Here is a 58,164-nt window from a genome sequence, read left to right on the forward strand (position 1 = left end):
TTTGGGTCTCTGACTATGCCCAGTGCTAAATGGGAATTTCTGTAAAGCAGCCCAATCTGTCTCAGTCTGTTGTTGCACTTCACAGCTCAGAAATTAAAAAGTGCTGATCTCACCTTTCCCTTGACTGGCTCAATTTCTGAGTGTTGAGTAAATATCTTCACCTGCTAAGTGGAAGAGATTCCACTTTGTGAATAAAGTGAATGTAGGAAATAAGCCTAGATAGGACCCCTTGAAGTACCAAGCCCATTTCATGCTTCCTACCTCCAGCAAACATTGTATGTAACATTAACTCTAGCTGGCTCCATTTAAAACCCAGGTATGCAAGGGCAAAAAGGCCCCAGCAGCTGAGGCTGAAAACTCCAAAACTTCACTCATCAGTCCAAAAATATATTTTAAAGAAGGTATTCAGCAATAGAGGTGGCAACTCCTTTTCACTGTGCTTCTCATGTGTGAGTCCTTGCATTGATAAGGTCTCTCTGTCTCCATCAAACTGCTCTGTTGTGATCCATGCCCTATCCCAGCCCATCCTGCACTGCAGAGGCTGTTCTGTGCCCTCTGAGAAAGTGAGGAACCCCAGGGTGTATTTGCATGAGGGAAGAGCAGAGATTAAGTGAGTTGACACTTGTTTCCTCTTTTGGCAGCCACTAACTATACATCACTTGACCTGGTGATTTCAGCTTCCTTTTACTGGAATGTGTTTTGTGTAATTACTACCAACACAGCTATAAAAAGGTTTCTGGGGTAAGTGGAAAGAAAGGGTTTGAATGGCTCGACTTTATTTTCTTTTTTTCCTGTAAAATGTCTGGCAAAATTTGGGACTGCTGTGACACAAAGATCAGAGGTTGTTTTGGGGGCTCTGCTCTGTCTAAAAGATGAAAAGCAAATAGGAGAGAAGCTCTTTTGAACCTCAGCTTTTTGCTGTTGTAGAGATTGAGAGAAATAATAATCCAGCAGCTCCCCCCAGTCCCAGCAGCACTGCTGGGTGGTGCTTGGTGGAAGGGGCTTCATTTTTGGCCAAACCAGCTTTCTGCAGCTGGGGCAGGAGAAAAGGCTGTGATGCCTGAGGTCCTCCCAGAGGCTGATACTGGCAGGGATGCTACTTCAGCCCTTTTGAAGCTGGGAGCCTCTAAATCCACTATATGAACAAGGATTTAGGGTATCAAAAAGGAAGAGGCTCCCTGAGAATTTGCCTTTAACCTTAATTTCCCCAAACGCACTGAAGTAAAGTAAGGGAACGAATATACTTTAAACTTCCTTATCTCTCCATATCACAAGTTATAACTGTGGATCTTCTAAATCACATTAATTCCTTTGCCTGTACAGAGATTGAAAATTGTTACCTGGTAATTATTATGTCTTTTTACCTTCTAATTAAGAGGGGAACTGCCATGGGAAAGCGCCAGGCAACATCTGAATGCTCCACGTCTTCACATCCTCTGGCTTCTGCAGAGTCAAGGAGTCAAACCCCAGAACATTCTTCAGGCTTTGTAAAGTTTAGGGACTTTGGCCTAAACTGAGAATGGCTTTCTTTTTACACCCAAGTTAAGAACACGTCTGTGAATTAAATCCATCAAAAGACTTTGGCCAGACAGTAGAATTGACACATATATTTGGGTGATTTGTTTTCGGGCTATATTTTTTAGGGTGGAAGATGACTCACACCCTACAGTAAGTCATGTCTTGTAACTCTCCTGAGAAAAGACTCATTTTTTCAAATTATATTTGATATCTTTGTGACACCGACAGTGATAAGATTTTGTTGGAACCATTGACTCATTCCTCTTGCATGGGAACAAAGGTTGGGTTATAACAAAGGCCCTCAGGCCCAGATCTTTAAAGGTATTTTGTTGATTAACTACCCATAGCCATTAGCTTCTCAATTAAAAGGTAAGAAAGCATACTAATGGGAGTTCAGCTGTGGAAACTGTCTTTTTAGATTTTTTCTTGGACAAATTAGCTGATACATCTGATATGACCAGTCATCCATCATCCAGCATCTAAAGCTATGCTTGTTAAATCTATTACTATCAAGGAGCAAACCAAAGCCTATAATCACAGCATATTCTCCGTGATAAAGGTTGTGTTTCAGATCCTCTCCTGTTTTCTAGGATTCAAAGGCACACATCGCTCTGAAACAAAAGCTTTCCATTTGAAGTCAACATCATTGATTTCAACTGCGACACAGACTTTTTTTGAAGAAAGTTTGCGTGAAATCATTCCTTCTCTTGAAAAATTCACAGAGTGTAAAACCAGCAAGAGGCAGAGGTTTCACTTCACTGTACCAATTTCAAGTGCTGGGAAACTTCAGTTTTCACAGTCACAGTCAAAATTCAAATATATTCTACCAAACAGAGCAGTTCTGCTCTGATGGAATGTGGAACACAGTTCAAGGCACAGCCGTATTTTCATTTTGATCTTTTTGGATTTGATTTGATTTGAATCAAATCAAATCAAATTTTGACTGAGAAATACAGCAGCCTAAGGAGACATCTTCCCCCTGCACTCTGTTGCCTCCTGAAAGGAGTTTGGAGCCATGTGGGGGTCAGGCTCTGCTCCCCAGGTGACAAGTAAGTGACAGGATGAGAGGAAATGGCCTTGAGCTGTGCCGGGGGAGGGTCAGGTTGGACACCAGGAGGAATTTCTTCACTGAAAGGGTTGTCAAGCATTGGCAGGGACTGCCCAGGGGGTTTGGAGTCCCCATCCCTGCAGGTGTCCAAGGAATGAGTGGATGTGGCACTCAGTGCTCTGGGCTGGGGACAAGGTGGGGATCAGGCACAGCTTGGACTCCATGACCTTGGAGGTCTTTTCCAACCTAAAGGATTGCGTGACTCTGTCTCTTCTGGAGCAATTCTGCAGCTCACTGTGCTTCTGGCCAAACCACTTCACTTTGCACACACCTTCACTGGTGGGATCTGAAGCAAAGCAAGTCTGTGCAGTTGTGTGTCACTGCCAGGGACAGAGACTGAGCACACAATCAGCTCTCTCCTTACAAAAACACAGCACCAGAGGGGCACCTCTTCTGGGAGGAAAGGCTGAGAAAGTTGGGACTGTTCAGCCTGGAGAAAACATTTTAGAGCTCCTTCCAGTGCCTAAAGGGGCTCCAAGAGAGCTGGAGTGGGATTTTTCACATGTAGTGACAGGACAAGGGGGCATGGTCTTAAGCTGGAGGAGGGCAGGTTTGGATTTGATATTTTGAAGAAATTCTTGCCTGTGCGGGTCATGAGGCCCTGACACAGGCTACCCCAGAGGTTGTGGACTCTCCACCTCTGGAACTGAAAGCTTTATGGGGCTCTGAGTAACCTTGTCTAGTGGAAGATTCCCTGCTCATGCCAGGGGTTTGGGACAAGATGATATTTAAGGTACCTTCCAACCCAGATCATTCCAGGACTCTAACACAAAGTTCTCCAATTTCAGATTGCTCAGTTTGGCAGAGAAAAGCCATCTTCAGTCCCTTAAACAGGTGAAGCTCCTTGGAAGCCTGAGAGCCTTTCTATTCCAAGATCCAGCTCAGATTCTCTCCTCTCTGCTGAATCTTTCAGGTAAGTGGGAGTAAAAGGCAGTAAAATTGCAGTCATATGCCAGCAGACAAGATTGAACACACACTGAGTGCAGACTTGATGAATAAGAAGGTGGTATTTTAATAGTCAATTTTCAGCATATAATGGCTCTTGAAAATAGATTGCTTGGAATATTTTATCTACTTAGAAGTGCCACTACTTAAGTAAAAGCAGAACTTTGGGACACCTTTGAAGGATTGCCATGGGTTAGAAAGGCTGCCAGGGAAAGGGGTACCTGAAAACCAAAATGTGGTGCCATCAGACAGCATAAATGGCAGGGACTTCCCAGACATAGCTCCAGGGTGCCTCTCTTGGAAGCTGTGAACTTCTCTAAACAGGTCAGAAAAGAAGAATTTTGAATGTTCTCCTGCAGCATGTAGTGCAAAGAGCCTTCTCTGCTAACTTGCTTCTCGGGGCACACAGCCTGAATTATCACCAGGAGATTTTCTGCTGGCATTTGACACATTTATTTTGATGGTGAAGAGTGAGACCAATGTGACTCCTCTCTGAGTCAAAGGGACCTGAAGAGATTTCCTCTCAGCGGTCTCTGTCTCTTACCATGTGATTGGGAGCCCTTTGATCAGGAACACTCTGTTAATAATTGATGTTAGCATTGTGCCTTGTATCCATAAGCTGACAGGCCAATGGCACTCCTGTCAGAACAGGAATAGTAATGCAATACACCCACAATTGCTTTTCAGTGGAAAATGGTGTCACAAGAAGCACAGCTTCTTCAGGGGCTAAACTTCATCATCTTTATTTTGGGTCCTTGTGGGGTAGCTCCTGAAGCTGCTCATGCAATGAACTCTTAGCGTGTTTTTTGCCTGCTTGAGCCACTCACAACAAAAACTGGGGCAATTTATGTCAATTTTTTAAAAATGGGGTGAAGGTGGAGGTCCTGGGAATAATGGTATAATGAAAGAGGCAAAAATTCTGTTTAGTACCTCAGATTTCCTCTTTTGTTTCCCAGGAAGACAAATTTTCTTTTCTCCTCCTTTCCTGGCCAACACACCCAAGGAAACCTTTATTAATTTTCACAACCCTTGCCAAATTCAGATCCAATTCTGTCTCAGCTTTCCTGATCCCATCCCTACATATTTGGCCAGCATCCCCATACTCTTCCCAGGATACACACCTCTGGTTCCACTGCCTATGGAGCCTCCTCATCCTCAGGTGAAGCACCCAGCCCCTCCTGCCTCTGCAACTCAAAGGGAAAATGTAGTTTTTTGTAAAATTTATCTCACTGCCTCTGTTAATAATGGCCCTGAAGACAGATGTTGGCAAAGAGAAGAAGCTGCTGCAAGGTAGTCCCTGGAAGTGGGAGGGTTTGTCAAGCTTCTTGGGCTCTCCAATATAACATGTTCACTTTTTTATTGATTTGAGAAAAATTTGAGGGAGTTAAGTGCATTCCCAGAGCTAATTGAACCTATATTTCTTCACAGATATGTGAGTCAGAACATCTGAACACGTCTTGCCAAATATAGCAATTGTGCTCCATCAGAAGACAGACGCTGGAGCACAACAGCACACATCCCAAAGTTTGGCTTTAATTAACCATTCAGAGAAATGATCCAAAGGGCTGTTTTCCATGAATCTCTGGAAGAAATGCTGTGTGTTTTAACAGGAATGGCAGCAAGACTGATGAGACAGAGAGAAAAACCAGGGGTGAGGAGAGCAGTGATTCTCTGCCTGGTTTGTAGGATTGCAGAATGTTAAAGGGTTAGAAGGGATCTTAAAACCCATCCTATCCCAAACCCCTGCCAGGGGCAGGGACACCTTCCACCACACCAGGTTAATCAAGGTTCCAACCTGGCTTTGAACACCGCCTGAGCTGAGGCACCCACAACCTCCCTGACCGACCTGTTCGAGTGCCTCACCACCCTCACAGCAAAAAAATATTCCCCATATAATTTATTCATCCGATTTGCCGCAATAACGCCCCATTCCCAGGCTGCCTCCAGCACTCCTGAAATTCCCATCTCTGCCCCTGCCCGAGGCCACCCCAAAGGGACCCTTGTGCCAGGGGAGAAAAGGCACAGGGAAGGGGGAAAAGAGGGGGAAAGGTGGAGGAGGATGAGGAGGATGAGGGGGCTGAGGGGGCTGAGGGGGTTGAGGAGGACGAGAAGGATGAGGAGGATGAGGGAGGCTGAGGGAGATGAGGAGAATGAGGGGGCTGAGGGGGTTGAGGGGGATGAGGAGGACGAGAAGGATGAGGGGGCTGAGGGGGCTGAGGGGGATGAGGAAGATGAGGAGGATGAGGAAGATGAAGAGGACGAGGGGGCTGAGGAGGATGAGGAAGATGAGGAAGATGAGGATGATGAGAAGGACGCGGGAAGCGCTCCGCGCCGTGAGGGAAAAGCTCCGATCGCCGCCAGGGGGCGCCGCGCGCTCTCGGGATGCGGGCAGCGCGGCGATTGGGTGGGGCCCGCGCGCGCGCGGCGCTGATTGGCTGGCGCGTCGCGGGCCGGGCGCGCGGCGCCGCTTCTTAACGCGCGTCGCGGGGCGGCGGGAGCGCTGAGCGCCGGCGGGGCAGTGCCACTGTCACCGACACTGTCGCGACATGAGCGAGGTGAGCCGGGGCCGGGCGGGGATGAGCCGGGGGGCGCCGGCAGCGCTGCGACCTGGCAGGGTGAATGTCACCTTCGCCTCTCCGCGGGCGGCCGGGGAGGGAGGGAGCGGCGCATCCCGGGCTGGGGAGGCTCCGCGGCGGAGCGCAGGTCCCGCGATGGGCATGTCAGCATCTCCTCTTAAAAACCCTGATAAAATCATCCCCACAGCTGTGTGTGCCTGCAGAGCACAGAGCACGGTGGTGGTTTTGCCCTTTGAAGGACTATGCGCACCGGTGGAGAGTCTTAATTTAAAAATCCCAATGATTTCTCGTATCTACCCAACGCTTTCCTGTGCAGAAAGGAGGATTTAGTAAGTTGTGGGAAAGTTGCCTGGTAGATCTCATGGAAAAAACCGCCCTGTTTGTGGCTGGGTGCTGATGTAAACTTTATAAGTAGCGTGCTGAGAAGGATTACAATTGAGGGGAAAAAATGTAAATAGTGCCAAACATGTAAGGATCTCTTGTACTCCTGTAAACAAACAGCTGAAACTTTGCACTTGTGGGGATTTTTGCTTGCTTTTTTTTTTTTTTTTTCCTTCTCTCGGCAGTGGAAAAGTTCAAACTAGAGATTTTTTTTTAGTTAAAAGTACTGTTAGACAGAAGGACTCCTTGTTGGTGTAGACAGTCAAATGCTGGGCAGGTTCATCTGAGAGATCCCACCTTATCCAGTGCAGCTTTTTCTTTGGCAATCAGCAGAGATACCTGTAACTCTGCTTTACCCAGCCCTATTTTTGGAGGCTGTTTGTTACAAAACACCTGCTACTCCATTAACAAATGGGATTTTCCTTTTTTAGAAGCCAAATTGAGAGTGACACCGGGTAAGTTGTGACTATTTGCTGTGCAGGTGTTACATTCAGCTGTGTTTTTACGTGAGGTGTAAGCCTGAGATGAAAAGCAGGAGCAGGGATTTGCGAGGAGCAGCTCACATTTTGGCTTTCAGGTCATGCTAGGTGGGGAGAGCTGAGGAAATCCTCATCACTGCTGCTTGCAGGGATTTAGGCAGCCCAGGTGTGATGCACCAGGCTCTCCACCACCTCTCCTCTGCTGCTGCCTGTATTTCTATCACCTGGCTGGAGTTCATGCAGTGTGGGTTTGGGGTTTTGTTGCTTTTTTCTGTTTCAGCCACTGTTACTTAGCTCCCTGGGCTGGCTGAAGTGTGCTGTGAGATGCAGCAGCACTATGCCACTCCTTAAATTTATAATTTGGGGGAATATCTTATGGAGAAGGGTAATGTTTGGGTGCTGCTGCTGTACCTGCTGTAACCATACAAGACATTCTTGTCACAGCTTTGTGCTGGGTTGTGTTTGCTCAGTAATTACCTTTCATAATTTGAATTCGACTGATTGCCTTTTGGATTTAAAGAGACCCAGTGAATGTAAAGATCCTCCCTGCCACCAGCACAGGGATTCTTTATTCATAGTGCATTCACTTGTGCCTCACAGAGCTGAATTCCTGGCAAACCCCTGGAGCTGGGAGATGTTTCTCTGGCGCAGAGCTGCGCCCTGTGCCTGTGACACTGAGCTACTGATGGTGTCTTCAGTGCTACTGTCATTCCCCTGACAAAACTGGGGAGTTTATCACTCACAGCTCCAGTGAAGAAGAGCCTCTCTGCTGTTCCTTGCTGTCAGCTCTTCCCCCAAAGGCAGACAAAAGCAACTACACCTCCCCAAATCACCTTACTGCAAAAGAATGAGGCAAAAAAAACCTGATCAGAAAGGAAGCTCTTAGATAACTGTTTGCTGAGGGGGGTCATGGTGGTTTTAGCTTGAAATGCTGTAATTGAAAACTATTTTTATTTTTGGCTTAATCTGCTAAAAAAAAAATCCGTGGACAGGGTGATTGAAAAGAGGCTCAATTAAAGCCATCAAAAGATTATCCCACATACAACAGTGTTGGGAGGGTGAGAAGGTTTTTTTTTTGCTTTGTTACCGATTGCCTGGATTTGAGCAGCGCTGGAAATGCGGTCGCAGAAATCTCTGAAAAGAGCTTTCATCTCCCTGAATTATTTGCCGAGACTTTGCATAAATTCTCATTTTACTGCTTCAGGCAAAACTAACTTCTGTTTATGGGCAGTGATGATGATGATTTATGAGTGTGAGGGTGGTGAGGCACTTCAACAGGTTGCCCAGAGAAGCTGTGGATGCCTCATCCCTGGAAGTGTCCAAGGCCAGGTTAGATGTGGCTCTGAGCAGCCTGGGACAGTGGAAGGTGTCCCTGCCCATGGCAAGGGGGTGGCACTGGATGATCTTTAAGGTCCCTTCCAGCCCAAACCATTTGGTGATTCCATGATTATAATTTTCCGGGTTGGGAAAGCTGAAAAGGAAGCAGTCATTCATCTGACTGTAGTACTTTTTTCTAGCAGCTAAGGTATATTTTTTCAGGAAGGATAAAGACCTTTTCTACAGGAAAAACACTACACTCCTCTGTCATATTTGTCTGGAAATGTGTTTAATGTGCTCTGTCTGCCAGGCAGAAGTCTGGCCCCACAAGTAGTGGGAATGTGAGGTATAAGAGTTGACAGAGTGGCTTTGCAGATTGTGATTTGTGCTTCTTGCTGCCTGGTTTAGTGGCAGACAGGTCCCTTAGCTATGTGGGGAACTCCTTGGTAATGTCCCTGCACATTGAAATGCATTTTTAGCTCTGAAAGTCCCTGCTCAGATAACTGTGTAGCCTTTTCTTTAGGTCTGGTAGCTGTTCTCTGTTGTATTTAATGAGCGTAGAGAGGAGAGCCGTGCTGAAAAATATCAGCTGCTGTCAATGAGCAGCCATGAGATTCAGCCTGTCTTCCATTAAAGATCTCCAGTCACACAGGATGAACTGGGGGAAGAGATCTTGGGTTGTGGGCCCACAGACAGTGCCAAATCTCTATTCACAGTCAGCAGCTGTACCAGTGAGCCTCCAGATCCACATCTGGCATAAACTCGATTCACCACAGGGAATCCTATCATCTGATCAGTCATTTAACCATCTGACATGTTGCAGATGGTGTTTGGTCCTGGAATTCCCCGGCCACGAGAGTTCACAAGAAGCATTCAATCACACAGACATTTTTATGACATTCACTCTTGCCTTGTGTGTGGAATGTTCCTGGTTGTCATCAGGAATCAGGTCTGGGCTTGGGAAGGAGAGCACTTAAACAATATGGTCTTACAGCCCTGGATGCTGTTCCAGTGGCTCAGGGATGAGGAGCCTCTAGCAGAGATGACCTTGGATGCATTTATTTCCTTTTGATTTTAAAGGGACAGAGTGGTGTTGCTGGTGTAGGGGACAAGCTCAGCTTTAAGATGTGTTATTTAGGTGTCTGACTTTGGCAGAGCCATTTGGGAGATCTCTTTCTGATTGCCTGAGGCACCTGTGATTGAAGAAGATGCATTGGAAGAGCCTTGTGCAACGTGAGTGAAGTGCAGCACTGATTGCCAGGGTGCTGATGTGCACCCCTTAAGTGGTGTGTGCTTTGAGCCAGCAGCTTTTTTATTTGAGAATCAGCCTAGTTACCAGACAGCAGCAAGAATATTCTGGCTTTCCTTTGGAAACGGGTGTCAAGCAACCAGGCACATGAAATTCAGAGAGCTAGTAGGGGTTTGACTCCCTTAGTTGGGAAGGGGAAGAGCTGGGGATTGATGTCTGCATAAATCCAGAGTTTTTGGTCAGGCTTTGAATGGCAAGAACACCAGGTCTTGTTTCCATGAGCTACAACAAGCTCTTTCCCTTTGCTTTAGGTTGGCTTTTGAGTCCTGCAGCTGCTTTGAAAGGACCATGAAGGGTGTTTGTGTGTCCCATAACTGGGGGGTGCAGGGCATTCCTGGAGGGATGAGCTGACATGGGATGACTTTGGGGTCAAGGATGTATTTCTGGACAATAAAGCTTCACCAGTGCTTGAGGTTGTCTGAAGCTGTGGCTGCTTCAGATGGTTAAATGATAAAACTGGGGTTCTTTCCTGGGTTTTTTCTGAATTCACTCAAAACCATTCCACTGAAATGGTATTTAGCACCTTGGAACCACATAAACACAAGTGAGGATTGTACAGTGATAACCCTGATGGCACTAAATCAAAGAGCTTGTCATTGTAAGGGGAAAGTACATAATATTTGTCCAGAGGAGCTCCTGTTCTCTGCTCTGGTGTTTCCAGTCCTGGGGGGTGTCTGAGACATTTTTCAGATACTGCGGTGACCCCAGTTGTTAATTATTTGCCTCAGTTAGGTTATTCCAACAGTAGGAACAAAAGCTGTGCAGCTCTAAAAACCACAGCAAGAACATGGCAGAGTGGAGGAGGAAATTCTGCAGCTGTTACAGGATGGGGGTGGGATCGATAAGCACATGAACATCAGTTTTTAATTTTAACTCACATCTATTTATTAGCTGAGTGGTAAATTGCAGCTCAAAAGAGGAGGAAGAAGGGAGAACAATAAGTTTTACATCTGTCACTTTGCCTACTCTTTCCATCAGTGTGGTTTCAGTGGGATCAAGCATCTTCTAAAATAGCACTTAGAAGTGATGTTGGAAATTGATCTTAATTTGATGACACTGGCAGAAGCTCACGGGTTTTCTTGCCATGTATAGAATGCCAACAGAATCAGGCAACACACTTCAAAAAAAAGGACATTGAGCTTTAATAGTATGCTTCAGATATCATGTTTCCTTGTAAAAGAATAACCTCAAGCAAGGATTCCTGCATTTGTGCAACAGGAAAGCTCCACCCTTCATACTGCAGGACTTGATAATACGATATAATTTCAGGTGGCAAAGGAGTATTAGTTTCTAGTCCAATATCTCTAAATTTGCAATGAATTGGCAAGCTTAGAGCAGTCATCATCCAACAGTGTCTACATTATCTAGATCATGCTAATGATGAAATGTGGTGTAAAGTAGCAGTTTGACTGCAGCAATGGCATTTCCATTAAAGGTTTCTGGGTGGGTATTTTTATTTTTAAATTTGAATAAAATATTTGATTTCCACACTGCAATTTGCTCTTGTCTGTCTCAATTTTTTGTAGGGACAGCTTGGAAAATGTGTTTGTAGGTTTAACTTTGATGTGGAAGAACTTGTAACAGTGGGCTAAACACTGGGAATTTAAATCCTGAGACACCCCCTTGTCTGAAGAGGGTGGGAGAAGGCAGCAGGGGAGAGAAATACCTTCCCCTTCAGCCTCTCAGTTGCAACAGAGCTTTAAATTCCCTGAGCCATGTTGTTTTCTGCAAGGCACAGGGTCTTCTCTTGAAGATAAACATACATTCCCCGTCTTTCTAAGGAAAGGTGTTCTGTTTCTTCAGTTGTTTGGATATTGGGTTTCTAACTAATAAAGAATGATATGGTAGGTAACTATAAACAAGGTCATATCATAAATAAGTTTCTCCTTTTTCCTCTAATTTCAATTGAGAAAGCCTGTCTTTATTTCTCTTATAAAAAGAGGTGGAAGACAGACTATATACATTTGTCTTATTAGGAAAATAAATGGCAAGCAACTGCAAAGGAAATCAATTGTGAAATATTATAAATGACAGGATTTGGAGTCACAGTTTATCCCTACTCTCCATATCTGCTTCCTCAGAGACCAGACCAGTCTACTTAGATGTAAATTGGGCAAGAGTCACATAAACCAGGTTTTTGGCTGGTGCTGTCTCATCTCATCAATTCCTACCAAGAGGGATAAAGCCTTATTTATGCACTAACATGGAATTTAGAGGAAGAAGCACAAGTTTAGTCAGAGAAGAAATGAAAATTGCCTGCCTACATGACTTGAATATTAGTTACAGCTGAACTGTCTTTCCTCTTAAGGAGAAGAGTATTACTTTACAGACACTGAATGTTCTTGCATTATCACCTCAGTCTAGAGTGCATGAAATATGACCTGAACCAGTGGTGTAGCTGACATTGTGAGTGCTGTAACAGTAGATAGAATGATGTGAGGGAGCTCTTTTGTGAGAGATGAAAGGAAGAAACAAAAGGAAAAAGAAGAAAGGCGAAACATCTGCGAAAGGTGGTGTCCTTCTGTCTGACCTTGGAGACCTCAGAGATTCCCTGGACTGAGCCAAGGAGCTGGTGAGAAGGGTGGCACCAGGTAGGAGGGCATCATCTCTTGGAAACACAGATTCTAACTATGCCAAAAAGTCTGCAGGTGTATATTTAATGTCTTTAGAGCGGAGTTTTGGTATCCAAATGCCTGACAGACAGTTCTGAGCTGCTTTGTCACCAGCCTTGGCTGGCAGTTGGATTCTCGGTGGGCTGAGGAGCCACAGCTGCTGGATGGTGCCAGCAGAGCTGGAAAGCTGCAGCAGTAGAACCAGAGAAACCTGAAATGTGGTCAGGTTGGGATGGTTCAAACTGGGAAGGGATGTGGAAGGTCCTGCTGGATCACTGCACAGTGGGAGTCTCCTAAAAGTGAACAAGAGATCCGTGTGGGAATCCTGGCTGGCTGCAGACAAGGGTGTGAATGGATTTGTAGAGATTTTGGGAGCACTTTTTCTGGGAATGATGGAGCATTCAGAATTCAGAAATGCCCAAGCTATCACTAGGGCTATCCCTGGAAATGGGGCAAATCCATGTTATGCTAAATCAGCTTGACAAGGCAATTCTGAAGTGAATCAAGGGGTGAAGGAGATCTTAAAAGGAAACTGGGGATCTGCACAGCTTCAAAATCCCTGGGCAGAGTGTTGGGAAGCAGACAGCACCCATTGCTAATGCCTGGGGATGATCTGCATCTCAGAGTGTCCATTGTAACCAACAAAATAAATCTTTTTACTCAGCAGGTACCATGATCTCATCAGCCTTTTCCCAAAATGCAAGTGTGTAGTTAAACAGATGAAGCAAAAAGTAATAGATCTGAGAAAATACTTGATTTCTTGAGGATTTTGATGATACAAGACTTCTTCTTAGTGACACTTAGGACATGAAGGAAGACCAGTGATTCGTGAGAATGTTTTTACAGACATCATTTCCCGTGAAATGTTTGCTTTACATTGCCGTAGGCTGAGTTTGAGTTGATCAGGTGAGTATCAGGGTGCAATGCCTAGATAAATATGAAAAGACATTTAAAAAGGCTAAAGTCCAAGTTTAGGAGGTCAGAGGTACAGAGGTCAGAAAATAATTCTCATAAAAATCACAGGTGTATTCTTCATTTGGATTTTAGGGATTTGCATTGTCTAGCTTTAATGTTTCAAAAACTGGGGTTCCTTTTGTCTTTTTCCTTTTCCTGCTGGGGATCTTTCTGTCTTTCTCCTTTTCTTTTGAAGGAAATAGGCTTCTCTGCAATAACCAGCATTAAATTATTCTTGTATTCAAATGCTGAATACTCTGCATGTTGACTCTTAAGCACATAATTTTAACACTAATGGAAATGTTCTGAAGAATGACTTTTATTTGAACTTTTTCTTGCGGTGTTCTGGGAGGAAACTTGAATGACATGGAAATCGGTTTCTTGGAATTCCAAAAGTGTACTTGTAAAATGTGAGGTCGAGGGAGGCAAAAGATAAATTGCCAGAAATTAGAAGCATTAAGTTAATGGGAAGGAAGGAGGAGGAAGGAGTGCTGGGCAGGCAGATGACATGGAGGAGAAAATGAGCCATGTGGCTTCATGGCTGCTTCATACATATCACTGCTGCAGTCAGATCTGACAGATCCACACCCCTGGAAGAGAGCAAACATATTGTTGGCTTGGCACACTTGAGAATGCATGTGCCAGCACACATGTGCTGCAGATTAAGCAGGGCAGCCAAATGCCTAAGGCAGGCCAGCTTGATGCCAATTTTAATTTGCCAGTCAGACTTGGCTAGTTATCACTTCTTTCCTTCAGCATATTTTGCAAGCTACTGGAGAGCACTAACACCCAAACCAAGCTGAATGAGCCTCTCAGCATAGATTACAGGAGATCCTCTCTTTCTCACAGGGCTTTTATTCTGAGCTCTGCTTTGTATTCCTTGTGTGAATCAAAAGCTTTGTGCACTTCCATCCTGGAATTGGACTTTGGGGATGGATCTGCAGGTGTGGCAATGTTGGTAGCAAAGGATCTACCTTAATATTGTGACTTGCAGAAAACCCAAGTTGCAAATTACCTGAATTCTAGCAATAGCCTTTGCAGTCATGCCATGTAAGTCTTTAATAGATGTTTTTTGTCTGTCAGGCAGCACAGCTGGATCTGAATCTGCCTACTGTGTAAAACTTCTAAGGAACCTATTTTCTCTCTAGTCACGCAATAAGTCTGTGAGACTATTAACAAAATGCATGACTTTTCTTGCAGGAGCACCTAAGGTCCATTTTTAATGGCATTGCAGGGTGTTCTGCCATGTTCACATGTGAATTAGGCGTAAATGTTTAGATGGGTAACATTTTTGCTTCATATGCAATGCAAAAGGTGCAGAATGGAGACATGAAGTTCATAATGTGAGACTGAGGACTATCTGGAGTGGAGCAACTTGAAAGATTTCATTGAACTTCAAATGGAAAACACAGTTTATTGAATCCCAGAATGGTTTGGGTTGGAAAGGACATTAAAGATCATCTTGTTCTAACCCATGCCACAGGCTGGGACACCTTCCACTAGACCAGGTTAATCAGATCTCCATCCAGCATGGCCTTGGACACTGCCAGGGATCCAGGGGCAGCCACAGCTTCTCTGGGAATTCTATCCCAGGGCCTCCCCACCCTGCCAGGAAGGATTTGGTCTTAGGATGGGTTAACCTGTTGGGTCTCTGCTGGGGCCAGGGAGCCTAGGAACTTGTCCAGCTTTTCAGTGAAAATTGCTTTCTGATCTTCCCTGCTGCCGTTAGCAGTGAAATGGATCACAGCAACGATTTCCCTGAGCAGCTGCAGGATCCTGGGAGTTTCTGATTTGTGGAAATCCTGATTTTCTGTCCATCTTTTGGACAGAGGTAGTGACCTGACTTGTCTTCTGCTTGCTACATGTGAGCTTATTTGATTGCTGTCCATAATTCCTGACCATCAAGGTGACCTTGTGCCTCACCCTGCCCATTTTCCTTTCATTGTGGCAGGATTGTTTCTAATCCCCTGGCTGTGGTTTTCCCTCCCCGTGCCAAGAGCTCTGCTCTGAGCCACATCACTCCCCCAACAAAGCAGCTCCCCTCAAGCCCTCAGTGGGACATTCCTGATCCAGATTGGCACAATGCTGGACAAATCCTCCATGGAGCCATGCCCCATTCCAGGTCCCCCTGGCAGGGATGTGCCTGTGGCACAGAGCCAGGGATACCAGCTTTGTGTCATGTCTGAGCAGCCCCTGGGCAAGGCTGCTCTGCCAAAGCTGCAGCAAACTCGCAGTCCAGTGTTTCCCTGCCGCTGGAATAACCCTGGAGATGTTCCTGTCGTCCCTGCAGGTGGCTGGAGGGCTGCTCCGAGTTGCTCCCTCTGACCATTCAGGCTGCTCGGGGTGGGTGGAGCAGTGGAGTAAGTGATGCAGAAACATCCCTGCCGCTTGGTCTTGCTCTTCTCTTGAGAATCAAAGGCTTTGCCCGGGGCTGAAGGAGAAAGTTTCTTTGCATGGTGGCTGGAAACTGCCATAATTAATATTTTTGGAAAAACCTGGCTGGCCCAGTTACTAAAGCAGTCTAACTGACTGTGATAATACTTGTTTACCTCTGAAATATGTAGGGAAACAGCAGGGAAATAAGAACAGATTTTTTTTTTTTTAATTGTACTACTGGAAATAAAAACATGCCAACAGAAAAAAACAACCACCAGAATTTTTGCAGTCTGGGAAGAAGCAGCCTGTTTTAATAATGATAGCCAATATGATCAGAGATGAAGCAATTTGTCAGCGCAGATTTTCGCCGTGAATAATCCAAGCTGTCCCTTGAAGACAACCTCTAACTCAATTACAGCTGGGTTTAGAGCTTAGCAAATTGCATTACCCAAAACTTCAGAAGGGCTTGGAAGAATGAAATATAAATTTTTTTGCTACAAAACTACCATCCATAATCAGTTATATTATGCCAAGGCAGGGACTCTGACCCATTAATTGGCTTAGGACACTCTTCCTATCTGGGGATGCTGATATTAAAGGATACTGTCTGTATCCAAATGCTTTTTCCAGATCCCCAAAGTTCTGTTGCTCCTAATCAGGTGCCCTGCCTGTATTGCCCACACAGGCTTAGAATTTAGGTTGCCCTGATTCAACTGTCTGTGGATCAGAGACATCAACTACACAACTGAAATGATCAACAGAAACAGTTGAAATATGTATTTCTATTTTTAGCTGGATCATTTCAATGATTGTTTTCAACACAGCTCTGCTGAAGGGTTATTTTTAACTGGAATAATTTTAGTGCTCCTATTTTCCGTGTGACCTTGCAAAACAATGGTTTCCAAAGAAATGAAGCCTTGGGAATGGGAAGGTGTGGCTGGATTGGGCTCTAATGGGAAGTAGGAGTTCTTAAGGCAGGTTTCCTGCCCCAAAATGCCCTTTCTGGAACTGTAATGCCAGGTCTGATGCTACCAGTAGATAAGAAATAATAGGAGAGGGAAAAAAAAAAAAGGAATCCACCTTAAGAACCTCAGTCCCTTTTTAATTCATGCCATCTAGCTTAATCAATTTTTATGTAATTGAAATATTCCTCTTGGGTCACCTTGGACATGGATAAAGAGGAAACCTCGGTGTAATTGGCATACAGATTGTATCACCCATGTCCAGATGAGAACTGACGTCATTTTTTGGCAAGTGCTGTGAGAAGGTTTTCTCTGTAGCTGATTTTGCTCTCTTTGCCCTTTGCTAAACAAAACCCAACACACAGTTTAGGGAAATTCCACAACACCACACTGAGGTTCCAGTTCCCCTCATGAAAGTAATTCTGCTGAGTTGAAGACAAATGCTTGCCCATGCCTGAGTTAGCCCTGTAAATAAACCATGCTGGATCAAATCTTCCATTTCCTGCAGGAAAAAAAAAAGGGGGATTACTTCTCATGGCTGGCATGGTAATTAACAGGATTTGGGAAATACATTCTTGCAGCTGCTTTCAAAATTAACTTCAAAGATTCCATTAATCCCTGCCTCTGAAAAAAAAAAAAAAAAGTGATTACAATGTCTTTGGAGAAATAATGTTTTAATTCAAAATATGCTAATAACCTAAATATTAAGCAAGCTACTGTTTGTGCTAATTACGTTGATTACATTTGGTGTTGGTGTAAATATTCCGTTTAGAACATTATATGGAATCTGAATACAAAATCAGCAGGTTCTCACTGTGCTGATTTATAAATTACAGCCCAGCATCGGCAAAAGTGGGGCACAGCAAAAGTTCTTTTCTGTGCTATTAGAATATTTAAAATCAGCACTCTAAGTAGGTTCCTGTATCCCAGACAGTGATTCCCTCAGCCCATTTTTATCAGAAGCCTCCTAAATTTATTCTGGAAGCTGCCTCCAGCCCTGGGGCTCAGCACAGCAAGGAGCTGGAGCTGCTGGAGAGAGTGCAGAGGAGGCAGCAGGATGAGCAGAGGGATGGAGCAGCTCTGCTGGGAGGAAAGGCTGGCAGAGCTGGGATTGTTCAGCCTGGAGAGGAGAAGCTTTGGGGTGACCTCATTGTGGCCTTGCAGGGCCTGAAGGAGCTGCAGGAAACATGGAGAGAGACAATTGCCAAGGGCTGCAGGGACAGGACACAGGGAATGGCTGCAAAGTGCCAGAGGGCAGGGAGAGATGGGATCTTGGGAATTAGGAATTGTTCCCTGGCAGGGTGGGGAGGCCCTGGGATGGAATTCCCAGAGAAGCTGTGGCTGCCCCTGGATCCCTGGCAGTGTCCAAGGCCAGGTTGGACATTGGGGCTTGGAGCAGCCTGGGACAGTGGAAGGTGTCCCTGCCATGGCACGGGTGGCACTGGAGGAACTTCAAGGTCCTTCCAACCCAAACCATTCCATGGTTCTAAGTGCTTCAGGATCTCCTGCTGTCTGTGTACGCTCTGAAGTGCCTGTTCTGAGGATTTGCCTCAAGCCAGAAGTTCTGTCTGGACAAAAGTGAACAAATGGCACCTCTTAAATTGAAGCAAATGCCCTAAGCCTTTGAGCAACCCTGTGATTAAGGCATTCTGTGTGCATTTTGTGTGGACATGTAAATAAAAATGTTCAACGTGGGCAATGACCACACTGCAAACAACCCCATTTGTAGTTATCACAGGCTTGCTAATTTTGGACAGATAATACTGTGGCTTCCAGGATGACAGTGTGAATTCGTGTGCATAACCCTGTGCCTTCAGTGACTAAAAAAGTCACAGAAAACCAATGTCCCTCTGTCAACTTTTAGCCACTGCAGTTTGAATCCCATCGGTTCATCTCAGCCCACCTGTGTAGTTTTAATTTATTAAAATAGCTGTGGGAAAGCCTTAATAAAATTAGGGACAATCAGGAGCCAGTCAAGTAGAAAACTGTTTGACCCATGAGGATAATTACAGGAATTGTCAAAGTGCCAGGGATCATTTAGCTTTGACAGCTAGTATGGAAAGATGGATTCTGGTGCTCTTGCTCTGGCAACATCGTGCTGCCCTGGCAGTGCAAAACAGACAGAAAACTGGCTGTGGAAAACTCCCTTGGGGTAAAGGAGCATGCAGGGAGGAGAGGATACATAGGTGAAGAAGTATAAGTTGATAAATAATTTTTCTTTCCGTCAGGTTGCTCAGAAAATGAGGTCTGTGATTTCTCACAATGATGCGTAAGACAGAAGTAACAGACACATTATCAGGTTTATCCATCATTCCGACAAAATCTTGGCTAGATGTTCTGTACCTGATGCAACTCCCTTAATAGTGGGCTTTGAAGGACACTTTCCTCTCATAAATATTCAGTGCCACATCTATAAAAATGTGGCAGAAGAGTGGAGGAGCTTGTAAAGCAGGCACAAGTGGACTAGTGAGGAAGGTTTATTTTGTGTCGTTTCTTGTGTAATTTTCACTGCTCTGTCCAGGCTTCTGTCTGGGGTTCTTCAGCTCTGTCTGCAGATGTTCCCTAGGTGGCTGATGTGAGTGAACCTGTACGTCACAAAGTTGGTTTGGGAGTTGCCATCTGTCTGTGCTGCAGACCAGTTTGGAGAAGAAATAATTAGAAGGAAATGAGTGAAATGATAGAAGCTGTGCATGGCTCTCCAGCAGTGCACTTTATCTCTGCCAGCTGTTCATTTCCATGCTCTCTGATAGATAATTCCAAAAAATACAGTGGTGCTAAAATTCCAGCCCTATTACTTAGAGGCCAGGAATCCCTTGCACCTTCAGCAAACAAAAATCTTTCTGTCACAGGAAAAAAAACATTGTTTTTCCTGTTCTTTTTATTTTAGGCATGGTGATATATTTTCTCCATTTTCAAACCAAATTATTTGCTGTGTTGTGGCTAAGAGTAATATTTTTCACACTTCAAAGTGTGAAATGCTGAGTGCCATAGTTTCAAGTTGGTACATGACGTTAGAAAGAGGTAGTGAAACAGAAATCTCCAGTGAAGGAAAACTTGACCTAAATAATCATACCAAATTCCCAAATTCTGCAGAGTGTACCCACTCATCTCAAGTCATAGCTGGTTCTTGTCCCTACTTAAATTCTAGATCTTCATTTAGTTTCTGATGTACCTACTGATCATTCTGCCATGATTAGGAAGCTTACCTTGCTTGGAGAACATCAAAAGTCCCTGAGTAGATATTTTCAGTGACATTTTTATTTGCAGAAAGATCATAAACTTAATAAATCTTTGAAATGTATTTTTAAGTACTTTTTCCACATTAAGGCTGAAACAGCTGGTTTTTTTTTAATTAAAGCAGAAGACTATAAAAAATCATTATGAAATAGTTTCGTTGGATTCAATTTATGTTTCTCAAAGAGAAATCTTTGTATGGAGAACAGGTGGTGGTGCAGAGTGGAGACTTGCTTGGCACAGTGCTGGCTGAGCCACGGCTTTTTTTTTTGTGTTGCTGAGTACCAACATATATTTCCTTCTATCACACCTTAGGGTAGCAAAACAAAGCTTAGGAAAAGCTTAGGGATATGCACAGATTTCCCTGCTGTTCTTCGTGCTAAAACCATCCTAGTAAGATTTTAAATGTGTCAGTCCTGTCAATCTACACTGACTTTTGCTGCTGTCCACTTCACAGAAACTTCCACCTGTTTCTATTCTTCTAATTCCACTCTTGGATCTTTTTTTCCCATTTTTTTGTGTAGAAACACATCATGTTGAAAACCTTCAGCCACTCCTTTGCAGGGCTACAGCCCTCTGTACCTTGTTGACCCTGCAGTGAGGCGAAGCATTGGGATGATGTTATTAACTGCAAGAGCCCATTTGTCACAACGTTCTGGCACTTTCATGTCCCTGATCTTGGACTTTCCGTGGCTCACCATAAAACAAACAACCCTTCTGCCCCCAGAAATCCTGTAATCAACACCTGGCTGCAATCCTTAACACTGAGGTGCTAATTAAAAGCATAGCTGAAAAGGTCAGGCTATTTCAAGACAAGAACAGAATGTAAGATTAAAGGCAAAAATTAGGCTCGGGGGTGCAGCAGGGGCTAGAAGAATGAGTAGAAAAGCTGCTGCAGTAATTTAACATTCTTCTTGAAATGTCCTCCTGGCTTCAAGTTCACTTTTGACCTTAGTTTGCTCGCCTTGGGGACTAATTTAGTACAGATTTTCATACCACATTAACTGGCCTCTGCGTATAGCTCTGAGAGTTTAACAGGAAAGCAAACCTGTTCTTTTCTTACTGGGATTTTGAGCATATGGCAGAAGTCTTTTTTACTTCCTCTGCTGACAAATTGGGAGTCACTTTGATTTTTGGAGACATTTTTAATTATGTGTCTTTGGTGTTTTGTAAAACCACTGAGTTAAAAATTAATATAGCCCGAAGCAGTCATAAACTCTGTTTCCTCCTACGCAACATAGCAACAAAACTGTTTATCATGTTTTACTGTATAATCGTTACGGGTCTGTACTCATGTTCATTTTAGCTCTGATGTTTCTTTGATGCCTGGTGGAAAGTTTATTCAACGTTTCTGTCCTGGTGCTTGCCTTAAAAACGAATTTCAGAAGCAATATCTAAATGAAGGGAGCTGGCTGCAAGTTATAGGGAATGGGAATCCTCCAGAAATTAGTCTTGTTTTTCTTGTGTTTCCATTATTTTAATTTGATTTATTTCATCTATGGATATTTCATCTATCTGCTATACCAGATTTTGGAGAGCTTTCATCCATTGCTTCTTGAAAATACCCCCAGTAACAACTCCTCGTGTTTAGTCCCCTTTTTGCTCAGAACCACATCAAAAAGCTCAGCTTTGTTCTGCAACCCGCAGTAGCATCATGAAAGGAGATGAAAGAAGAAAGAATCTCCTGCTGCTAATAATACCAACACCTTGAAAATGTTTTGAAAAGTAGGTCCACTGAATGGATTGAAATAAAAGACTAAAGGCTTTGCAGGAGGATGATCCCATTGTATCTGGCTTTTTCCTGAGTTTTAGTGCCTTGTTAATGAGAAGCTGATTCTCACTTCCAAATCCATTGCAGTCACTTGGAAGACACACAGAGCTTATAGATCAAAATATGTCTATAACTAAAGGAAAAGCTATCAGAAGCTGGCTTGGCAGACTTTCAGGTTTCTTTCTGTTTAAGTCCAGTGGTCACCAATCAAACAAATGGCTGCAGAATTTTGCAACTGATTTCAGACTTCAAGAAAAATACCGTGACCTCATGAATAGAAAAACCTTCATTTACTAAACCCAAGTTTTTATTCTTTTTCTTTGACAATATTCTCTTCTCCCCGAGGGGAAATCTCGAGACACGAAATAAATGTGTGAATCCATATTCCAGCACTCCATCATCAGCAGACTGAACCTGACAGGTATAGCCTAGGGAGGAAAGAGAAGCTTTCATAAAGCCTAACTAGCACAGCCTGAAATGCTCAGGAAATAAGACAACTTGAAAAAGCATTAAAAAATATAAAGGGGAGGAAAAAGGAATATAGGTACCTTTTTTTATTGACAGGAAAAATATGGTATTTTGTAAATGAGCACTAAAATCTTCTTTAAAGTTCTGTTTAGAATTGAAACATGGAAATATGAACCAAACTTTAAATGAAGGTGCAAAGCAAATCTGTTTGTTGGGTGGATTTATTGATTTCTGGCTGTTGGTAATTTATGCTTTTGTCAAAGGTGTTTATCCCTTTAGAATCCCATTCTCTGTTATTGGCCAAGTTTTTGTCTTGGCTTTGAGGCTCCAGGGAGAAAAAAAGTGTATTTCCATTTTCCATGTCAGAGCTAAGAGCCCACATGAAGGTTTTGTACTTACCTCTTGATTAGCTCTATATACAAAATACACCTTTGAAATACAACTGCTTGGGAAGATAAAGGACAGAAACCAAAGCAGAGAAGGTTTTAACCAGGAATTTTAAAGAAAATACCTTCAGATAAGTATGAATTTTCATAGGGTAATCCACATGACTGTCCAGATGCTGGTAAAACCCATTTGGTTTGTAGTTCTGTACCTTTTACCTTCCCTGGTGCAATGAGGATGTTCTGCCTCTGATGGCTCAGTGCAGCTGGATTTATTCCGAGTTTAATACTCCAAATTTTTTACATGTATAACCCTAGAGGATGATTTTTTTAAGTTCTATTTCAGTAACACTCACAAGTATGAATAATTTTGCATAAGAAATGTAAGTTTTGCCATAGGCTGAAGTACCTTAATCCACCTTGAGATGCTTTCTCTGGGGGATGCAGAGTAATTTTCATAGAGTGACCATTCCTGAGCTTGGAAGTTCCCTGCTATTGGAGGGAACCACTCTAGTACTCTGCCACTGTGAATATTTGGACTGCCCTGGTGTTTGCCACCTGTTACTTGGCAGAGTGACTTAAATCAGTTTATTTCATGGAAATTCACGAGACTATTCCTTGGACTAAGTGAATTAAAGTGGGAAATTCCATCTTTCATGGCCAAAGCAGCAAATGGATTTTCTAGCCAAAGTCAAGTTAGTATGGAGATTCTTCTTAGCCCTCCTTTTGTTGCTAATGTACTTCCAGGAACGTTGTTATTGTATCTCTTTTTATGGCATTGGCCAAATCAACTTCAGGCTGGGCTTTGACCCTTATCATTTTGTTCCTGCAAAACCTCAGGACTTCCCTGTGTTCCTGAGTCATGGAAGGGGAGGCACAGCAGGGAGCTGAAGAAATGAAATGATGCTCTGTAGCTCATGCCGTTGCACTGCTGAGAACCTGATTACACACAAATATATCAGTCATGGGGATAATCACATCCAGGGGCACACGTAGGGATGCAGCTGTACCTAAATCACAGAGTGCTTTATGGTGAAAAAGAACTCCAGAATTCCAGAGTTCAACCTTTAAATGGAACTAAGCATTCCTGGTTCTCTATCAGTGTTTCAAAGCAATGTTTTGCATGAGGGTGAATTGATTATCCAACGTACTGAGGAGAAATCAGGCCATAATTGGCAGTAATTCCAAGGGGAAATGCATGTTCAAGTGTGTTCTAATCTTTTGGTTTGTGTTTTTTCCCCCTAACAGAGACAAGGAACCGGGGCTACAAATGGGAAAGACAAGACGGCTGGTGAGAATGGTAAGGGTAGACTTTATTTCTGGATGGAGAATACTGAGTAAAATGGAGCAAAAATACTTTTTACTGTAATGAGAGATGTCTGTAGTGAAGGCTTTGGTGTCATAGCTCATCTTTTGATTCTGTTTGAAAAACTGGAAGGGCTTCAGTGGGTTTGTTTCCTTTTTATTTGTACGTTTAAACCCTTTACTGAGGTAGAGTCTTTTTTCTGAGTGTGTGCTGTGACAAACCAAAGGACTTCAAGGAAGTCAGAGCAGAGACAAATGAGGCTAAAACAAGACCAGATACGTGTGGAAAGCACACCAAAAGACAAGGTGAGGTATTATGAGCTGCTCCCTGGATGAGGAAGGTGAAGAGAAATGAAGTAGTTACAAAGGATTTGCTCATAGAGGTTCTGTAGTCTCATTAATCCCACCTAATTTTAGGCGCAGAACTAAGAACCAAAATTTGAATCCACTTGTGTAGAGCTCATTTAGTGTTGCTGGAGAGAAGCTATGGATGGAGCAGCTCACATGGAAGGACCAGATAGCAAAGAGGCTCTGAATTTCATCATTGGAGTGAGTCTGGACTCATCTCTGCTTCTCCAAGGGTGACTCATGGGGCTTTTCAGACCTTAACAAAGGGGCTGGCAGAAACCAATTTCAGTCCCTTAAATATCACAAACAATTCTAATTTAAAAAATGTTGATTTAAATTTTCCCAGAAGAATGCAAACCAGAATTTTTAGGAAAACAGTAATTGTTTGGAGTTTTTTTAGCTGAAATCTCATTTTATTTCTTATAGGAGCAGAAATGCTCTATGCACAAATGATAGTTGATTAAAATCTGGTTACCATCAAAAGCATTTTCCAAAGGAAAAGATGAAAAAAAATTGGGTTTTTTTAAATATATCCAGCTGTAAAAGTTAGTGTTAGAAAGAGGATTGAACTATAAAATGTACTCTGCTTCTGTTTGCTCACCCAGTTCTAATTAAAAGAATGTGTTCTGATGTCCATCCCATCCCCTGAAAAGCGGGAAGAATCCCAAGTTCCTTCTCTGAAAATCCATGGCTTTTCCAAACGGGTCATTTGAGCAGTTATTTTGGATATGTGTTTTGGCCTTTTAAGTGTTGGTCAGAGTAGAATTTTAGGGCCCTTTGAGGCAACACATCCTAAAGCATTAAGAGCCTCCTTTATGGATAGTTTTCCTATTACAGGGAGGTGACTTTCCCATAAGGGCTGTTTGCATAATGTTTTAGTAAATGAAATCCGTTGATGATGCTCCCACTATGATAAAACACAAATTGGAGTGGAAAAAAAATCCCAAATAAATATTTTGGCTTGTTACAGTGTCTTGAATTAGTGGGAACAAATGTACCCTGACAGCAAAGCAATTTGCATTCTCAAGTTAACAGGGAAGGAAAGCAAGCAAAATTATGTCAGCCATTCGGGCAGCATGGGGAGCCTGTTTTCCTCTTTACTGTTTGAGCACATTATGAACTCAGCTCATTTGCCTTGAATTTCTTCCCAAATAAAAATTTCTTCCTGAATAAAATCATCCTGTTCTCAAGTTTAACTTAGATTTACTGATCCTGCAGCCTTTTTAGCAGCAATTTATTTTTTCTTAGTGGGGATTTTGAGTGAGCAAGGGCTGCGTCATTAATTCAAAAATATATATGGGTCTAGTTGTAGCATGATTTTATGTATAGCACAAACAGGCAGATGCACAGTTAATCTTGGGCAAATAGATACCAATTATTTTTTGTAATGAAATTATAGCAGAAAAGCTGTCACCTACATAAAACACAGGAGCAGCAGGGGAGATGGAATAGAGTCCTCTGATCTCCCCAGCCCACATGCTTGCATAAAAATAAAACAGAATCAGAACTTTGAACCTGAGATTGAATGCTAAATCAAAGAGCAGAAATGTGTAACTCTTTGTCCTTATTAGCTCTGTGGGGTTAGAACTCAAACAGTGATTTATTGCTCTGAAAATTGGGGTGTGCTGTAAACCTACATACACAATATAAATCCTCTGTTCCATGGTTTTTTTTGGCCAGAAGTCTGCAATATGTCCTTGTCTTAAATGTTATTACCCTCGTCCTCAAGTGTTTGTTTCCCTGTCAAAAGGAAACTTTCCCTCTTGTTGAAAAGGAGGGAAGGGTGGAGAAACAAAAAACTCTTTCATCTTATATAAAGAAAGGAAAAAAAAAAAAAAAAAGAAAAATCATGGTCTGACAATGTTTGCAAAGGCAAACTGGTCTGATTGCTGTCTTTGCTCTTGTTTACTGATCAGGAAAAGCTGCTGAAAACTGGCCCAAACAACAAATGAAGACGCTTGGCTTTTCTCAGGGTTTGATTCACACAGTGAGACACCGTGGGGTCGAGCTTTGTTCGTGCATTGCAGCAGAAAATGAATTTTGGGCCCGCCTCTAGGTCAGGTTGAAACCGAAGAAAATAAAATAATGACCATGGCAATCAGCAATCTCCCTCTTTGAAGACATGTGTGGCCTTGCTGTCCCTGTGCAGCAATCAGGGAAATTCAGTCTCTGAGGATTCCTTTTATAGCAGCGCTAGTTTGGGTAGAAATGAATGTGTTTGACCTTCCTTAGACAGGAACAGTCTATCTTTAATTGTGTTTAGTTGCTACCCCCAGAACAGCTCTTAGCAAACCTCCCTTCAGCAGCAGGGTCTGTGCTGCTCCATGCCCAGGGTGGGTGAGGATGGCAGGGACCACAGTGGGACATCTGGTGCCACCTCCCTGCTCCCAGAGCACATGGCACAGGGTTGTGTCCAGGTGGCTCTGGAATGTCCCCAGTGAGGAGACTGCACATCCTCTCAGGTCTCTGTGCAGGGCTTGCTCACTCCCAACACAAAGCTGTGCCTCCTGTGCAGTGGAGCTCCCTGGGCTCAGTCCCTGCCGTTCCTCTGGTGCCATTGCTGCCCCCGGAGCAGAGCCTGGCCCTGGCTGAGCTCCCTGCAGCCAGGAACAGCCAGGGCTGAGGGCTGCTCTCAGCTGGGCTCCTCTGGAGGCTGAGCAGCCCCAGCTCCCTCAGCCTTTGCTGGGCACCGAGCTGCTCCAGGCGTTCCTCCCTGCGCAGCCTGCGCTGCCCTGCTGCAGGAGCTGCTGTGCTGCTGGGCTGAGCATCCCCAGCTGCTCACAGCACCCCAGAGCTGCTCCAGGGCTGGGCACAGGGCACCATCCCTCCTGACCTGCTGGGAATGCTCTTCCCACTGGCCTTCCTGTCCCTCAGGACACCCTGCTGGCTCAGGGACAGCTCATTGTCCCTCAAGACCTCTCCTTCTCCAGCAGGTCACGCCCAGCCTGTGCTGCTGCCTGGGGTTATTTATAAATTTGCCCTTGCTGAACTTCAACAGTTCTCTGCCCAGCCCTTCAACCTCTGGAGGTCCCTCTGAAGGGCTGCACAGCCTCAGGGGATTAGCTGCTCTTCCCAGGTTTGTCTCATCATCAAACTTTCTGAGGAGGCTTCTGCCCCTTCATCCAAGTCATTGGTGAACAAGTTAAACAATCTGGGCCCAGTATTGAACCCATAACCTCACTGGGACTGGAAGGATTTCAGTCTACCTGAAACCCAAGAGATAGTTATTTGTGAAACTGCAAGCTTAATTTGTAAACCTGTTACATAACGCAGTTCTCTATGGTAGAAAATACAAAGGCAAGACAGCACTGCTATTCCCACACAGCTCAGTGTGGGATAAGAAGCTGTAATTTCCTTTATGCTCACCTGGTTTGATTAGTCAGGACAATCAAGTTTGCAGATGCAAATATGAAAACAGAATGTTCCTCCCTGACTATTCTCAGTGAATAAGTGATTCTTCTCTGTGACCTTGGCAATGTCACAAAGTTCCTTTGTAGGTTAACACTTGTCACTTCTTGTTCTGTTTCACATTGCCTTGTGTTGGTTTTTTTTCTTGTGGTGTAATTTGCAAGCTGCTCTCATGCAATCTACTCTTTAATAGCCCAGCACAACTGCCAGGGAAACAATTGCATCAGAACCAATTATTTCTATCTTCAAATTTAGAATCACTCTTTTTCCTATTAATAGATCTCGCCCTTTCTTCTCAAAGTACATAAAGCATGTGATTATTAATTGGTATTAATAATTTTTCTTGGAAGATGAGATTTATCATTCAGTAACATGAATATTTATAATAACAAAATAAGTGTTTTCATGGGATGAGTTCTCTGCCTTCCTGGCTCGGAGTGAAATGGAAATGAGTAGGTTTTGCATGAACTGAGATGTCATGGTGGATTAATCCAATCACAGCAAGATGGTCAGTTGTATGGAGAAGGTGAATTCCTTCTTTTCAGTTTCTTCTCATTCCCAAGCACTTGTCAGTGTGTGAGCTCTGCTTTGGGGCATTCAGAAAATTATACATGAATAAATATTCTGTGTGTCATCCTGCCCATGGGATGCCTCTGCATAAAGATACAGTAGAGTTAAAAAAGTAAATTTTTATATTTCATATCTAAAATAGAGTCACTTCAGTCTGAATGCTTCCAGAAAACATTTAGGGTAATGGTAAATAATTGTAAAGCAATCCTGTGTGGGAGAATAGAGATCTCTCTCTAGTAAGCTTTCCTGGTAGAGGGGTAGGCATCTTGCAGTGTTATCAACAGTCCATTCACCCACTTTTCCTGCTCAAGAAATTTGGGAAGTTCTGCTCACTGCATTTAGGAATCAAAAAAAATCATGCCAGATCCGACAGAGTGAATAATAATCTTCATAGTTATTTATGCAGAGTGCTTAGCTTAATAGAGCTTCAGTTCCTGGCTAGAGGCCAGGATCATTATTGTAGCATGGGCTAATATAAATATCTCTTTAAGAACTCAAAATTAATTTTCCACTAATATTCTCCAATGACTGCGTAAAAAATGTCCTGGTTTTGGGAACAGCCCTACAAATAAACTTACTGCTGGAAAAAATGATTTTGAGGAGGGAGAGGAGCACATGAGGGTAATTTGTGTAAATATTCAAAGGACCTCATGGAACATGGTTTGCTGTATCTTATTGGGCCTAGAGGTCACATTTTTTAGTCCAAGGAAAGGACAGAGCCTGAGCTGCAGCCTTGCAATGCCTATGTATTTCATTTCCCACAAAACATTGCTTGTGTGGCAAAAGATGAATCTGAAGCTTTGCAAGCAACTGCTGAATCAATGTAAAAAAAATACCTCAACCCTATCAAACTGCTGCTCTCTGATATTTCACCCTCACAGCATTAATCAGAAGTTAGGATGGGAGAGTATTGGATGAAGCTGATTAATATGGAGTTTTCCTGGCTGATAGGTTGAGAGTTGAGGGGGAAATTAGCTTGCCTTGTTGTCTCTTCTCGCTATGGTGTTCTAAATTTCTCTCATCCCTTTTAAGTGGTGCTTCAAGGGATATGATCTCTCAGTAATGCAGTCAGTCTATATCCAAAGCCAAATTCTGTCCTATCTCATCCAGTCTAGCTGGTACTAGTGGGGATTTGGGAAGTGAAATGAGAGTGATTTGTTGTACCTCATCCCACATCTCTCAAAATAAAAAGTCTGTGCCTCAGCAACATTCCCAGACGTGTCTGCAACCACCAAATACCATAACACCTTCACAGAGCCTAAATACAAAAGTGTCTGAACCCTCAGCACGGTTACATAAGTTGTGTTTGGTCATGTACAGATCACTGAGGCTCAGAGAAAAGTGTCAAAATCCTGTGAGAACTCAACGCTGTGATCTGTCACTGAGGGTGGATCAGATGAGAGCAGAAAAAGTCCCAAGTGAACAGTTCCAGATGAATCCCAACTCAAGGCATGGCAAAAACACTGCAGGAAACTGCTGAGTTTCAGTTTAGGCACTTGTCTGGCGACAATGTAAAAATAAAGTTTGCTCAGAACCAAACCAAAGGTGTCTCAGGTCCTCTCCTGGTTCTCTTGCTTTGCCCAGGCTGGTTTGTTGATCAAGGAATGTGCCCAAGGAATTTGCCCATCCCTGCAGGCAGCCAGCAGGGCTCAGCTAAAGCAGAATGAGCCCTTAATAACAAGGCTCTGGGATTGTTCACAGATCTTCCCTGGAGAGGATGCTGAAAGGAAGAGAAGGGAATTATACATGAATTTATTTCCTCTCCTAGGTGAATTTCCATTTCTGGAGGCCAGGGAGGAGTGTGAGTCCTCTCCAGAGGGAAGCTGTGTGCTTATTTATTTGGGGCGATGAAGGCAGTGAAGGATTGTTCACAGAAATTCTCTGAGCAACAATTTTGGGTGTTTATCCAGAAAAAAAAGCCCTTTTAAAGTGATGATTTTTATGACTGTTTGAGATAATGTGGACACCTTCTGCACTGAAACTTCACCTACACCCACGAGTGCCTGTCCATGTGCAGTGACCATCTGGTTTCATGGAGAGGAGGAGTTAAATCAATGTATCTGATCTAAACTGAAATAATACTTCTAAAATAGTAGATACTGTTCCTATTCTTCTGTAATCTGACAAGTTGGCTTTGATACTGTGCATTACAGCTGCACCTCATCTGGTAACAAGGAACTTTCATTTTTAAATGTTCAGGCAGAAGCATCTTTTAAAAAAACCAAACAGATTGTATTAGAAGTTTCATCAATTAACAGCAGTGCTTTTGTAGTCTGGTCTGTGTCCTGGCTCTGGAATTCCCCGCAAGTTTCATTTTGTGTATCATTTAGAACCACTCTCATGACTCCCAAATAAGTCCATCCTCCCACACAAAGAATATAGCTCTATCCACATAAAGGATGTCTGTCTGTATGTTGCTATATAATGTTAATTATGCAGCTTTTTCTTGCATGTTCTGGGTGTTGTTTTTTTTTAATGAAGAAGTCCCACGAGGAAAAAAATAAACCAGAGCATAATAGCACAACCACAGAACAACAATTTTCAACTTTTTAAACCTGCTTTTTAAGGACTTCAAATGGGAAATAATTGAAATTATTTCAAAATACATTCCTCCCTTATTTTGCCCCCCATAGAGGAAAAAGGTCCTATTAACTGGTGCCTTTGACATGGAGACTCTTCACACTTAATACTCCTGCTACAAATGAATCTGTCTAGGTACTTATATGGTCCTCCCTACCATCCTAACTGAGTGTCTTCCAAGGATTTAAAAATAGAGATAACAATAACAATTCTTGCCCTTGTCCACCTCTTTCCTTCCAGCCTGCTAGGAGAACAACTTGATTAATTTATGGGCTCTTTGTTTTGCACACAGTGCCTGCACACAGCTCGGGAACCTTGTGTGCCTGCGTGGCTGCGGTGTTCTCAATCCGAGCGCATCCAAAAATTCGGCTGCATTTCTAAAAATGGGAGAGATGAACACATGTATAGGAGTTATATATACTTCTATATGGTCCCTCACAGTCTGCTCCTTTGCAGGAGGTAAAAATCAGTGGAAATGCAGCATTCCTGCAGTATTGAGATCAGGAGAAGCCCAAGGAAATCATCGTGAACTGCCAAATTCAGTGGGCAATTGAGCCACTGAAAGTGGTGGTAACTCTGCTCCTTCCTGAGAAACTAGCTGGAAAATCAGCCAGGGTCATTAGGGGAAAAAAAACCAAACAGTGATTAGAAATGAAGAAAAAATCAAATTAAGGAAGAGAAAATAAAGCTGTGGTGCTGCTGGTGGGTTTTGCCTTTTGGATGAGTCATAAATACACTGGAGTTCCCATCAATTGTCAGTGAGGAAAGACAGATTGAAATGATGCCTTTGACAAGTGCCATATTTCCTTTGGAAATCAGTCTGTAATCATCAGTGAGCTGCCTGCCTGTGCACCAGGAGAGAAGGAGCCTTCTTTCCATGAGTGCCACGTAGCTGCATGGCTTCCACAAATGTGCACTGCCTGGAAAACCTGCTCTCCTGGGAAAAGGAGCCTTTAGTTCTGCTGTGGTGCTGATGCTAACCCAAAGGGAGGAGACAGCCAAGCCAGTCCCTGAAAAACCCAGGTAACACCTATAAGGTTAGCTCTGAAATAAATCTGCCCCTGCATCATCAAGGCTGGTTTGGTTTGTGACAGGGTTGGAGTCAGTGGGATATGGGAGCTGAAATATTCACATTGGGAATCCAATGATTTGACTGGCACAGCTTGGAGATTTCTCTCTCCACGTTTCCTGACACTAACAGCAGATGATTAAAAGGCTACAAGAGGTGCATATAGCTGAGCAGCATGGTTTTTTTTTAATTTAGTGCAAGTGAAAAATGAAGGAGGAACACAATCAATGCACAACAGTGGTTACCAGGATTTACTGTTGTGGAAACATCACTTTTCTTTTTGACTCTACACACGTGACTGTACACAGACCTGCTTCACTTCACACCACAGGCTTTTGTTTTCTTCTGCCTCGGTTTTGTAAATGGAATGAAAATACTTTTCTACTTAAGAGTTCCTCCGTTAGCAATCCGGTAAATGATTAATCACTTTTTTATTTTTTTTTTTTCTGAAGGTTTTTAAGATTTTAATTTGTAGCACACAGCTGTCTCGAGGCACTTAGCTCGATGCTCCAAAATTAGCTTGTAATTTGGTGTTATCAGGCTCCCTTGTGTAAGCAGGCACCAGAATTCAGAGCAGCAGGAGTGTTACAGACATGATGAAAATGTGGTCCTGTGCTGAACTGCTGGCCAGAATAAACAGCAGTCAGGGCTGCAGGAAGGAATTAGATGCTGCAGCAGAACCAGCAAAACACTTCACCTTCAGTCCCTGTACTCAGAGTTTATTTATTTATTTTTATTTAGGTTGCTTGTTCAAGGGAGAAGGGGAGTGTCTCAGAGTCAGCCCACGTATGTCTTGGGTTCTTTTGCTGAGAGAGGATTAAGAATATTAAACTCTGCCTCTTTCTGTAAGTTAGGGCTGAAATTCTTCATGTCTGGCTCTTTGGGTGCACATCTGTGTGAGAGACCTAAAGCTCTGTTTGTTCTCAATGGAGAAAAATGTGTTTTTCTGTGACATGGTGCTTAGCAGAATGAGCTCCTCTGGAGAGCCTGGTGTTCATGGATCTTAATCTGATTTAGGCTTCTAATTTGCTTAGCACTGTCAAGGCTGAGAAATTTGTGGGTAGTACTAACATTGCAAAATAATAAAAATATAATTTAATAAATAATAAATATAAGAATTCTCTTTTCTATCTCTGGAGTTAAGTGGATGCTCAGCAGGTCATTTCAGAATGTCTGGTTTGGACCTGGACATTTAATTTCTCCTTAAACCCAACGCAAACAATTCCATCCTTATTCAGGTTTGACTTATCCTGACCACCTCATGCCAGCTCTCATAGCCATTTTCTCTGTGGAAATATGGATTCAAAAAACATCCAAATATTTTCTGGCTTGATGTCTTTGTTAGCCAGGATCCTGGAGCTGATGGAAGCATTTGCTTTTGCCAAGCACTCTTGGTATTGGTTCATTTTTCCCCCAGCCCACGGAGGGTTATGAATAGGAAAGGCTGAGAAAAATACATATTTTCCAATGAGGAATTCTCAAGAACAGAAGAAAGTTGGATAGCACTGGATATGGAAAAGGCATTTTAAAAGTCACAGTGGAAAGAAAGTAGGGCAGGGTGCTCTGGCAGCTCCTGGGAGATGGTGTGGGTATTCCAGAGCTGGAAATCAGCTCTCAGCGCTCCTCCAGGGTCCCACAGTAACATTATTTAATCACCGTTGATGAATGAGTTCTCTAACTGTATTTTGAGTATCTCATCTTTCATTCTAATTTATACCTAAAACCTCCTGAGACTGCTGGTTGACTCTAGGTGGAGAAAGCATTAATTATTCCTTAGGTTTTAGTGAAACCCTGGCACTCCACGGTGACCAATTTACTACTCCTCTAAAAGCTGCCAATAAAAAATGGACATGTACAAATATATTCATTAGCACAAACTAATTAAAACCCAGGCTAATAGCCAGGAACACAACATGTTAGTGCAGGATTTTGGAATTCATTATGTGCTTGTGCTAATCCAACAGTAACTATCCCTGCAGTTCCTAATCTAAGTTAAAGAACTCATACTGACAGACAGCTAAAATTTAGTTTATAGTGCCTGTAGACACTGCAGAGAGTTTCTGAGCCAGAGAGTTTCTGAGCCAGGTGTCTGACAGGAAGCAGGGATTGGCCATGGAGAAAATTTGGGGCTACAGGGATTAGCTATGGAGAAAATTCTGGGCTTCATGCTTTGATGTGTGGAAGAACCAAACAGAAGGGTGGGAGAGGTGAGATTAATTAAACCTGAAGAAATGTTTATCCTTCTGGCCTTTGGTTTGAGAGTTGAGTGTAGGTTATCAGGTGTGGTACCTTTGAGGAAAGATGGGGATAGTAGATTCCAGAGCTCCAGTTACATTTGGGGTCCATCCTGGGGAATGATGGGAGCACCATCCTGGCTTATCCAGGTTCATACAGCACAGATGAGGATCAGATAACCTCCTTTTCACCTCAAATAACCATGAGCCAGAACCCACCAGGGGAAGGACACTGAGACACAGCTGAGCTGTTTGGTGTCCTCAAACAGCCACCTCTGGCTCTAGCAGCCAGCAGATAATTACTGGCAGAAAATGTGTTTTGTGATCTCACCTAATGATTGTATTCATCAAGCAGACAGATGTGTTTGTCACTGGCAAAAATTTCTTGGTGACCTTTCCAATGAATCTGTTCACAACAAAATTCTGTGTCTCTTGTGTGAGGTCTGCTTCTGGCTGGCAAAGCCCTGGAGGAGCTGGGAAAAAACTTTATTTTAGCCAAGAAGGTAAGAAGACAAATGGAAGATATGGAGGTTTGGACCTTTTTTGTCAAAGGGTGATGGATGCTGTCAGCAGAGGGCAAGACAAAAGATTGATTTGGCTTTGCCAATCAATCATGAGTCATCATGCTGTCCATCTGCACCACTTGGTCTCATCGCAGACAAACTTCTGTCTTTGGCTTAAATCCCTTTCTCTGTCAAATTAAAGAGAAAGAAAGAGCTTTTCTAGACCCCGGTGGGAAGAAATTTGGAGATTAATGATCCATAAACAATGCTGTATATTCCTGTGTCGTTTGCCCAGCGGGACCAGGTGGGGGAGGTTTGGTGGCTTTTGTCTGCTCTGACTGCTGGACCTTTGAAGCTTTTCCCTGTGCCAGAGAAAACTGTCACACTTCTTCTTTAAGAATTCATGGTTTTCACAGGAGGGACCACAGAAATAAAAAAGCAAGAGACTTAAGTCATGAGATGGAATCCTCCGGAGGTCCCTCAGCTCAGAACCATTCTGTTATGGAAGAACTTCAAAAAGAAAATGTAATTTTTGGCAATTCCCCCCATTCCTCCCCATGCCATGGGCAAACCTTGGGAACAACAGAGTCTAGAAGCTGTTCTCAGATGCAGCAGAATTATTGTAGATTTTTGGTCTCTATTCATCATCTTAAGAAGATTACTGCAGCTAACATTAGCATTTTTGCTATTACATGGTGGACTGGCTGAAGTCCAGACTGTGTTGGAATTAGACTACTTATTTCTTTCCTTCTATTAGGTATTTTTCTTCTTGCAGTGCAAGATGATGGACACCAAAAAAGCCAGTGAAGAAAGCTGCATCAAGGGATACCAGTGCTTCTTTGTAGTTTCTCCCCATATATCTGTTCGTGTGAGCATGTGATTCCACTCAGTTTGGTTCTAAGTTTCAAGTTTAAATGAAATTAAATATAAGCACATCCACAACTGCCATTATTTTTGAGTGCATACTAAGTGAGACCACTAAGTAGTTATTGTTTTGCTCTCCAAAATATAAATGGATCCAAATTTACTTGAAACTTGTCGTGGAGAGGTTTCATAACTACCATAAATTTGACCCTTGTTTCGAGCTTCCCGCAGCTCTTTGGACATCTCAGTAATTTTCTGTGGCTGTAAGTAGTTTTCTGCAGGATTGTGTAGTACTGTGATGCATATTTGGGGCTGAATTTCTTAATCTGAACTCGCAGAGTAGAAACCAACAATTCACCTGAGCTGAGTTAGACAGCAGCTGCTTCTGTTCTGCTGTGTGTTTGTGGGGTTTCTGGCCTGGCAGCAAAAGGCTGAGTTCACTTTTGTTTATCACAAAATTTCAGTGTAATTGCTGAGATAGGGAGTGATGCAGCTCAGAGCTGCCAGCCTCCTTTGCTGGTGTCAGGGATACCTTTTGTTGCTGCAAGTGATGCTGTCTGAATGTGACAAAACACTTGATAAGCTTGGCCAAGCGTGCCAGAAAACAAAACAAAACACAAAGCAATGTGGACTTTCAGTCCAGGCAGCTCAAAAAAACCCCAGGTGTTCCACCCCCACCAGTGAGTTGTTTCAGGAGAAAGTCTGATCGATTTGGTTAGGAAAAAAAAGAAGAAAATGGTGCTTTTTGCTAGTCAGGAGAAGTTGCACAGATGGAGGTAAGCAGCAGAAAACACTCAGATCCTCAGTGCACCTTGCCAGAGCTCCTCTGGCAGTGGTTTCTGCTGGTTTTTGCAAAGCCCAAGAGACATTCAGTCACAATATTGAAGCTTTTAACCAGTCAGTGGCTTGTATAAGTGGATATTTTCCTGCCACTGTGACCCCTTCTTGCCACAGTGACAACAAGTGAATGTGTCCATGGCAGTGGGATGAAGCCTGTGGTGCAGTGGGATGCTCTGGGATGAATCCAAATTCCTGGTCCTTTCTGCCAGGCAGGCCAGGCTGCTCCCATGGGTCCAGTTAGTTATTCCTTACTTGCTTCATAAAACCTGAGGTTTTCTCTCATCTTTTCCCCAAGCAGGTTCTCCTCTGGCTGCCTTTCTTCCTGTCACCCTCAATTCTTCTGTCTCACCTCTCATTCTTTTTCCTCCCTCAGAGAATTTCCCGTTTCCTCAGCACAGTCCTCCTGAGGACCTCTAACTGCCTGATTTTCCCTCCAATTTTCCCAGGCAAATTTGCAGTCTGGGTCATTAGTAAAGAATATTCATTTGCCAAAAAGAAGGTTCCTAAGTAATGCTCTGACTTGGTGTCATGGTGACCCTCATCTGAACTTTCTCATTTCTCTCCAGTCTCACAAAACATTCACTGTTTCCCAGACTAGGTTTAAGCAAGGAGGAGGAATCACCTGGAGGAACAGAAACACATGTAAGAGGCAAAGCAGTTTTTAAAGTAGCAGAATTAAAATCAAAAAGGCTTTTAGTTGTTCTCTTCCTCTGTCCTCTTAGCTTGAAAGGAAGAAAGGAGTAAATAATTGGTTTTCCTTAGCAAAAGAGGAGAAAAAAAAATTAATTGGTTCTGTTTATATTCAGATGTAAAATTCCAGCAGTGAAGACACTTAGGTGGGTTTTAGTGAAACAGGATTGGTTCTGGGGTGTGCTGTATCCTCTGCATTCTGCACATGCTGCACATGCCGCTGCTTTGGAGGCAGTGAGGGATGTGAATCCCAGCCTAAGTCCTTCCTTGCACCAACCCAGCTTGTGTTTCCTGAAGCAGAGGAAACACATGGAATGTTTAGTCCTTCTTCCAGGTGCTTAAAGCTCATGTCCTTGTAATCCTCAGAAGCAGGGGAAGGAGGAATGGATCTGTATAGATCAGAACACACGGGCTGGGGAGATGCTCTGAGGTTGGCCATGTGTGTGTCAGCTCAGCTGCTGTTTCTGATCAGCTTTACTGACAATCTGACATGGCTGTAAATCCATGCAGGCCTTGAAAAGTGCACATCAGGGTTTAAATTCACACAAGGGAAAATGTTTTCTAGAGAGTTCTTAAATGAGTAGCAGAGATAAGTGCAAGAGAAATCCTCAACACAGAACATATAAAGGACAGCTCTGATTAATTTTTGTCTTCCATGTAATCATTTTAAGTGACTCAACTATTTTCAATTTCTTTTCCCTTGGTAAATCTTCAAGAAATCATTGGCAACTCTCAAAACACCAGCAGTGTAACATTCACCCTCTGGTTTTGATCCCTTTTAAAGATATTCCAGCTATCCATAACTTTTATTTCATTTAGTTTACATTCCTTCACTGGCATTATATGCACTTATTTTGTTTATTGCAGTCTGAACTGGTGGCAAGGCCAATTAACAGCTGCTGAACTCTGCTGGTTAAAAGCTCCCTTTTCAGTTGTACACAACCTTGCCAAAATCCAATTGCTCAGGCTGAAATTTGTCATTTTGATTGCTTGCCTCAAGCAGAATTATTTTGGAAGGGTTCAGCAAAGTCATTCCAGTAGTTTCCAAAAATGAGGCTTGAGCAAAATGTTAGCACATCAAGAAATTAAAACCAATTTCTGGTGGCCTTTTGTCTGACTGCTTTGAGCCTTTGTCATTTTGAACAGAAATGTAAGATTTGTCATCTGGGATGTGACTTTTCTATCTGCTACAGAGGCCAAGTTATAAATGTTTAGAAGGACAAGTCTTACATTTGTGGGAGTTCAGTGAAGCAGTTAATTTTTTTTTTTCCATGAAAACTCAACATCACCGAGCCAAGTAGTAAACACTAAAGCAATTAAACCAACACTGTCTTTGAAAGGCTTAAGGAAATCATAGTTTTCCCTGATTGCTGCTACATTCAGCAATGCCTTAGCCAGGAGCTGAAGCCAAGGGAAGGCTTGTGCCCCTTCTGTGTTCTCAAAACATCACAATTGCTTAGGAAAAAAATGTGTCTCCATCCTTGGAACCTGATGGTCCCAGGAGCTGGAGCAGGGGGGTCAGAGGATGGAATGACAAAGGAGCTCAGTGGGTCTCATCAGGAAGCTGGAAACACAGAGGGTCAGGCAGGATTTGATAGTTTTGGATGGAAACTGGGACTGGGAGGGAGGGAGGAACAGGGACTGGAGGAGAGCAGGAGTCAGCTGGTGTGGGAAGGGGCTGGGCTGGAATTTGAGGTTAGAGAATGTCCTGGTGCACTTTTGGGGAGCAGGACTATCCAAATCAAGGGGATGGCATTGGTGAGGTGTGCTGGGCACCCTGGTGACCATCTGGGCTGGGGGAGAGCTGAGGCAGAGGAAGTGGAACAGGAGTAGCCACCACATCTGAAAGCAGCAGGGTTTCCTCATTGTTCCATTCTCTCAGCTGTAGGAATCCCACCCACAAAATCTGCAAGTCATTCCCTTTCCTGCTGATTCAGGCACAGGACAGCAGCCTCCTACCACTGCCACTTACTCCCATAAAACTGCTGTTGGATTTAACAGTTCCAGGCAGTCCTGCTGAGGAGCCATGTGGGTGTCCATATGTTGTATCAGAATATAGGGTTTTTTTGCTTTAAATCTAGGAAACACTGTGCTCTTAAGGCCCTGGAGGTTTCAATGTCAAAAATTAAAGTTGTCCACTCAATGATTCAGTAATTTTGCCTAATGCTGTCAGTTCATTTTGTCATTTATTAACTTTCTCACGTTCAACTTTGCAGCCTGAACATTCTTTTAAGATAGCTTTATGTGTGCAATAAAGTTGCAGCTGAAGCAGGAGGGAAACCTTTATCCCCCAGCCTGAGTTAGATTTTCATGTCAATTAGTCTATCTGGCACTGGGTTTAATAACTTTCTAATTGCAATTGCAGCACTTAGCTAAATCAATGGCCACCCCTCCTGATAAAATTGATTTTAAATAGCCGTTGTTTAAAGGCACCAGGTGAAAACCTCGTGAGGTGAAAACCAAGATAAGATGAATAGCAACCCTCCTTTTCTTCGAGCCAGCTCATATGAATAAAGCTTGCTTTTTGTTTTGTTTTGTCTTAACTTGTTTTTGCATTAAAAATAATTCTAAAGGAAATTTTCTGAGTTTCCTTTGAGATGTTGCAGGGTGGGAGGATTAAAAGAGAGGACAGTCCCTGCTGGAGAAGGAGGCAGGGAATGCTCCAGGTGACCAAAGGGATTTGTTGCAGCTCCAAGGACTGGAAAGCAGCAAGGCTGGAGGGCCAGTGTGGTACCTCCCAGGCACCACTCTGCTGGCAGCTCGGAAATGCACCACACTTGCAGCACGTACAACCTTCCTTTGTGTCCTCCGTGCTCTGTGTGGGTTTGTTAAGTGCACCATCTGTCAGGATAATGAGGCCATTTTCACTTCCCTGCTCCATAACCTCCTGATGTAGATAAAGAGCTCGGAATATGGACCTGCTTTCTCCTTTCGGGGGGGCTTTATTGGAAAAACATGCTTGCTTTTACCCACATTAAAAAAAATATAAAATAAAAAGGTGTGTGGGTGTGACTGATCAATACACAGGCTATAAAAAGGTGGATACTCCTTCTCCTTGCTGCACACCTGAGAATAAGCCCACTGCAAGCCAGTTTTAATGATCTGCTCTTTTAGTCAGGTGCTTGTCAGAACATAGAGCTGCACTCTTAGGGGAGAGAAACCCCTCCACCCTTTATCTGAAATAGCATCCAAAAGAGGATGTTGCTGAGTCAGTGCCTGGCACCTAGAAGGTTTAGAATTTTGGTTTTTTATGAGGTGGGGGACGGGGAGAAAAATGCAGAAGCAGGATTGGAAGTACTGTCTGGTGGCTTTGGAGCCCGACCTTGCTCATTATCTTTGCTGCTTTGGAAAGGCTTGAAAATTACATTACCCTACAAGCATCAGTCCTCACTCAATAAATACAGATGCTAAAGGCAGGGACAAGAAATCCCACAGAGCTTTGGTATTGACTTGTTAGAATTCCAGGCTTTAGCCTTCCAGAACAGGAACTGCCTTTAAGTAATGAACAAGCTGCTCAGAAGGACACCTTGTCCTTCTGGATTGATTCCCCCCTCTTTTATAGGATCTTTTCATTGCCATTTTTTACTCTCTTATGCTAAACAGTAAATTTTCCTATGTGACAATAAGGTCTTTTGTATTACTGTGGGAGAGGAAATTAGTGGAAGAGCAGAGCTGTGCTCCAGTTCTGCCTCAGTGCAATCGTTGTGTCCACCTCAGCATCAGTTCCCACAGTAAGGCAGGGGAAATAAAAAAACATGGCAAAGATGTGTGGTTGGGCTGTATTTCTTCCATTAAGGAATGATGAAGCAGTAACTTGTGTGCTTTGGCATTTAGAGGACATGTGAGTATAACTGTGCTGTAAAATCAGAATTCTCTGTTGTTTCACCGTGTTGGGGAACTGCACCAGGAGGTGGTCACTGTTCATCTGTGCTCTGCATGCAGATTCCACTCTCATGTCAGTGTTTCTCGGCTTGGATCAGCAATGAGAATCATGGCAGTACCTTTTAAAGGGTTCTTGCCTTCTCCAGATGGCCATCCAGCACACCTGACTCACACATTTTGGTCTTCATGCATTCTCAGCCCTGTTTTGGCTGCCTTTTCCACATGCTGGGTGCAACAAGGTTCCTTGGAGCACCTCCACCCTTCAGGATGGCAGCAGCCATCACCTGGCTCATTCTTACCTAAATAGCAGAGCAGGGGTTTGGTGTTTGCAGAAGTGGTGAATTCCATTGCAGTTCTCACAGAAACTGTCATTTGGCTGCTTGTTCACATGAAGCATTGGATATGGCTTGTCGTGGTGTTAACTGTAATCCCTTATTAGAGGAATAGAAGGAGTCTTATTGATGTACACTTAAAGGCACATGTGTACACAAAAAATCACTATCTCTGAAATAAAGTGAAAGGAGAGGGAGAGGTGCTGATAACAGTTTTTTTTGTCTGCTCAACTATATTTCTATAAAAAGAAAAATGTATGCAGACTGTTCAGTCAGCTCCTGAGGGAACATGAGAGGCTCCAGATCAGCTGCACAACTGGCAGCTTCCCTGGCCATCTCAGCAGAGGGAACAAATGTTCATTTTGACCCTCTATTGAAGGTGAGCAGTTCTCTCCTTCTCCATCCCAGGGGATCAGAGCACACGGATGGAGTTGTGCGAGAAGGTGTGCCTACTTTCATTTTATTTTATTTTATTTTATTTTATTTTATTTTATTTTATTTTATTTTATTTATTTTATTTTCTCCTTCCTGCAGCAAACAAGATTTCTTAGCCGCTGCAGTTTCAGTGTAGTACCTTTCATAAGGGCTAAATAATTCATTTGATGAGAAAGAATTTCTCATGAAATAGCAGATAAGTGTGTTCATCTGAAATTCTACAATGTGTAGTTCAGGCACCACTCAGGCTCAGGCAATGTAACTCATTTAAAGAACAATAACTACATCTGAACCAGGCACTCTGAACTGCCTTTATAACTAATAGAGAACTAACCAATTTAGGAAGGGGATGCAAGGGTGAGATTCATGCTGTCCAAAAATGCTGGAATTGCACCCTTGGAGTCGTTGCTTTTCTCCACTGGTTTCTTTCTCAACACCTGCAAGTTTGGCTTCCTTTACAGCTGGACTTGATGATCTTAAAGATCTTTTCCAGCCTAAATGATTCTATGATTCTAAGTTAGATTAAAAGGTTGGTTGGGTTTTTTTTCCCTTAGTAATTGGCCAGAGCTTTTTACCTAGAATCTGATTTTGAAATACTTGGCTTAATGAGCTTCTGCACAACATGTAACATGGCTTTCCAAGTGGCTCTTGGGCAAGACAGCCTGGAACACACTGACAGTTCCCTCCAGCATATAATTCCTTCTCATCCTCTTTCAGAGCCACATTGCCACTGGATCCTAATTTATCTCCCCTGTACTGCTGTTCAGTGTTATCCTACATTCTCCTGAGGAGCCCCTCCTCTCTTTCTAAGAAAATGAAGCAAGCCAGCCTGCAGGGGAAATAAACATAGAATGTGGCTTTTTGCGTTCCGTGGAGACACGGTAAACTCAAATTAATGATTCTGTTCGGGTAACAGCCCGAGCCAAAGAAAACAGTGGAAATTTCCTAGAACCAACCCTCCTGCCACAGGATTGCTTTGCTTTTCGGTGGAAAACTACAGCTGGGTGACTGCTTTTGGGAGTTGGAGATGTTAAAATTCTGTACCTCCTGTGAGAAAATTTCATTCTGTGGAACATTCAGTAAGACTTCTGGTCAGACCAAATCTATCCAGCACTCTGGGTGAACTTGTGGCTGCTGGAGCAGAAGTGACAAAGCCAAGTGATGCAGGAGCATGTGAGACCCACTGGCAGTGTCACGGTAAATTGCTGTCCTGTGGAGTATCCTGGTCTTTGCTCAGGCTGAGCTACCTTGGAGCTGCTCCAGAAGCCTGGATTTTATATCCATCCCATCTCTGGGGCTCTGCTGATGGGATGAGTTTGGTGTTACGGAGGGGTAACAAACTTTCTTTTGCCAAATCCTCTCCTGAAAGAATGTCTTAAAGCAGGTTTGTTCATCTCAGCCTGTTTTTACCCTGTGACAATTCTGTTTTTAAAGGACTCCAGGTACTTCTTTAGGAGGCATTTTTAACCTCACAAGTTCCACTTCTACACAATAATTGCCCAGCAGCCTCCACAAGCATTCCCAAACTGGCAGGTAGTGCAAGATGTTAAAGTGCTCATATTAAAGAAGTGGCATTTTCATGGTGTGATTGTGCTAAATTTATTATCCTGTTGCAGCATGGGGCGATGCCCACGTTTGTGCAAATAAAAGCTGCACTGTTTGGCCATTATTTAAGTTGTTTGTTTCTTGCTCTTAATCTGTGCAGCAAAGTGAGTGCTTAGTGATAATATTTTGATAATAAATAATATTTACAAGGCATAGAAGACACTGAAATAGAGTCACAGAATGGCTTGGATTGGATGGGTTCTTAAAGCTCATCTCATTCCAACCACCTCTTCCATAGGAAGGGAACATCCACTACCCCAGGATGCTCCAAGCCTCATCCAGCCTGTCCTGGGACACTTCCAGGGATCCAGGGGCAGCCACAGCTTCTCTGGACAACCTGTGCCAGGGTCTCCCCATCCTCACTGGGAAGAATTTCTCCAAAATAACTCCTTTGCTCAAGAATGTGATATGGAGTGGCAAAGCTCAGTTTCTGTGCCTTATGCTGTGCACCTCTGAGTGTGTGATTAAGTCACTGGTATTAAAAGCTGTGATGGATTTTACAAGAGGAGAGGGTTTGCTCACTGTGACTTTCCAAGTGCTCACATAACAGTTTTTATTAAAACTACCCTGTAAACTTAAAATAGCCTCTCATTAGTGGCTAACAGATCTGCTGGTATACAGTGACTCCAAGAAAATGCCCTTTTTCTCCACTTAGAAGATGAGCAGGGCAAAACCTCGCTCTTCATTGTGTGTGGGAAAAAACATCTTCTGACTCCATACCACAGTGCTTTTGATTGACACCTCCCCTTCCCGTGACTGACAGGTTTTGCTCTGTCACCTGTGCCACCTTCCCCAGCTCGTGTCACTTTGGCATGCAGGGGTTGCATCCCCCTTTCCTGCCACTCCTGTGTGGCATGTTGTGATCGCTGCCACTTCTCTGAGCTGATTGCCCTCTTCAGGGGGTGGTGGGGTGAGGGAGCATCCCTGGAAAGCAAAGCTGAGTGACACACTGGAGGATGAGCTCCTCACTTTCGTGTTTCCCTGGGGAGCACTCTCAGGTGCCATCGGTCATCCCGCAGTTAATTGTGATTTCCAGCTCATTTTGAGGAGTTCCCTTGCAGGCTGGAGCAGCAAAGTGTTTTGAAGTGCTGGAGGCAACATCTCCCTTAGAAAACAAAACGGGTTTAGAGGCTTTTCTCTGGTTTTGGTGCAAATTGGTGCAGCATGGCTTGAATCAAAAGGGCTAAACTCTCCTTCCCTCAATACCCCAGAGGTTCCACTTTCTGCCACCACAATTCCCTGGCTGAATCTGTCTGGAACAATCCCAGCCATGCCAACTCTCACATCTTTAGGGAGGCTGTGGATGATGCCTGAGCTGTGCTGGGGCTTTGGATAATGTGCTGGTGTCGAGGTAGCCCCGAGGAAGTTCTCCCGTTGTTATTTTAAACGTTATTGCCGAAGACACTTCTGCAAAGGTCAGAGCACTGAGGGGTGGCGGAGGGGAAAGAATTTATTGTTCTGCGTTTGTAACCACATTAGGGCTCCCAGCTCTGGCTGGGAGCGCCTGGATGCTACCATAATAGGGAAATAACTGATCATATATTAATCAAGCAGTCGAGGAGCGAGTCAGGAGGGCAGCTTGCTTCGTGCACTGCTGAAATGCAGCTCCCTCCACTGCAAAGCTGGTTAAAGGCACAGTGTTGGACTGGGGAAATGAGAGCTGGAGATGGCAGAGGAAATTAAAACCACACTGTAGCAATTCCCATTTAAAACTTGGCTGGGACGTTGGTGATCGCGGTTTAGCACTCCTCAAGTGCAGGTTTGGGTGGTAAAAAATGAGATTATAGAGCTGAGATGGCCATTTCTATTTGCTGTGTTCCCAGCTGAAGTTCCAAGAAGTTTGATCTCCATGTGGGAATGTGAATTAGGGCTTCTAGTTTCATTCCCAGAATGCCTCATAGGTCCCCATGAATAATGCACCTACCTAGGCATCAGTTATGCATTTGTAAACCATTTTAAAAGGCTGTCAGCGATACATTAATTATTTTGAAGATGAGGAATGGTTGCTTAAATAATATTAGCATTTAAGGAAAAACAATATTTGTCTCTATATTAATTGTTGAGCAAAATCAATTCGTCCATAGTTGGCTACAAATTACTTGGGAATGCAATTTTTGTAAACTAAATTTTATTGCTATTCCTTTCTGTTCCATTATGTTACCCCAATGTACATATTTTTGTGCTACTTCGTTTGTCTCGTGTCAGAAATAATATTCCTGTTCTCGAACATGATTACAACCAGGGAAAGAAAAAAGATTAATCAGACGTTTCAAAAGCCTCATGCTGAAATAACATTTTTAAAATTACAGAAGAACAGCCATTATTTTCTACAGCAAAACTAATTTTTCGGGTTCGAGATAGCAATGCTATATTCTGAAAGTAAAGGTCAATTTGAAAAATAAAGGATTCTGGTTGTCTAATAAGGTCGTGTTCTTTATACCAAATTGTAATTTACAGTTGAATCAAAATATATTAATTATTTCTGGCTTATTTTGAGTGATATTATGGGGCCAGTTGGTGCAGTTCAGATAAAAGTAGCTGTTACATTTTGTCTTATCATTCATTATAACCTTTATTTTCTTTCACATGGATCTTTTGAAGTCTCAGGAGACTGCTGAGCTCCAGGGGTTGCTTTTCAGTTTCAGAGATGATTCCTGTGAGGACTTTCGATTTCCCCAGCATCTTCTACCTTCAGATCACTGACCATGGAAAAGAAAAACCCTTTCTGTAAACCTGTAACTCCCCACATGGAGTGCCTGACAAACAGAACAGGAGCCTTGGATTTTGGAAGGTGTCTCTGGAATGTCTGGGCTCATTTTGGAGTGACAAAACTCGAACAGCTCTAGGGATGGAGTCCTTGTCCCAAAACGAGCATCTCACCATGCAGCACTTCTAATGAGCAGGAAGGGAAATTATTGTCATTCCTAATCTAATTAGACAAAAGTTCTGTGGTTATTAATTAAGAACCTGAACATTTGTGGCCAAGCAGGCCAATGGCAGCTGGGCTGGATCAGGAGTTGTGTGTCCAGCAGGAGCAGGGCAGGGATTGTCCCTCTGTGCTGGGCACTGAGAGGCTCCTGCAGGGCTGTGTCCAGTTCTGGTGCTGCAGGAGAGACCTGGAGGGGCTGCAGAGTGTCCAGGGCAGGGAACAGAGCTGGGAAGGGGCTGGAAAACTGCTGAGGGAGCTGAGAAAGAGCTGAGGCTGGAGCAAAGGAGGCTCAGGGGAACCTTGTGGCTCTGCAGAGCTGCTGCCAGGAGGTGATGAGGTTCTGGTGCCTCCAGCCCTGGGGCTCAGCATAGCAAGGAGCTGGAGCTGCTGGAGAGAGTGCAGAGGAGGCAGCAGGATGAGCAGAGGGATGGAGCAGCTCTGCTGGGAGGAAAGGCTGGCAGAGCTGGGATTGTTCAGCCTGGAGAGGAGAAGCTTTGGGGTGACCTCATTGTGGCCTTTTGGGGCCTGAAGGAGCTGCAGGAAGCATGGAGAGAGACAATTTCCAAAGGGGAATGGCTTCACACTGACAGAGAGTAGGTTTAGATTAGATATTAGAAGAAACTCTTTCTGTGAGCATAGTGAAGAACTGGGACAGCTTGCCTAGAGATTTTGTGGCTGCCCCTGGATCCCTGGAAGAGTCCAGGTTGGTCCAGGTTGGAGCAGCCTGGGACAGTGGAAGGTGTCCCTGCCCATGGCAGGGGTGGCAATGGATGTTCTCTAAGGTCCCTTCCAGCCCAGGTCATTCTATGATTCTGTAACTCCCCTAGAAAATGAGTCTTTTACTGCCTCAACCTCACTTAGATACAGAGGGGAAAGAATGGCTAATATCAACTCTCAGCTCTTAAAACTGTTGCTTTTGAGGAGTTAAGTTTGGCCTCCACACCTCTGAGCATCCATGTGTTTTCTCTAGCTGGCCGCTTGCTCAGTGGAATCTGGTCAGATAAAATGACTCTTCCCATCACATAAAGATAATGCTCCACATGGATGTCAACATCCATGTGATTCCTGCCCATTTTGGTCCTCTTTAATTAGGGGCTGTTCTGCCTCATTGGCCAGGCTGGTGTAATAGCTTGGGATCCGAGCGGCGGCGTAAAGATTGTCACAGCTTGAAAAATCTTTGGAGCAGTGGGAGGTAATGATCCTGCTTGAGGCAAAATACTGCTTCTGGCCTCTTACGGGGCACTGTGATTCTGTCCCACACTCCATTTAATCTTTTCTTCCAAACGCCGCGGTTTAGCCCCTGAAAAATGCGGTGTTTTTATGAGTGTATTCCAACTTGGGTCTGGTCCCATAATTCCTGTTAGTGTGAGCTGGGTGAGCAGGGGCACAGGGTGGCACCTGAGACATGAAATGCCAGTTAAGGCTTCAGCCTGTGTGATTTTTCATGCTGAATGGTTTTCCAGAATGTGATGAGCAATTTCTGTTTCATCTGGAAGATGGGGAAATTCTGAGAATAAAGACTGAGTCCCCTTTTCCACCCCACTAACCTTTTCCCTTCCCTGAACAGTTTTGGGAAGGACTGGTCTCTTTAGCCTATGTTCAGCTGTCACCAAAAACTGCTTTAGACTTTTGTCCCATACGGAATAAGCAATGTTTTCTTTTCCCAGCGTTGTCACAATTCATTTTACTTTATAGTTGAAAAGTAAATGAAAGAAATAGCTGGAGGCACATTTGTGAATAATTACACTTGCACCACGTTTCTTCAGGGTTTGATGGGTAGATTTGTGTGTAGGTTTTTATTGTTTTCCTTCAGCTTCATTATCCATCCAGTGTTTGCGATGGATTACGAGGCGCTGTAGCAGATCATGGAGACAGCATTCTAATGCTGAGTCTTTCATCTGGAAATGGAATACATGGATCTTTTTTCAATTGCAGCAGTGCAAGATGATGGTAGACTCAGAAAGCAGCTCATTAGTCGCTGTTTCAGGCTCTCCTGCTGGGATGAGTGTTGCCTGTGGTGAGGGAAAACCCACACCCTGCAAATTGTCTGAGACTTGAGCCCTGCAGTGTCATTGTGCTGGGCTGTGGGGTGCCCTGGTCATGGTGGGACTCACCAAGCAGTGCATATTGTGCTCTGAGGAGTTTGTCCCACCACAGATCAGATTTGCCTCAACAGGCACATGGCCAGAGCCAGTCCATGTTGAGCGTGTGATTTTGGAAAATTCGTTGGATAACAATGTTTTGTTCACCTCCCCTGTTGGCAGTGATCAGAACCCAGCAGGAACATGCACTGGTTTATCCCCAGTTTATCACTGGTTTATCACTGGTTATGCACTCCCCTGGTGTATCAGGGGGTGTTCAGAAGAGAGGGAGAGTAATAAGAAATCTTTCAGGAAAAGCCTTGAAACAGCTGAGCTTAGTGGGAATGGTTAGGGGGGTTTGTTTATTATGTTGCTAATGAAACCACATCCCTTCAAAAAGCACAAAGTGCAGGCCAGGGATTATCAACTATTTGTTATATCTGAATCCTGCAAAATCATGAGTACTTTGTAAGTTAAGTCTATTGACAACAGTTTTGTTCCCCCTAGTCTTCTCCTGTGGGTGGGTGGTGATCCAGGGATCCTCAGATATCCATGTGGAAGGAATCTTCATGCCATTTAGAAAATGAAGATATCAACAAAGGTGTGTGTGTGACTGAGGATGGGGAGGGAATCCTGATCTGCCTTTATTCCCACATTAAGGTGGCTTGGAAAAAGGTGGTTTGTTATCAGGCAGAATTGTCTGATAACATTTCATTCCCCCCACCAGTAGGAATGAAAAAAGCCAGCCCAGGAGTAAAACCTGTGCTAGCTTACCTGTGCTCTGACCTGCTGAGAGTGACAATTTCCTGAGTTTTCAGACCATTTCTGAGCTAATTATCCCTTGTGAAAGGGAAGCCAGGAGTGGGAGACAGTGCATGAAAGAGGCAATTCTGCCGGCTTGTTTTCGGGTCTCTGGAGAAATTTAATGATTTGAGGATTCAAATCCAACAGCCTGTGTGCTTGAGATATGTGAACAACTACTGACAAGTAAAAGTTACTGTGGCACAGGTGGATATGGAGCAGGAAGGGTGCAGAAAGGCTTTTAGTTTTTTTATCAGTGCAGGGAGGTGATTTCTAGTCTGTGCAGGTGCTGAGCACAGGCTGGCTTTTTGTTGTACTTAATTGGTTAATTCTTAATTTGTGGAATAATAGAATGATGTGGGTTGGAAGGGACCTTAAGGATCACCTGGTTTTAGCTCTCCTGTCATGAGGGAGTTACTCCTGCTCTTAACCATAACTAACCAGTAAAACCCATGTAGTTTGCAGGGTTTGATTCATTTTAAGTCAGTAGGCTGCATTAGGAAAGCAGCTCATGGTAAAAGCCAAAATCTCATTGCCTTAGACAAAGCCCAGGCTGGCACCCCACTGAATTTTCTCCCCAGATTGACAATCCATCTGTGAAAGTATCTGTGTTGTGACAGGTATCAATTGAAAATGTTTTGGGGAGAACTCCAAGAACATCCTCTTCCAAAATTTGGGAAATACCCAATCTAGCTCTTTCCAGATTAACACAGAACTTAAAAATCTTTAATGAAATATGTCTATGCAATTATATATATATTAATATATATTCTCTACATATTCAAATGTGGATGGACCATACATGTATAAAAAAAGTGAAAGATAGGCATAGGGAGAAAGAAAATAATACAGCTATGTCTATTACATTATATATAGATAATACACGTGTTGTTTTGTAATGTACATTATGCATATATATGCGTAATCATTATATTTATATTTCTAACCATCTGCTAATGATGAATTTCTTCATTATTCATACAGATGTCTTGGCCCTATTGAACACTTCTGATGACTTAATTACAAGTCTAAGTCCTGGCTGAAAACTTCTCATCCTACCATTTCTTAATAGTGACAGGAAAATAGCAATACAGAGAGAATTCTTAAGGAATTTTGGTTTTGATCTCAACAAGAGTTGGGCAGAAAAACAGAAAGGAAGTAAAATCTTAGAGTATTGTAAATTATTATTATCTTCAGGAATTGTAAATGGTTGTATTACAGATGATATTAAGGCAGTGATGATGACAGACATCAAGCAAAGATTTAAGTGGCCTGGAAATTCTAGAGACAAATTACACTAAATGCTTCATTTTCTTAAGTCTTAACGTGAGATTGCTGAGTCACTGTTGCAAGTTAAGAGAGTGCTAAAACTTGGCTGTGATAGGAAATGAGCTGTACAAGCCAGATTTCATCAAGAGGTACAAACCCAATTGTGTCTATTCATCCACCCATCTGGTTTTCCCAACTGGCATTTCCAAAAGACAGCAATTAATATATGGAAAGGCTAAAATTGATGCATAGACTTCACTTTTACTTTTTACTGTTAGTTTGCCTTTAACCCATAAACACCAAATCAAAAACAGTTTAGAATTCTCCTTGGCTGTGTCACTGCTGTCCTTCACGTCCCTTTCCCCATGGAAAATAAACTATAATTGTATTTCTGTGCTTGGGGTGGTTGCATTGATTGAATAGCTACACAAACGGTTCAGATTCTTGGATTTAATGATGTGATTCTGTGATTTAATGACATAAAGTTAATGGATTGATTTTCTTCCACAGAAATCTTTGTTTTGATAGCTTAGCTTTTCATTAGCCTGTATAATCAAACTTCTGGTGAGCTCTCAAGTTGTTCTTCTCATGCAGATTTTCTCTTTCTTCTTACATTTTCATCTTTCTTTTTCAACGTTGTTCTAAGTAAAACCAAATAGTAAGTGAACGTTTCTCTTACGTTGACCTAGCTGCATTTATTTGGTTGTAGTTAAAACAAAATTAATATGGGATGTTGCAAACCCTTTCTTTTTAATATTTACTGAGTTTAGAGTGGTCCATAGGAAATGGACACAAAAACTGAGTTCTGAGTAAGAACAAGAAGTAAAGTCAAGAAATGTGGCAAGACTCATGCTAAAATCATGGAATGGCATTTCTGTTTTCTGGTGTGAAGGAGAGACACAATGGGAAGAAGTTTCTTTTCATTTTAACAATGCATTGAAAGTGTTGCCTTTATTGGCATTAATAGTACTTGGGGATTAACATCCCAGAGGTATTAATGTCAAGAATTAAAAGGAAAGTGGTCCAAAGTGGGTGAATTCCCCCAATTCTGCTGTTGAGTAGAGCTCATGATGTTCACTGCAGGCTGGGACACAACAGTTACATAAGTGAGTTCAACAAACAAGTTTATGGTGAAAAACTCAGTCCTTTGACGAGGTTAGTGGGGCGAAAATGTTTTCCCACTAACTCAGTCCAGGCATTTTAGGGTTATCTCCACAACGAGGGCAGGAATTTTCCCTGGGCTGCACTTTTTAACTTGTTGGGTGGGTGAAGGAAAATTCAGCAGCGTCAGCTGGGTTGTCCACGTGGAGGCCGAATGCAGCTGAAGGGAAAGCTGAGGCCTGGGAATAAAGGAAGGCAGAGAGCCAAGGATCGAGGATGAAAGACAACAACAGAGCCTGGAGAGAAGTGAGGGAAGCGGCGCAGTGGTGGAGAGATTGGACATAAATGATTCAAAGGGGAAGAGCGGCGTGTTGAAAGGGGTGAGGCAGGAAACGAGTGAAAAGGATGGAAATTAGCCTTAGGAAGTATTATCTCTTCCTCTCATGTTGGAGGTGTGATAAGAACAGGGTCTTAATCCCTCTACTTTAAAATATTTTAAGCTGCCTTTTTTTTTTTTTTTGGAGTGAACACAGAATGGTCGAATCATTTGGGTTGGAAAAGTCCTTTTTCTCCCTGCAGGGTGGCACAGAAGAGTCCCTCTGTACCTCATTGTTGGCTCTCTGGGCTGGAGGGGACTTGCCCAGATACTGGATGAGTGCTGAGCACCCTTTGGATGTCACTCCTCAGTGTCCAGCTACCCACAAACTCTGTCACTGGGAGGGGTTTGATGAAACTTGTCTGAGATTTTTCCCTGAATATGCTTCTCATTGTCAAAACCATGTCCATGAAGGAGAAATGGGCAGAGTTTCTCCACCTGTGCTGCCCAGTGATTATCACTGTCTGACAAAACTGTTCTTGTTGTGTTTCCTTTGAGCAGATGGGCAAAAGAAGGTCCAAGAGGAGTTTGACATAGACATGGACGCGCCAGAGACAGAGCGGGCGGCCGTGGCGATACAGTCGCAGTTCAGAAAATTCCAGAAGAAAAAAGCGGGGTCCCAGTCCTAGTAGCTACCTCACAGCGTAAAACAAAGTAACCCTGAGATGATTTATCGAGAAGATCAGAAATAACACAAAGATGCATGTACAGAAATTATCAATATTTAAAACCCCATTGGCAGATAACAACCCATGAGCTTGTGTGCGACTTCATCCCAGATGTTTCACGCCCATTATCCTCTGTAACTCACCATTTTACTTGATGTTGTAATAAAAAAGTTAGGGTGAAGTAATTAAAGTGTCTGCCTTCATCTGTCTTTCCATATTAATCCAGCAAGTGCAGCGTTACAAATGATCCCAGCCCAGATGCCTGTTTCCCTCTCCACGTAAAGCTCGGAGTCATAACAGCACCGTATGTTGCAGGGATTTTTGCTGAGGGATGAGATAGAAGCATCTCAGCCCTGCTTCCCTCATTTGGAGAATTCCAGCTGCCAGCAAAATGTGGAGATAAAATGACTTTCTCGTAATGAGCTGAAAGGAAAAACAAAAGTTGCAGGCAGAAGCTGGCGTGAGGGGTGTAGGAAGCAGGGAGAAATTTATTTGTGTCTTGCAAGTGTGTCAATAAAGTGGTTTAAGTGGGGAAATTGTCCCTGTCCTTCCTCTTTGCATGATAACATTCAGAGATCTTGGACCGCGTTGACTGTTATGGAAAGAAAATAATAAACCAGACACAAAATACCTTTGGATGTTTGGCATTGATTTTTGTCTGTAAAAATAGAAACTGACCATCTAAACTGTATTTTTTTTAATGCAGTTTTTCAGTCCCCACATAATCATCAGCTATTTCTGTGCCATCTCTCTGCCTCCATATTCTTTTCAGTGTTCAAGGAGCAAATCCTGACAGATTTCCTGTGTCCATTTGCGCTGTTGTGTGTTCAACTGAGTCCCTTTTTCACTGTGTTAGCCCAGCTTTGGGTCAACAAAAGCAGCTGCAATGATGTGTGTTAAATTGTGAAGTGAGTGGTGACAGCCTGCCTGTCCCTCACAGAGCAGCCTGGAGCTGGCAGCTCCTTCAGGGGGGACAGATCCAGGTGGCATTCCCAGCTCTGCCCAGGGGGATTCTTTTCTTCCTCTCACCTTCCACAGGAGGATTTGATCACCAGGGCAAGGGACAAATTCATCACTGGTCACCTTCAAACAGAAAGCCATGAGCAGGAATAGGGGGACAGGAGGGATCCCATGCTGGTGGCATTCCCTTCCCACGGGAGAGCAGCAGTGCTGCAGAGGTGCAGAGCTGTGGGATTGCAGAGGAGAAGCCCTCAGCCCTCTGTGAGTTTAGGCATTTGTGTTGGGCATCAGTTCAGTGAGGAGCTCAGAGCTGGTCTGGGTGCCAGGAGCTCCAGCCCTGTGCTGGTTTCAGGGAGCCCTCAGTGATGCTGAGCAGGAGAAGCCTTGCAGATCCCGTGGGCAGAGAAGGAACCACATGCAAACATCACTTGTGAGGTGCTTAATCCGGGTGGGAAGGCACAGGACTTTTTGGAACCCATTTTGGGGGTAAACATCAAAATGCTGCCCAGACCCTGCCTGTGGCACCTCTGTCTGTGTCAGCTCCTGGCCCTAAGCATGACTTTCCCACTCCTCACCTCCAAAGATCCAGCTCCGATCACCCTCCAAGATGCAGCTTTCATTATTTTTTTAGCAGCACTGTTCCTCTGCATTTAAGAATTTCCCAAATAAGCATCAAATAACACTGCTGCTGTGCTCAGAGTGTGGTTCGTGGAGACCCCAGTTCCCCCACTTGTCTTTCACAGCAACTGCTCACCATATAATAATAGCCTGAGCATAATAATCTAAAAATTGTAATGGCTTTGGATTGTGTTGGTGCCATTTTGTTTAGATGAACATATATTTGTAATAAAAGACTGCATTTGTGTTCTGCATTATGTCATTTGAAACAGCATGAGCTCTGTAATGGCTACTTAATTGAATAAAAACTATGGGTAAGCACTAGGCTTTTATATTTGATCTGACATTCCTTGGACTTAAATTTTCTACACAACAGGAATAATCATATGGTTGGGACACAGAGAAAGTGATTACATTATTGAAGCACAGCAACAGGGGCTGTTAGTAAATGAATTATGGCTCTTTCAGCAGCAGGGCTTTTCTTCAATGTGAAGTTCAGGGTGCATCTTACAGGCACAGCCTTAATGTACAGTGAAACATAATGAGGAAACAGCGATCTGGCATGAAATTTGGAATTATTGTGGCTGCCCCTGTCAGACAATTTCCTTTTTATGTAAATATGTTTGCACTCAGATTCAGTTCATGTGCCCAGGAGAGCTTTCTTGCTCCTCAGTCTTGCTCTTTGCTCATCCTTTGCCCATATCCAAGGTGACAGCTGTTAATTTCCTGTATTACCACAAACTCACACTTTTCAGAGACCTTTCTGGTTTTGGCTGAGGAGAGAAAAGGAGTTGGATTCAACCAGCATGGGTGAAGGAGGACAGGTAAATATTCCAGGTACAGAGAGGGTCCTTTAACTTCCAGACACTCCCTGAGCTCTGCCTAACTGTGAGTAACCAAGTCATGTCAAGAAAAATTTAAATTAGGGGGATATCCATGCTGAAAACCCAAAAGTTCCCATAGGTAAAGTGAAAGAATATTCAGAGCAGTAGATTTTGCAGGAAATGGGGTTATTGTTCCCACCAACACCCACACCCTCCCCAGACACATCCCTGCTGCCTCTGCTCCAAATTGCTGCCAGATTATCCCAAAAGAGAAGAACCTACAGTTGAGTGATCAGAACAATTGCCTGAGCCTTTGAAATCCTTAGTTCACATCGTTGCCTGGACTGTAAAATAACCTGTGGAATTAAACACGAGAGACTGTTAGGAGTAACCAAAAGCCATCAAAAAGCACAGGAATGCCCACATGAGGGAAACAGCAAAGAATGTGGAGTCTGTCAAATTAAGCACAGAAAATCAAGCCAAAGCCAGCCTGTGGGAGATGTGGGGAAGTGGAGGTTTAACAGAAAGTAGAAATGAGTTTTGGATTCATGCCCAGAGCAGAGGCTCCCACAGCTCAGTCAGAGAGAGGTTGGAGCAACCTGGCAAAATCACAGAATCATTGAATCGAGCCATGGAATGGTTTGGGTTGGAAGAGAAATTAAAGATGGTCAAGTTCAATGTCTCCTGCCATGGCAGGGACACCTTCCACTGTCCCAGGCTGCTCCAAGCCCCAATGTCCAGCCTGGCCTTGGACACTGCCAGGGATCCAGGGGCAGCCACAGCTTCTCTGGGAATTCCATCCCAGGGCCTCCCCACCCTGCCAGGGAACAATTCCTAATTCCCAATATCCCATCTGGACTGACTGTTAGGAACAGCAAATTAATAACAACAAATCACCAGGAATGCACAAGGCTCACCCATGGCTGCTGGAGGAGCTCAGACACACAACATCTGCCTTGTTCAAGCCATTGCTCCCACTGGCCTCAATTCCAGAGGAAATTATTAACATATTTTAGAAACGTTATTTAGAAAGGGCTCTAGTATTATTCAGAGATTTCCAAAGAGCAACCTTGTTAGGAGTCTTGAGAGAGAAACATTGATATGATGTAATACAACCCCAATACACCAACAGCAGCCACACATCAGCTGTGAGTCCCAAATCTGCTGGTGGAGTAAACAGGTGGGCAATGGTAGCCCAGCTGTACCTGGATTTTCCAAAGTTTTCACAGGACTGCCTGGAATGCCTCTTAGAGGAGCTAAGAGGTGTGGGAACAAATTGTCCCACAGGAAAACAAGTGAGGTGATAATTTGTTATACCGTGGTCACAACCCTGAGGCTGCCAGAACTCAAGGAGTGTTTGGACAATGCTCTCAGGCACAGGGTGGGATTTTGGGGTGTCTTGCAGGGCCAGGAGTTGGACTTTGATCATCCCTGTGGGTCCCTTCCCACTCAGCATATTCTATGACTCTAATTTTTTTTTTCCCAGTATTAGCTTCTATACAATTGTTCAAAGCCTGATGGGAAAAAAGGAAGAGTGTACTATCAATACGATTAAATTAATATTTAGACATCTATCTCCTGGAAGCATTTAAATGCAAATATCCTTCTCAAATCTGAAAACAACAGAAATCCCTTGTATTGGTTGATATGATCAAGACAATCTTCAGAGTGGAAAGATCCAGGAACTTCCCCTCCAAAGAGAAGCTCTGCCATTTCTAATCCATTCAAGTCTAGTCACGAATGGGTTATTTAGCTCAACTCTTAAATTGTGGCAGTGCTTTTTTTTCTTTTTTTCTTTTCTGTTTTTTTAAATCCCTAAACTCTCCCTGACAGATGGTCTCCTGCCTTTTAGTATCTCTAGTGATGGTGAGGCTAAAACCTTCCTTGGCAGCTTGTTCCAGGGCTGAACTTTTCTTAAAGCCGTAAAGGTTGCTTTGTACTTAAAACCTAAATCCTCCCTCCCGCCATTTAGATTAATTTGTTCCAGTCCAGCTATACCCAGTTTCCCTAATCTTATCTTGTAGGTCTCCCTTTCAACCCTTTTCATTATTTTTTTGTTATTCTCCTTTGAACTCTGCCAATTTCTCTGTGTGCCTGGAATGAAATGCAGCCAGCCAGATGAAATGTTCCCAGTGCCAGGCACAGCAGCAGAATTATCTCCACTATTTCACAAGTGACGAGCCCCTTACCACAAATTTACTTGGCTTTTGGCATTTTTTGTGACAGCATTATTTTGCTGGCTTGTAGTCAGAACATCGTTTCCCATGAGTATGGAGCCTCTCTACAATCTCTCTGGATGGTCAGGATTTTCCCCTTTTTTTTCCTGCAAGAGACTACTCTGGCTGTAAAACACCATTTTAAAATTTTATAGTCTCCCTGCACATCTGCAATACTGGGATGACACAGAAATCCAGGTAAATGTCTTCATCTGCAGCACTTTGTCCTTCAAATAAGGCAGGAATTGTAATAATTTCAATTCATGGAGTTTTTTTTGTCCTTTCCCATTTTCTACTACTAAATAATTACAGTCAGGTGCAGAGGCTTCAATGATCTCTAAATCAACCTTTTTTTGGAAACTCAGAAAAGGTTTCAATGACTTCCTATTTTATTCTGAAAAGTTAACTTGCCTTTACTGGTGATGACTAATTATTTGATAAGAAAAGTCTTCATATTCACAGCTAAAAATAGCTCTCGAAATAAGCCTGAGGACTCTTGTCCCTTCTGAGTGTGTTGTGATTTAATGATCTTTCCACAAAGGCCAAACTGATACTATTACTCACATTCAGTGGTAGTTTCCACCATGAATATTCCTTTTTCCAGAAGTCTTCAGGACTAATGTGACAAAGGGAGGGGGTGTGAGCTGATGATCTGTTGGCCTCATCAAGTACACAAAGTACAGTGACTTTCTGTGCTTATTCTGCAGATCTTGGCAAAATTATATCACTGTATTCCTTGAACCATTGTAATTTTTAGTTGGGAGCCAAGCCTGCATTTAATAGAGTGAATTATTGAGTGAAAAATGTAAAACAAAACCAGCAAATGATGGCAATGATTAATAACAAACAATTATTACTACAGCAAGGAGAAAAATGACAGGGGAGGGTCTGGTCCTGACTTTAAGATTGCATGGAGATATATCTGTGACCTTCAGGCACTTTCCTGTTTGTGTCAAAACTCTGATTTCCAGGTATTTTCACCAAACTCAGATCCATCCTGCAAACCTTGAGGTGGAGCCTTTTTTGGGGGGCTTTTTGGGGCACAGCTGCCTGCCTGGCTGGGCAGCTGGCTGCCCTGAATGGGCAAATCTCATTGCCAAAACCAGCAAAAAAGGTCAAAAATAAGCGTTAAAGCTTTGAGCTGGTCAGGAATGGGGCTGTGGAATCAACACCCTGCTCCAAAGCCCAGAGCAGTCCCAGCATGACTGTACCCAAAACAAAGTTGGGTACCACTTGTCAGGGAAGAGGATGGAGGGAACACAC

At 43.3% G+C, this 58,164-nt stretch overlaps 1 protein-coding gene across 1 annotated transcript; it reads left to right on the plus strand.

The window, feature by feature from the left end:
• The first annotated feature begins 6,004 nt into the window (after positions 1-6,004).
• Positions 6,005-52,913, plus strand: PCP4 (Purkinje cell protein 4). The gene is made up of 3 exons (XM_085040150.1): positions 6,005-6,126; positions 23,642-23,693; positions 52,117-52,913. Exons 1-3 carry the CDS (start codon positions 6,118-6,120, stop codon positions 52,242-52,244), a joined length of 189 nt encoding a protein of 62 aa, XP_084896276.1. The 5' UTR covers positions 6,005-6,117; the 3' UTR covers positions 52,245-52,913.
• Positions 52,914-58,164: the final 5,251 nt, after the last annotated feature.

The sequence above is a fragment of the Lichenostomus cassidix genome, chromosome 1 (assembly GCF_008360975.1).
Source record: "Lichenostomus cassidix isolate B80296 chromosome 1, HeHo_3.0, whole genome shotgun sequence".
Lineage (NCBI taxonomy): Eukaryota > Metazoa > Chordata > Aves > Passeriformes > Meliphagidae > Lichenostomus > Lichenostomus cassidix.

Bases quoted from the DNA above. Each gene is read 5' to 3' on its own strand.
- PCP4 (XM_085040150.1), top strand. The intron at 23,694-52,116 runs GTAAGGGTAGAC...TCCTTTGAGCAG, and splicing joins CAAGACGGCTGGTGAGAATG to ATGGGCAAAAGAAGGTCCAA.